General features: G+C 35.5%; 3 protein-coding genes across 3 annotated transcripts; 2 read left to right on the top strand and 1 right to left on the bottom strand.

Annotated features, from left to right (window-relative positions):
* The first annotated feature begins 24,571 nt into the window (after window positions 1-24,571).
* Window positions 24,572-24,757, top strand: LOC112661887 (keratin-associated protein 19-7). The gene has a single exon (XM_035709418.1). It carries the CDS (start codon window positions 24,572-24,574, stop codon window positions 24,755-24,757), a length of 186 nt encoding a protein of 61 aa, XP_035565311.1.
* A 34,338-nt stretch (window positions 24,758-59,095) lies between these two features.
* On the top strand, window positions 59,096-59,669 carry LOC112661795 (keratin-associated protein 14-like). Its single transcript, XM_025449919.3, has one exon. The coding sequence runs from the start codon at window positions 59,105-59,107 to the stop codon at window positions 59,609-59,611; it is 507 nt and encodes a 168-aa protein (XP_025305704.1). The 5' UTR covers window positions 59,096-59,104; the 3' UTR covers window positions 59,612-59,669.
* Window positions 59,670-66,602: 6,933 nt separating this feature from the next.
* On the bottom strand, window positions 66,603-67,145 carry LOC112661854 (keratin-associated protein 13-1-like). Its single transcript, XM_025449961.2, has one exon. It carries the CDS (start codon window positions 67,128-67,130, stop codon window positions 66,603-66,605), a length of 528 nt encoding a protein of 175 aa, XP_025305746.1. The 5' UTR covers window positions 67,131-67,145.
* Window positions 67,146-72,089: the final 4,944 nt, after the last annotated feature.

The raw sequence follows: 72,089 nt of genomic DNA, 5'->3' as shown, positions 1-72,089 counted from the left end.
GAAATTAAAGAAGAATTTTTAAAATTCATAGAAACAAATGAAAAAGAAAACACAATTGTTCAAAACCCTTGGGATACAGCAAAGGCAGTCCTAAGAGGAAAATACATAGTATTACAAGCCTTTCTCAAAAATTAGAAAAATCTCAAATACACAAGCTAAATTTATACCTGAAAGATCTGGAGAAAGAAAGCAAATAAAGCCCAAGTCAAGCAAGAGTAGAAAAATAATAAAGATTAGAGAAAAATCAATGAAATAGAAATCAGAAGAACAGTAGAACAGATCAATGAAACTAGAAGCTGGTTCTTTGAAAGAATTAATAAGATCAATTAACCCCTAGCCTGACTTATCAAAAAGAAAAGATAAAGGACTTAAATTAATAAGAATGAAGGGGAGAGTTCACAACCAACACCAAGGAAACACAAACAATTTTAAGAACATACTATGAGCAACTATAAGCCAACAAATTAGGTAACCTGGAAAAAATGGATGAATTTCTGGAAACTTAAAAACTACCAAAACTGAAACAGGAAGAAATAGAAAACCTGAACAGACCCATAACCAGCAAGGAAATTGAAGCAGTGATCAAAAATCTCCCAACAAAGAAGAGTCTAGGGCCAGATGTCTTCCCAAGAGAATGCTACCAAACATTTAAAGAAGAATTAATATCTATTCTTCTGAAGCTGTTTCAAAATATAGGAGAAAAGGAAGGAAATTTTCCAAATTTGTTCTACGAGGCCAGCATTACCTTGACCCCAAAACCAAAGATCCCACCAGAAAGCAGAATTACAGCCAATATCCCTGATGAACATGAATGGCAAAATTCTCCCCAAGATACTAGCCAATAGAATCCAACAATACATTAAAAGGATTATTCACCACAACCAAGTGGGATTTATTTCTGGGCTGCAAGGGTGGTTCAACATTCTCAAATCAATCACCGTTATGGATCACATTAATAATAGAAAGGACAAGAATAATACAATCCTCTCAATGGATGTGGGAAAAACATTTCAAAAAATACAGCATCCTTTCTTGATTAAAACTCTCCACAGTGTAGGCATAGAGGAAACATACCTAAATACCATAAAAGCCATCTATGAAAAGTCCACAGTGAATATCATTCTCAATTAGGACATACTGAGAGCTTTTCCCCTAGGGTCAGGAACACAACAGGGATGCCCACTCTCACCACTGTGGTTCAATATAGTACTAGAAATCCTAGCCTCAACAATCAGACAACAAAAAGAAGTAAAAGGCATTCAAATAGAAGTCAAAGTCTCATTCTTCACAGATGACATGATACTATATATGGAAAACCCAAAAGAATCCAGGTCTTTAGGATTTGAAATGGAAATTGAACTTCTACTCTGATAAGCCTCCCAAAATTTCTAGAACTCATACAGGAATTTAGCAACATGGAAGAATATGAAAACAATTGCACAGAAATAAATTGCATTTCTATACACTAAATGAGACAAAAGAAAGAGAGTCCTATAATATTTAGTTTAGAGAGCTCATTAGAACTAGGCATTTCTCCAAAGAGATACAACTGGCCAACAGACACATGAAAAAATGCTCAACATCACTCAGCATCAGGGAAATACAAATCAAAACCACAGTGGGATACCACTTCACACCAGTCAGAATGGCTAAAATTGACAAGTCAGGAAACAACAAATGTTGGCGAAGATGTGGAGAAAGGAGAACCCTCTTACACCGTTGGTGGGAATGCAAACTGGTGTAGCCACTTGGAAAACAGTATGGAGGTTCCTTAAGAAGTTAAAAATAGTGCTACCCTATGACCCAGCAATTGCATTACTGGTATTTACCCCAAAAATACAAATGTAGTGATCTGAAGGGGTGCCTGCACCCAAATGTTCATAGCAGCAATGTCCACAATAGCCTAACTATGGAAGGAACTATGATGTCCTTCGACAGATGAATGGATAAAGATGTGGTATATATACACAGTGGAATATTAACCATCAGAAAGAATGAACACTTAGCACTTACATTGACATGGATGAAACTGGAGTGTATTATGCTGAACAAAATAAGCCAATCGCAGAAAGACAATTATATGGTTTCATTCATATGTGGATATAAGAAACAGTGCAAAGGGTCATAGGGGAAGGGAGGGAAAACTGAATGAGAAGTCATCAGAGAGGGGAAAAAAACCATGAGAGACTCTTAATTATAGGAAACAAACTGGGAGTTGATGCAGGGGAGGTGGGTGCAGGGATGGGGTAATTAGGTGATGGGAATTAAGGGGGGCATGTGATGTGATGAGCACCGGATGTTATATGCAACTGATGAATTATTGAACACTACATCTGAGACTACTGATATCCTATATATTGGTTAATTGAATTTAAATAAATTTTTAAAAAGACAAAAGAAAAAGAAATCATATATGGATTACTAATGAAGGATAAAGAAAAGCAGAGATTGGCATGTATAAAAATATAGGGGCAGATAACAATCTGCAATTTTAGTCAGGCTTTGAAGAGTATCAGTTATGGAGGAGGTTTTTAGGATTTGAAATGGAAATTGAACTTCTACTATGATAAGCCTGTATTTGAGATGGATTTTATGCCCTCAATTTCTGAAATTAATTATTCCATGTTTTGCCACCAAAAGGTTCTGAAGCTAGTGTTTAAAGCTGAAAATATTATAAAGGTTATTATAATTAAAATGCTAAAAATCAACATGCACCTTCTTTTTAAAAACGTTTTCTGAACAGAGAAGCACTTTCTTCAGTCCTCGCCTTGATAAATAAATTTGCTTTTTGAAAAATATTGATTTAACATCTGTAAATTGAACAAATATCTGTGAATTTAGTTGGAGATGGAATTATCCACTTGGGAGATGACAGAACAGAGAAAATGTTTAATTATAAAAGGAATGTTATCAAATGTAAATGATGTAATATACTTGGTAATAAGAAATTCAATTTAGGGTTTGGAATGTACAAAATTTAAAGAGGCAGCCATTTCTTCCCATAAAAGCAAAACAACAGTCTCAAGAGACTTCTAAGTAAGAAGCTAAGTAAGCCCAGGTATTTTACTAAGAATGAGGGCCTCTCCTTTTGTCAGGAGACAGAAGAATAAGGAGTTAGAACATTACAGGTAACATGCAGCATGACACAAAGGAAGGGTATACATGTGATTTATCATATGTTCTGCTCAGGGTATATAAGCATCCCTCTACACATGCTGACATTCACACTCAGGATCTTGCCTTGAACTACAGATCAAACTCAACACCCTTGACACCACAAGCTACTACAGCAGCTACTATTGAGGCCTGGGCTGTGGCTATGGTTGGGGAGGCTATAGATATGGCTGCTGCCATCCATTGTGCCATGGAAGATATGGATTCTCTGGCTTCTAGTGAAATCCTGCCCCAGGATCCTAACATCTGAAGCTATAGGACTATCTGAATTTGACTAAAATAACCAAACCAAACAAGATCATTCAGGGCCAAGCCAAGATTAAAAACATTTGGCATCTAAGACTTTTTAGGAATATTTATCATTTTATAATGTTTTTTTTTTTCATGTCTCCTTTATTTGTACTTTTATAAGTGTGGGATTTCTCTATTCTTTTTGCAATAAACTAATTAAGTTAAAACAGCATACATGGCTTTCATTTCTTTATGAAACTCAAAATATTGAAGTGATTATTTGTAACTGCACCAACTGACAATGATGAAAATAAATTACTCCATGGAAAGCCAAAGTCATAGGAGAGATATATACACACACCCATATGGCTAGAGAGATACACGTGAAACTATACACTTAGTTGAAATGGAGATTCTTTTTTTTCCTCTGAACACTAGACCAAATCTTATTCAATGCTTTTAGTTAGACAACTTTGGTACATGAATTTAGTACTGAACTATTAACTTTACATATGTTCATACCTGAAGTGAGGCCAACATAAAGAATGAGTATTTTTCTGTTTTGTTCAAAATTTATTTTTAGTTAGACCTTTCAGTAATAAGAAAAAGTAGTGATAGAATAAAATATATCTCTAAATAAACAGTGAAATTAAACATTTTTTGTGTGTGTGTGTGAAAGTCTACCATATTTTCCTCATGGTCCTCCATGGTGGGACATGACATTGTTCTTTGATATTGTCAGCACACTGAAATATTTTGCAAGTCATCTTGGAAATTTAAAAATCACCATCGTTTAACTTGTGAAGTAATCTATATTAAGGCTATGGCTTACCTGAAGCTTTATACAATTATAACAATCGTCTTGTAATGCTGACCTTCACAGAGTGAACATTATCTTGTTAGTATTTCAAATAAGTATTTCCCTACAGAATAAAATATCATCATTTCTTCCCCCTTGCCAATTTTATGTATTTAGGTAGTAAAACAAAAGTGAATATCTTTTGTTTGAGTTAACCAAATTCAATAAAACCAATAGAATTATGAAGCTGGCAGGAGTTCTGTAAAGCTTACTGTAATGCCATCTTGGATGGGAAAGGACTCCAAAAAGTGAAGTGATTTGCTAAGGATCAAGAATGGCATAATAAATAAAGCCTAAGACTGGAACAGTTTTTTTTTTTTTTAAGATTTTATTTATTTATTCATGAGACACACACACACTTACACACACACACACACACACACACACACACACACACACAGAGATAGGCAGAGACACAGGCAGAGGGAGAAGCAGGCTCCATGCCGGGAGCCCAACGTGGGACTCGATCCCAGGTCTCCAGGATGACACCCTGGGCTGAAGGCGGCGCTAAACCGCTGAGCTACCAGGGCTGCCCCAGAACAGGTTTTACTGAATACCAGGCAGTGTTCACCATGCCTACTATCACACTGATTGCATACTTTCCTTCTTGAGCATGCTCAAATAAAGCATCTTGCTCTGGTCATGCATCTTTGAAGAGCTTAATTATCACAGCTGATTGACCACATCCATTATTTTGATTTGTAAATAGTCTGACATAGAATCTTTAACTACTGATTTTTAATTTAGCTATATCTGAGTAAAAGTTAACTAGTAATAGGCCTAAACCCAAATTCTACTTTAAAAACTTATTATTATGCATTTGAAAATCTCAGTTTACTGAATGCATGGATGAATTTGCTCAGCCAGATTGTATCCTTTCAGTCAATTAGGAGAAGTGTTACAGCTTCACTGTGAATAGATCAAGGTAAATATATTTTAGTGTCACTATTAGAGGACTCTACTCTTTAGTTTCAATGAGTAAAACATAATGTCTTATAAAACTAGTTTACTTCCTAACTGGAAAATAGCATCATAGTTTAAAGAAAGACTGTATATATTAAAAGCAAAACAATAATCAATATAACTAATTAGAGGAATTAGCACTCTTAGTATAATGCAGTTTTAGCATATTAATATATTTCTTATTGTTAGACTGTATTGATTCATGTTGGAATTAAGAGAAGAGCTCCTGAACACATTTCGTTCCAGGGAAAGCTATCACCTAATTCAGAGAAAATCCATCATAACCTCATCAGCTGCACAACTGAGAGATCTGTCAGAGTTAAATAGGCAGAGTGTGACATCATTAAACCTGTTTGATTTATTTGTGTTTTTATGGCTTCCTGTTGATTTAAAGAGAATGAAATATTCAAATTAACAACTGTCTTTGAATTTAGGGTGAACAATAAAAATGGAACAAACTCTGAAGAAAGCAGACAAGGAAATTAAAGAATACGATGTGAGGAAGCCAAGAATTTCTTAATTAAGATAAGAAAAAAGACTTAAATATAAAATTTTTTAAATTAATAAATCAGACCCATTCATTCTATTAAGAAGTTCTGTTCATACATAGACACCATTTTAAAGTGAAAAATAACGCATATACAGGAAGAAAATATTTCCAGAACATAGAAATGACAAAATACCAGTATTCAAGTATATAAAGAGCTCCTACAGGTCAATATTAAAATACTAAAAACTGAACTAAAAGTGAACAAAATACTTGAACAGACACTTCCAAAAGGAGAATACCTAAGTGATCGATAGGCATGTATAATGGAACTCGATATCATTACTTGTCAGGTAAAAAACAAATTAAAGCAATACTCTGATATCACATACCCACAAGAATGATCAAATTAAATAGTTCAGAAAGTGTCAAATACTGTCAAAGTCATAGCCAACTGAAACTATTACATTGCTGATGGGATTGAGAATCTAACAACCACTTTGGAAAATTATTATTTTTTAAAGATTTATTTATTTGACACAGAGAGAGAGAGAGAGAGATAGAATTAGAGAGAGAGAATCTTCAAACAGACTCCCTGCTGAGCATGGAGTTCTATGATCTAGGCAGGCTCCATTTCATGACCCATGAGATCATGACCCATGAGATCATGACCTGAGCCAAAACAAAGAGCCGGCCACTCAACAGACTGAACCACACAGGCGCCATCCATTTGGAAAATTATTTTTTAAGGTCTACTGAAGCTGTTGTCAAAATTTAGAAGTATAGTTATTTCTAGAGACTGATACTGACCAAAAAGGAACAATAGAGACATTTTAGGCATTAAGGTATCTTGGTAGAAGTAGTATATGCATATTTGCAAGAATTCATCAAATTGTATGCCTAAATTTATATATAATATAGAATTCATTATTATGCTTGAAAAAAAGAACCAGTGCAAATGATATGGTGGTTCTACAATCTTCTAAAGTCAGAAAGCCATTTCAGCTTATTCCTCTTTTAAATCCTTATTGTTTAGATGCAGCCAGAGTTGTTACCCATACCTTTGAGAAACATGTTGCTTATTTTACAGACCTTAGAATTCATTCATCATTTCAACACTTATTTTTTGTGTTTCTATTACGCGATAGATATTAAAGAAAAGTAATTAAATCCAGTTGGAGAATTGCATCACTTGAAAATTATTTATAAATTGAAGAAAACGTGAACACTGCATCTGAGGCCATATAAAATTCTCAAGAACTTAAAGACTCAAAATTGAGGGCACCACTGGAAAGACTTAATGGTTTGGGTCAGCTTTGACAGTAAGTGACTAACTTCTGAGAGTCAGCTGAGTGACTTTTACCCTCAAATTTTTTATCTACCCTTTATCTTTTAGCAATATATCTACATTTTGGAGATTCTGAAGGCATTTCCAATGTATAATGGAATCTTACTGAATTTGGCAGAGCCTTTGGATTTGGATTATCTTTTTAACACCGGGAATTTAACAACATATGTTTGTTATCTTAGTAGAGAGTAGTATGGTATTTATTGAGAAGCAAAGAAAAAAAGAGCACAGAACAGGCACAGGGAATACAAACAGAAAATTTAAAGTAAAGGTACAAGAGGAAGGAAGAAAAAGGATTGACTATAGACTGATGGCAATTAATGTATGGCAAAGAGAAATATTACTTACTTTACAATTTTATCTAGCTGCTGTAGCCTAATGTTAATGAGGAACAGAAGCTCGATGATAACCTAAAAGAAGTTGTTTTTTTATTTTTATTTTTTTTTTAAGAAGTTGTAACATACCTACTAGGATGGCTAAAATTTGAAACACTGACAATGACAAACACTGACATGGTTGCTGTGAAGCAACAGCAAGTCTCGTTTATTGCTGATCAAGTGCAAAATGGTACAGCTGCATTGGAAGACAGTCTGGCAGTTTTGTACAAAGCTAAACATAGTCTTACACATAGGATCCAGCAATAACTCTCCCTGGTTTACCCAAATAAGTTGAAAAGTTATGTCCACACAAAGACTTGAACACAAACATTTATAGAAGTCTTAATTTTTATTGTCCAAACTTGGAAGCAATCAGATTCCTTCAATGAGGGAATTGAAAAGCAAACTGTGACAATGGAATATTATCTAGTGATCAAAAGAAATCAAGCTGCAAAGGCTGTGGAGAAATCATGAAATGTATTGCTAAGTGAAAAAAGTCAATGTGGAAAAACTACAGACTATATAATTCCAACTTTGACATTCTGGCAAAGGAAAACTATGAAGACAAACTGATTAGTGGTTGCAAGAGTTTGGGGGAAGGGAAGAAAGAATGAGTGGAACACAAGGGAGTTTTATGGTGGTTTAATGGTAGTTACATGACATTATACATTTGTTTAAAAACCCACAGAATAGTACAACACAAAAAGTTAATCCTAATCTAAACTGTAAACTTCAATTAATAATAACATGTCAATATTAGTTCATTAATTGTAATTAATATACCACACTAATTCAAGATGTTTAATAATAGGGGAAGGTGTGTGTGTATGCATGTGTGTGTGTGCGTAAGGTATAAAAACTGTAGTGAAAATAGTCAATTGAAAAAAAGGAGACTGTATAAGATGTTAGAGGAGTGAATAACTGAGAGGAAATAGTGAATGTATATAAAAATAGAGAGGAGATATAATCTGCATTTGGGGAAGCAACTTGGATAGATCTTTTCCAGTGAAGGTTAGGATTTGGGAGGATAGCTTTTAATCAGCTTTTAAAGCTACTCTGAAATAAATTATTGATTACTGTGATTTACCTTCAGTTTCTGAACAATTTTATCCCATATTTTTCAAAGCCCAGGGAAGTATACAACATGAAGAATGAAATGTCAACTATGGATTTTAGTTAATAATTATATATATATACAGATATAGATATTGCTTTGTCAATTATAACAAGCAAAAATATTTTTTATTTTTCAAGATAGTAGGAAAAATGAAAAGAATGTCAGTTATGGGGTCAATGTTCTAAAATCAAAGAAAACATAAATTATCTATTCATTTATTTATTTACTATAATTCTTTAATAGTATTACAACAGTCAAGCTGTTTCTTCCTGACTCTCAAATGTTTCCATTTCCTTATCTCTGAATGAGGTAAATAACTCACTTTTTATATGAAGAATAAGATGCTAAAAGGATATGATAGATGGTAGAGCTTTGACTTAGACCCATTTCTTTGATTGAATTTGTAAATGAAGCACAGGAATCTAAAAAACAGAGATGAAGAAATATTTCATTGAGAAACACAACGCCATCAGATGTGATTGGCATGTGTAACTATGAAGAATTCTTTTTGAGGTCTGATATGTCCAGCCTTTGAAGATATTGCATTCCTTCTTATAAAGTGGTGCAATAACTTTAGGAGGCCATCCTAACTAGGCTCTAAAGCAATCTCAAACATTTTAATGAGTGTAAGGCCCTCCCTGTGTCAGGGGACAATGAATGAATGAGTTGTGTCAAGTAGATAATTAAAAAATGACGCAAAAGGAGGGTGTACACGTAATTTATTACATGCTCTAACCAAGGTATATAAGCATCTCTTTACACATGCTGTCATTCACACTCGGGATCTTGCTTTGAATACAACAAACCAGACTCAACACCCTCGACACCATGAGGTACTACGGCAACTACTATGGTGGCCTGGGCTACGGCTGTGGCTGGAGACGTAGCAGCTTCCGCAGGCTGGGCTATGGCAGTGGCTGGGAATGTGGCAGCTACCCTGGACTGGGCTGGGGCTGGGCCTGGGGAGACTACGGATATGGCTGCGGTCACCCACTGTGCTATGGCAGATATGGATTCTCCAGCTCCTACTGAAATCCTGCCCTGGAAGACCAATATCTGAGGCCATAAGATGATTAACTCAAATTAACCAAAACTGGAACCAAACAACATCAGCCGGGATCAAGCCAAGATCAGAAGTATTCAGCATCTCAGATTCTAGGAATATTTATCATCTTCTATTTGACTGCTTCATGTCTTCTGATATCCCCTATTTGCACTTTTATAACCGTGGGATTTCTCAGTTTCCTTTGCAATAAATTATCCTAATTTAAAATGGAACACATGGCTTATATCATTTATTTATTTATTTAACTGGATTCTGACTTTTCCTTTCACAGTGTATTTCCCTTGCATCCTTTCAAAGAAATGGTCTGGAAGTTCTGTTTACATGTCCCTGCAATGATCATGGCAATATAAATACAGTTTGTATGAGGATTAATCTGCTTCCGCATTAACCGTCTAATTTTATTTAGTGATGTTAGTTTTGATTTAGAACCTTGAATCTATAAAAAAAAAAAGATAAAATGACCAAAAGTACATGAACAGATGCACAATATCATCAGTCTTTAGGGAAGTACAAATCAAAACTACAAGGAAATGTGACTTCACACCCACCAGGATTAATACAAAAAAAAAAAAAAAAAAAAAAAAAAAACTTAAGTGGAAAATAAAAAGTAGTGGTGAAATGAGGAAAAAAAAAAAGAACCTTGAATCTATTAATTGCTAGTTTAGCTGGATCTGAATAAAACAACTAGCAAACAATGCTGAGTTCAAATGCTATTTAAAATATTTAAAATGGATTTTAAAGACTCAAACTTGTTTGCTAAACGTAAAAACCAATTTATTCAGCCAGATAGTAAGACCTACCCTTTTAGTCAATCTAGTAATAGGATATTAACTCTACACTGACTAGATCAGTTAAAGTAATCGCTTTATGGCTTCACTAGATGACTATACTACTTAGCTTGAGAGAGTACAATAATAGTGATTCTGTTTTCTCGATGGTTAATAGCATTTCTTCAGAATTTGGAGAAAGGCCTCCAAAATTTGAAGAAGAATAATCAGTACCACCACTGGGAACAGATGTTTGATATTCCTAGCATAATATTATACTATTAGAAGTTGAAATGATTGTTTTTATGGATTTCTGCTGAATTGAGAGAAATGCTCCAGCACATCTTTATTTCCAGGGAAAAGCTATCACTTTATATTAGGGAGAACACATCACAGCAGGTTTACCAACCCCAAAACCGATGCTTATCTATCAGAGTAAAATAGGCAGTGTGACATATTGAATGAAATCTGTTTGGTTTATTTGTAATTTTATGACTTCAGCTTGACTGAGAATGAAATACTTAAATTATTGACATTTTTATTTTTAGAATGAATAATGAAAATGAAACTATTTTAAAAATAAAATAGTTTTAAAAAAACTATTTTAAAAATAAAAATGAGACAAGAAAAATTAAATAACAATATGTGAGCTAGTAAAAAATTTAATTAGAGCCAAAAATTTAATATAAAAGAAAAAAGATGAATAAATTAGATGTCATTATATTACAACATTATGTTTATATATAGACAAAATTTAAAGTGGAAAAATACCAAGCCACATGCTAGCTAAAAATGATTTTAATACGTAAATCTGATAAAATGCCAATACCCCAAAATGTAGAGTTCCTGCTAATCAGTTATAAAATACTGATTAATAGTAAACAAGCCCAGTTAAAAATGGACAAAATATTTTAACAGGCATTTCAAAAGAGAGGATATTTAAATGTCTTATAACATATTTAAAATTTCCAATGTCATTATTAATCAAGTAAAACCAAATTAAAACAATATTCAGATATCACAATGTACCCTAAAGATGAGCAGATTAGTAGGACTCCAAACTTGCCAGTGTGGGTAAGGATGTGGAACAATTAGAACTCTCATAGACTGCTGGAGGTACCGTAAATTTAGCAACTGTATTGGAAAATTATTTAGTAGAATCTACTGAAGCTAAATATATATAGTATAAATTAGCAAGGTGTATCCTATGTATGCCCAACATAAAGGAATGCCTAGGTCTACAAAAAAGATCTCTAGTAAATGGTATATGGCAGTTTTATTCATATTAAGAAAAAAAAAAGAAGAAGAAAGAGAGAATAAAATAGAGAAAGAAAGAAAAGAAAGAAGGAAAGAAAGGGAGAAAGAAAAAAGAAAGAAAAAGAAAGAAAGAAAGAAAGAAAGAAAGAAAGAAGAAAGAAAGAAAGAAAGAAAGAAAGAAAGAAAGAAAGAAAGAAAGAAAGAAAGAAAAAAGAAAGAAGAAAGAAAGAAATAAAAAGAAAGAAAGAGGGAGGGAGGGAAGAAAGAAAGTGAGGAAGGAAGAAAGGAAAGAAGAAAGGAAGAAAGGAAACTACTCAAATATAGATTTACCAGAGCAAAACAGTACAACAAAAGCAAATGAAATAATGGCTTATATGTTTCTTAAAAGCAAGAAAACTATTTCAGTCAACTCCCTCAGATGCATTTACAAAGATATCCATGTCTAAGGAAGACCTGATCTTTACTTGTAAGAACCTTAGAGCGCATTTACCCATTCAACTCTTCCTTATTGATTTTCTACTGCATGCTAGTAGTTGTTTAACAGTCAACAAATTCATCTGGGAAAATACATCATTTGATAATTGCTGATAAGCTTAACAAAAACTGAACAGTATGATTGAAGCCATGAAAGTTTAAAGAGAATTTCGATGCTCCGTTCAAGTTAAGAGCATATCTGGTGGGGCTCAACCAAGATTCGGGTCAGGCTTGGGTATAGGTAATTAACTTCTTGGAGTAAGCAGGATATTTTACCTTCAATTCATATTTTTCTCCACCCTGTCTTTTTATTTTATACCAACATGTTTGGAATTCTGAAGACATTTTCAATGTTAACAGCCTTTACTTAATTTTACAGGGTATTAGGCAATTTTTTTTCAGCATCTAAGATCTTAATAAGCACTTCATATCTTAGCAGACACTAGTTAGCAATTTTCTGAACAGAAAAAAACACACACAATAGGTAAAGAGATATAATGAACAATGTGTGTTACATGCAATTGATGAATAACTGAACTCAACATCCAAAACTTTTAATTGACTGTAAGTTAATTAATTGGATTTAAATGAAAAAAGATAAAAGAACAATAGGCAAAGAGAATACAAAGGCAAAAATATTATTGTAAGAGTGAAGATATATATGGAAGAATTTAGGTATTTCACCTATTTCCCAGACCCTAATGAGGATTGAGAGGAACTGAGGCAAAGTGATATTTGAAAATTGATTAAATAAGAGGGTAGATAATGGATTAGGGGAAAGGGAGGAAAAGGTGTCTACATGGCAGGAGGCAGATGTAATCTATATTTGGATAGATGATATGACAGAAAGAGAGTCAGGATGTGGAAAAAAGAATTTTGAAAGTTTTTAATGCTGCTTATGAAATAGATTTTTGATTATTCTGATTTGCCTTTAATATTTGAACAGCACTACTTCATGTTGCTAATCCAAATGCTCATTTTCCAAACTAATATGCAAAATCATAAAAGAGAATATTTTTATGAGGGTCTGTATTACAAAATAGTAGAAAAAAGATAGGTCTATTTCAACTCTTTTTTCTTTCTGAAGTTCCATACTGATATTCACAGTAGGTGAGCTGATGCCCCCAAACTTTCAAATGTTTCTTTAGCTTTGAAAAAGGATTTTTACCATGAGGTATTAGATGCCTTTGAAAGGATATAGTAAATTTTAGAGCCTTGAACTTAACCAATTTCTTTCATTTAATCTTAAGTGAAGAATAACAATTCAAGATAAGCCAGAGATGATGTAATATTTAATTTTAAAACACAACACTGGCAAATGTGTTATGTAATATGCCTAGTTATGAGGAATTTTATTTAGTCTGGGATGTCCAGACTTTGAAAATACACCAATTCTTTCTCATTAAAAGGATGCTGTATGTTTAGGGGACACCATGACTAGGCAACAATGCAAACTTGCAAGCTCAAACATTTTAATGAATTTGAGGGCCTCTTCATATGTCAGGATTGTGTCAGACAGGAGTAACACACAGAATCACACTAAAATAGGTGATATGTATTTTAGCACATGATCTGTTCAGGATATGTAAGCATCACTCTACACACATTGATACTCAAGATCTTGCTTTGAACAAAGAAACAACTCACCACTTCTGACACTGTGAGCCATTACTACTACTTATGGAGGCCTAGGCTATGGCTGTGGAGGCTTTGGTAGCCTGGATTGTGCCTATGGATGGAGATGAGGCAGTTTCCCCACACTGGACTATGGCTGTAGCTAGAGAGGGTCACAGGTATAGCTGCTGCCACCCATTGTGTTATGAATGATATGGAATTTCTGGCTTCTACTAAACTACTAGGCCAGTAACTCAACATCTCAACATCTAAGATTATGAGACTTTCCAAAAATGAGCTCAGTAATCAGAGCATGCAATATCATGCTGGGATTATTTCCACAAAAGAATTTACCTTTTCAGAATTTTGGATTTTTCAATATATGCCTACATCTTTATCATAACTTTAGAATACTCTTCTTTTGCTTTTATGACTGATAGATTATCTGTTCACCATCTAATAAAATGTTAACAAAATATGGTTTTTGTTTTGTTCATGGAACTCAATTATGTGGAAATGATGAACTGATTTATTTATTTATGTATTTATTTATTTAAATTATTTATTTAGTCATGAGAGACACAGAGAGAAGGGCAAAGATATAGGCAGAGGAAGAAGCAGGCTCCCTGTGGGAAGCCTAATGTGGGACTCGATCCCAGGATCCTGGGATCACAATCTGAGTGGGAGGCAGATGCTCTACCACTGAGCCACTCAGGCATCCCCATTGTTTTTATTTTTAGCCCTATAGAATACATCCATAGACTCTGGAACTATTACCTGATTAAGTGAGAAGTGATGGAGCCACACAATGGTATTTTATCTGCTCTGTACATAAAGACTCTACAAAACCCCAGATAAGATTGACTTAAAGGACAGTTCTACTCAACTGTCAATGAGGGAAGCAATCTCCCTGGCTTAGAATCAAAATTTTTTTTTCATATACCTCACAAATATACATACAACTAGATGTAACAACTAAAGATTTTAGACTGAAATGAAAAAAAAATGTTTCAGCTGGTTAGTAATTTAATATTTTCCATCTCTTGTGTTTATTTAAGATTTAGATTTAAGTCAACAACAAAAAGCATTGGCAATTTAATATATCTACATATTTATTTATCAAAAATATATGTCTGATCTAAGTCAAATCACCTTTTTCAATTCACTACAATGTATAATAAATCTTTTCATTTATTCATAATTTATTTAGCTTTTTTATTTTAAGCATAATAAAATTATGACAGATCAAACTATATAATTAGGTTAATTATGAAAGTAAATCACCTTTCCAAGAATATTTGAATTTGAATAATCTCATCCTGTGTATCATACTCCTCTGCATATTATTTCATTTGATGTTTTTGCATCAAACAGCTGACCTATAAGTCAATAATGAATTAGGGTAAATTTTTTCCTCTAATCATTTAACTCAAAACTTCGTACCTAAATTTTTTTAGTTAGCTCTCTTATATTCTTATTGCATTTTCATGACTAGGCATGGCATTCTTCTTTGCTACCAATCTCATATTGAAGAATTTTTTCAGTCCAACAAGGGAAAAAAACCAACGAGACATAATTTTGACCTAATCTATTATTTTTTTTAGCTTAAACTGATGCTAAACACAGCTGAATCCACAGAGCCTTCTTATAGATTTGAATTTTCACTGATAAAAATGGGTAGGAGGGGACATTTTATTGATGAAATAAGAAAAAGATATAAGGAAATACCAATGTTTTTTTTTTTTTTCATAAAATCAAGTGATATATTCAGGTAACAGGATAAAACTAAGATATTTTGTTTAAATTTGTCAAAATTGGGCAAATATGTTTGATTCAATCCAATAGTAGTGTCATAAACTTGCCAAAACCAGACATTAAATAACAGCAGGGCTAGGCATCTTATCTTGTGGGTAAAAAAAGACACACACACACACACACACACACACACACACACACCCCTCAGAAAAGTAACTGGCTTCTGTAGAGTTATATAGGCTTTAGCAACAAAATCAGAACTAAGGCCAAAGTCTTCTGAATCTAGGTGCCAAAATGTAGCCTCCTTTGCCCTGTATTTTCTTCCTTCATATAAGCACAGTATTTTGAAAGTTCTGCTGAGCTTGCATGAACTTAGATACCTTTATGAGGATGTGAAGGATTACATTTCTTAGAATAACCATTTCTATAACATTTTGTTTTTATGATATAGAGAATTAAAACCTATACATTATCACATATTATTACATTCTATTTATGATTTAATTAATTTTTGTCTGAGTAAAGGAAAAATATTTTGAATTTATAACAGAAGTGCCCTTAACTTCCAAATAAGTGCTATGATTTGGCCAATGGAAGAATATATTTCCATCATTTTATACATCAATAGAAGATCTGAGTTTCACATGAAGTCACTCTTCTTGTAGAAAGTTCCTGGAAAGGAAATGACAAATAATTGTCTAAGTCTTTGAGTCCACTGAATTAAGAGAAAAACAACAAATGAAAACTCTCAAAAGAAATATACATTTTTCAGTGTCCAAAGATAATTGTATCCAAAGGATATTACTATTTTTCTATTTTTTAACTCAGGAAAAAAATATTTAGTTCATATATTTCACAGTATTATTTCACAACTTTTTTGATTTGTTTTTAATTATATACCACTTTTCTTCTTTGAAAATACATAAATAAAAAAAGAAAATTCATAAATAAGGGTATGTTTAATTATTGAGGTTATAAAATATTTGTGAAATATATTGGTTTTTATCTTATATGGACATAGTTATTTTATCAGAAATAAGAACAGAAACTAGTCATCACAAACAATCTAGCAGATTTACTTAATTATTCATAATATTCTTAATTTTTTTATATTTATTTGTTATTGTTTTCCTTCAAAATGATTCCTTGAGAATTAAATTTTTTTTCCAAGTTTTTTTCACAATGAAAAGTACAAGTGGAATAAATTTTGATAAGAAGGTAAAAGGATTTAACAGTCAAGGCAAATACTGGGTTAAATACTCCTTTAAAACTTGAAGCCATTATGCCCATCACTCAATAATCCATATTACATCTTATTTTTTTTAAAGATTTTATTTATTTATTCATGAGAGACACAGAGAGAGAGGCAGAGAGAGAAGCAGGCTCCATGCAGGGACCCCAATGTGGGACTCGATCCCAGGACTCAAGGATCACGCCCTGGGCCGAAGACAGGTGCTAAACCACTGAGTGACCCAGGGGTCCCCCTCCATATTCCATCTTAAAGGATTACCACAAGTTATGGGAGGTAAAATTCATTCTTTCATTGATTCAACAAATATTTTTTAGTTGTAAAAATAATGAACAAATCCAGTTGGGAGAATGCACTATTAAAATTGTTGCAAAAATACTAAGGAAATTATATGTACCCCATATTCATTATTTGTAATGGTCAACATATGTAAGCAACATGTGTCCATCAATAGATGAACAGATAAAGAAAGAATAATACACACACACATATGCACTAGGATGGAGTATTATCCAATCATAAAAAAGAAAGGAATCTTGTCGTTTATAATAAATGAATGGACCTTGAGGGCATATTCTAAGTGAAGTAAGTCAGAGAAGATGTATACTGAATGATCTCATATATATGTAGAATCTAAAAAACAAAAACTAGAAACCAAGCTCAGAGATACAGAAAAAGTTTGGTGGTTGCTAGAATTAGGTGGTGGGGGTGGGATAGGAAAAATGAGTGAAGGGGGTCAAAAGGTATAAAATAAGTAAGTCATAAAGATGTAATATACAGCATGGTGACTATAGCTAATACTACTGTGTTGCATATTTGAAAATCTCTAAGAGAGTAGATCTTACAAATTCTCATCACAAGAAAAAACTATAACTGTGTATGGTGATGGATGTTATCTAGACTTATTGTGGTGATAATTTTTCAATATATACAAATACTGAATCATTATATTTTACACCTGAAGCTAGTATAATATTATATGTCAGTTTATTTCAATAAATAAAATGTTACTTATAAATTTCAAAACAAAACAATGCAATTCAACAATAACAAAACAAAATCTTCTGTGGTATGTTTAATGTAATGTAAACACTGCTAAAGACCCAAGTCTAGGGATCCCTGGGTGGCGCAGCAGTTTAGCGCCTGCCTTTGGCCCAGGGTGCGATCCCGGCGACCCCGGATCGAATCCCACGTCGGGCTCCCGGTGCATGGAGCCTGCTTCTCCCTCTGCTTATGTCTCTGCCCCTCTCTCTTTCTCTGTGTGACTATCATAAATAAATAAAAATTAAAAAAAAAACTTTAAAAAGACCCAAGTCTAATATATGATCATGCTCCGGTGGGGCTTAAATTTTGGGTTTGGTTTATTATCTTTACAGAGTGAGCTGAGGAACCAGTGAGTGAGCACTGGCCATCTACCTTTATATCTTTGTTTCCTGCCTCAGTCATTTCATGACTGCACATTCATTCTTGGAGATTTTTAAGGCATCAGGATTTTAGGAGACTCCATCAAAAATATTATATGATCTTAAAACTATCATATTTAAAAAAAAACTATCATATTTTATTTTTTAAGAGTATCTTATTTTAAAATAAATTTAACCTTAATAAATAATAGCATATGAAAAATGTTTGCTGATTGCCTAAGAGAAAATAAGGGGTTGGAACACACAGAATTGATAAAGACAATATAAGAACAGAGATATTATGATAAAATTAGGGATATAAACAGAGGAATGAAATATTAAGTGGAAAAAGTGGATAAGAGCAAAAGACCCAGCTGGTGCAAGTATGTATTGGCAACAAATGTAGAATGAGGTTTAAAGAGAGATTTGATAAGAGATATGACACATGGATTGTGAAGAAAAGTAAAGAAGGATAAAAAATAACTATAAAGCATAGAGCCAAGGTCATCTGTATTTTTAGCTAATACTTTGGGTATAGCCTGATCTGGAAAAATGAGTAATGTGTAAAGAGAGTATTTTTGAACAGCTTAAAGATTGGTTATAAAAGTGACTTTGGTCTCTAAGATAGTCCCTCCGTTTCTGAAATAAATTTTACTATGTTGATTAACCAAACGAATGTTTTACAAGCTGATATATAAAGTCAAAATAGTTTTCTTGTGTGTGTGTGTTTGTGTGTGTGTGTGTATTCAACTTGAGAAATAAATTTGACATTTGGGGAATTTGATAGATTTAAGAATTTTAAATATGATTGGTGTATTTTAATCTAGATGGAAGTAAGATACAAGTATCCAGAGAATGATATGAAAATGGGAAATGAGAAAATACTTAATGAGAAAACACTATCAAATATGAATGATGCAATATGTTTAGTGATGAAGAATTCTATGTAGGGAATTTTTATTTTGTGACTTTGAAGACAGATCTCTTTTCTCATTAAAACAGAAAGAATGTAATGAGTTCAAGGGTGTTCTAACAAGGCAGCTAAGCAAGCTCAGAAATTTTAATGAGTGTGCACCTCTCCTTGTGTCAGCAAACAGATTAATGAGTTGCCTCAAGTGAATGAATAATTTGGAAAGATACAAAAGAATGGTCTCATGTTTTATCACATTTTCTGCTCATGGGATATAAGCATAGCTGTATGACATTCACACTCAGGATTTTGCTCTGAACAACAAACCAACTCACCATCCCTAACACCGTGATTTACTATGGTGACTAGTATGAAAGCCTGGGCTATGGCTGTGGGGATTCCAGTGGCCTGGGCTGTGGCTGTGGCTGGGGAGGCCATAGATATGGTTGCCACCACCCACCATGCTTAGGAGGACATAGATTCTCTAGTTCCTACTAAACTACTGCTCTAGTAACCCAAAATCTGTTACCATGAGCAGAGTTGCCACAACATTCTTCAGTCAATAGGCTGGGATCACCCTACACTTATTTATCAAGAGAAATCTTAAGAATTTCAGAGAATTTATTATTTTAAGATGTCTGTATTATGTCCTCTGGCTTCCCAAGTTTGGGCACTAACAGATAATTTATGCTGAATATCAATAAATGACCTAGTTTGAAATAGAAAATACAGTTTTGAGGGGTTTAACTCAGTTATGTGTAAATACTTATGTGTAAATTTAACTATTTACAATTTGAAATACAGTACACACAATTATATAGTCATGTGTACATATTAATGTATAAAAAAAACTCTGGTTTGAGAATTAGTAATTCAAAACAATAGAATGTTATTCTTTTTTTTAGTTATTTAACTTTTAGAATTGAATTCAGCAGGAAAAATCAACTATGGAGTTTTAAATCTTCTTGCATTTAAAGAATCACACTTGATTTTTACGTATTTCATATTTATCTATCTCTATTTCTTAATGGAGTTCAAATTTTTTTAAAGATTTTATTTATTTATTCATGAGAGACACAGAGAGAGCCAAAGACATAGGCAGAGAGAGAAGCAGGCTCCATGTTGGGAGCCCGATGTGGGACTCGATCCCAGGACTCCAGGATCACACCCTGAGCGGAAGGCAGATGCTTAACTGCTGAGCCACCCAGGCGTCCCTGAAATTCAAAATTTGCAACTAATCTTCCATCTCTATTGTCTCCCTTTATTTTGTTTTATAAAAACAAGTGGTGTTGTATCTACATATTTACAGTTGCTTGACATCCACATCACTACAACTGCAATCAGAAAACTTTCCACAAATATCATAATCCTTTTGCTAAATTTTCAGAGAAAATAAACTCTTGTTTTTCTGTGAATCTTTGAAATATATATTATCTTCTGTTTTTCATAGTCTGCTTTTCATCTATTATACACAGATGATTTTTAGTAAAACATCATCCCATCAAAAATGACCATTTTATTGATAGGACAGTAGTCTCCCTTTTTCTGTGGTTTCGGTTGCCCGAGGTCACCTGTAGGTGGGAAGCAAATGATTCTCCTTCGGGCATATTGTCAGAAAGTCAAAAGCAGCTTCATGCTAAATCACAATGCCTACAGCACTCACCTCACATCCCCTCATCATGTAGACATTTTATTATCTCAATAAGAGGGATGAGCATAATAAAGGTATTTTGAGAGAGAGACCACATTCACATCACTTTTATTACAGTGTATTGTTATAGTTGTTCTATTTAATTATTAGTTATTACTGTTAACATTTTCTATGCTTAATTTATAAATTAAACTTTATTACAGGAATTATGCATAGGAATAAACATAGTACATATTAGAGTTCAGTACTATCTGTGGTTTCAGGAATCCACTGAGTATCTTGGAACATATCCCCTGTGAATAAGGGGAGACTACTGTATAAGAAATAAGGAATAAAATAAGTAAAATAGCAGAATTTTCTAAATTGTTTTCCTAAGACTGAGTGGTAGCTTCAGGTAATAGTATGAACCTATTGATACTCTGAGTAAGCTGGGCCAATGTAATAAGAAAAAGAAAAGGACAAAATGATATCATGGAATTAAAGATCTGCAGGCAGGGAACCTCAGAATAAGCAATTTGAGACTAGAGTATTCAATTACACTATGCTGCTTCTCTATTTTCTCCTGGAATGTTGTCAAATAAACCATTTTGAAAGTTCTGGTGATGCTTATAAGGAAAGCTAAATTATCACAGCTAATTTTATGGTGATTAATCCCCTTACTTAGATTAAGAGCTATATTTCTTTAACATTTTTATTGTCTGATACAGAGAACTGCACCTGTTAATTTGTAGGTTATCTGCCTTGGAATATAATTAAACAATGAGCAATCTTAAAATTCAACTTTTGGTAACAAAACAAACCAGCATAAAAACCCATGATGACCTTTTCTTTCAATCAGTGCTATCTAGCAGTTGTATGTAGCATCACAGTGAGCTGAGCAGGGGAAGTAGAGCCAAGTCACTTACTCTGTTGAAGGATCACACTGTGGAGTTTACCCAGTAGAACAGAATTTCTATTACCCTTTCATTTGTTTAATGTCTCCAGGGACAGGAGCTTTGGGGCTGACAAGTAGTAATCAATACAATTATTACTGCTGTTGACATTCTTAGAATAATCAATATTATCATAATTTTGTTGTGCTTAGAATGTATGCATCTGCATCTGAGGTGAGAGGAAATGTTTGGAATATATAACAAAAGACTTCTTCACTGCTAGGGAAAATGTGAGAACATTTTTTACTCTTTCATCCATCAATATAAATAGCAACTTGGGTGAACACTTAAAAAAAATAGTGATCCACATCTGCCTTTGATCCACTGAATGGACAGAAAAATAATAACTCCTAAGGAAATTTCCAGTGTAAATTTTTCACTTATGCATGGGGGAAAAACAGATTTGTTCCGTATTTTTCAAATTCTTTCTTCTATTTTTAACAAAGAATGCACATTTATAAGTGATGCACACTAAAGTCATGTGTTTTTCTCTTTGAAAACACACTTAGCATTTATTGTTAATGAAGTTTTTCATTTGTGTCCCATATTGTTTCCATCTATAAAGTAGAGATAGTGTGACATTAAAAAAATAATTAAAAGACTTTAATCATAGTTACATGCTCTGACAGAGCTACACAAAGAGACTGTGGAATCTTTAATGGTATGCAATTTATTCATACTTCTAAATGATTCATTAAAATGAAAATATTCATTCTATCAATTGGCTGATTTCTGAAATGAGGAATAAAAATGGAATGCAGTTGTATTAGAATAACTTGGAGATTACAGGCTAATATTGGGGTTAGTTCTACTCTGAAACCAGAAAGCCTGTTGGAACCCATGTCAGCCATAAAACATTTACTAGAACATCAGATTAATTGCTTAGGTTATGATATGCATGATCTTTATGTCAATATCAGTGAAAGTCATATAACTCTTTCAAAAAATATTGAGTGCCAACCAAATGCTAGGTTTTGTTTAGATACTACATCAGGTCAGTGAACAAACTCATCCAAAAACCGTGTCATATCGCTTATAAATCTCCACAAAAGCTTAGCAAAATAGTTATTATCATAGAAAACAAGTTTGTTGAGTCCCAAGTGTCAAGGTATGGGCATATTTGCATAGGGCTTTAGGTATCACTTAACTAACTCTCTGGGCTGAGGTGAGGAACTTTGTGAATATCAGGCCAACTGTTTCCAAAGAGTACATCCTTATTTTTTGTTCTTTTTAATTTTCTTATTCTTAATTTAAAAAAAAATATTTTATTTATTTATTTATTTATTTATTTATTTATTTGAGGGGAAAAAGAGAGCAGAAGCAGAAGGGAGAGGCAGTGGGAGAGGGAAAAGCAGACTCCTTGCTGAGCGGCTCCCCCCAACAACATGGGGCTCAATCCCAAGATCCTGAGATCATGACCTAAGCCAAAAGCCAAGGCCCAACCAATTTAGTCACCCAGGTGCCCCTCTGTCCTTCTTTAAAATTGTACCACATATGTAGAAAATTTCTTACTATTCCAGGTTGTACAAGTTCTTTTAAAATTTAAGATGCTTTTAGGGACTTTAACAGCATTGTCAATATCTTAGAAATGTCTAGTTGATATCTTGGGAAAGAGAAATTATCTACAGACTAAAAAATGGGCACAGACTAAGCAAAGAGAAGACAGAGACAAATTTATAATATTGACTGTGGAGATCTAGGTAGAAGGATGCTGTGTTCTTTTGAATATGTAATTAGAGCCAAAACCATTTCCCCACCTCATACTTATACCTGGTTGGAGTAATGATTCATGGAGGAAGAAAGTTGGGTGGTGTTTTGAATGAGATTTGAAAAAGATCTAAGATAAATGGATAAATGATGAAGGCAGAGAAAGAGGGGGAAATGATGTAGGAAGCCAAATGTAATCTGCATTTGTGGTAGCAGTGAGACTAGAATGTATTATAGAGAAAGCACTCAGGATATATATTTTAAAAAAGTACTGTGGGAAGACTTCTCACAAGATGGATTTTTGATCAGAGTGATAGTCTTTCCACTAGTGATTACAATTCTGCAATGTATGTATTTATTTATTAAAGATTTTATTTATTCATGAGAGACACAGGGAGAGAGGCAGAGACATAGGCAGAGGGAGAAGCAGGCTCCCTAGGGGAACCTGATGTGGGACTTGATCCTGGGACCTTGGGATCACGAACTGAGTCAAAGGCAGATGCTTCACCACTGATCCACCCAGGTGCCCCTGCTATGTATTTGAACCAAAATAAGTATGTTGGTATTTAAAGCCAAAATTAAATCTATTAATTGTACATGCCCCAAATTTTAAAACTCTAGAAATCAGGTGAGCTTTTGTGGTTGTTGTTTCCTGGTACACGTGGCAGGTGAACTAAATCTGTCTTGACTTAAAATATTCTTTTATATTCTAAAGAGAGGTGCATCATTTGCTTCTCATGATACAAAATACATGCGTGCCTTGTGAAGAAATTGGTAAGCTTAAGGGACTTGATTTTAATTATTTTTTGCTATTTTGTAGAACTAATTACAACAACCCTCAAATGCCAGTGATGAGAAGATATTTAATTAGAAATTCAACAATATTTAATGTAACTGATGTCAAGTGACTGGCATTCGAGTACTCTATTCAGGGTTTGGTATGTCAATACTTTGAAGAAACATCAAATCATTCTAAGAAGATTATAGCAGCAAGCTCTGCTCTACAACCTAACTATGTAGCCAAGCAGGTTTAGGCATTCTTGTAAGTGTGGTCGGGGGACCACAGATTAATACGTTGGGTCAGGCAAATATAATTCATGGAATGACACCAAAGGAGGGGCACATGTTTTGTCACATTCTCTGATCAGAGTATATATGCCTCCTTGTAAAGATGTCGACATTCACACTCTGACTCTTGCATTCAACCGCCAACTCACCACCCTTGACACCATGAGCTACTACGGCAACTACTATGGAGGCCTGGGCTATGGCTGTGGAGGCTTCGGTGGCCTGGGCTGTGGCAGTGGCTGGGGATGTGGCAGCTTCCCGAGACTGGGCTGGGGCTGGGGAGGCTACAGATATGGCTGCGACCGCCCACTGTGCTATGGAGGATATGGATTCTCTACCTTCTACTAAACATACTGTTGAAATTGAATGCAAAGAGAAAGCCTCCACATTTATTTGGTCCTATTTTTGTAGTTCGATTCCCAAAACATCTATCCTATATTCTCCAGGACGAATCAATAGCTATTTATCAATGGTTAAACTGCTTCTACAAATATTTGGTGCTTTTTACCTCCAGAACCCATCATCTTAAATGAATATTCAATACGTGAAACTGTCCCAGTTTGTGTCCTCATTTTGGTTTACTTCTCTTGCCACCATTATCATAATGTTATCTTTCTAGAAGACCTTGAAGAAAATTTGTATTTTTGCTTTTGTCCAATAAAATGATTACTCGAAATCTAAATAGCCTGGTTTTGTTTGATGTTTTGATGTCTTGATTTTTATTATTTTAACATCTTCTTTTGCAACAGATATAAAAAATTAGCTTATGAAGCTGCAAGGTCTGTGGCTATTGGTTATAGAGTATGATGCAACAATTTCTAGTTCACCACATTATACAAGCTTGAGAACAAACACATAGGGAGCATAGGGAGTAATACTAACAGTTAATGAAAATGACTCTCTCTGTCAGCTCCCTTAACATATATATACATAAATCACATATATATTTATTTTTTAATTTTTTTAAAATAATCAATTTATTTTTATTGGTGTTCAATTTGCCAACATACAGAATAACACCCAGTGCTCATCCCGTCAAGTGCCCCCCTCACTGCCCATCACCCATTCACCCCCATCCCCTGCCCTCCTCCCCTTCCACCACCCCTAGTTCGTTTCCCAGAGTTAGGAGTCTTTATCACATGTGTATTTATATATATGTCCTCTCAAATGTCTCTCAAGTGTTCCTGGAACTACTAAGGATTGTGTCATTCTCATATTTACATTCAAGTACCTATTTCTGTGTGACATTGCTACTAGCTAAATATTTTCTTTCTTTTAAGGCTATTTATTAGCTTCACAGCATAAGGTACTGAGGTTTCCTACATATCCTCTGCTCCCACACATGCACAACATCCCCCAATATCAGTATGCCCTACCAGAGGGGTACATTGGTTATAACTGATGAACTAACATTGACACATTATAATCACCCAGTCCATACATTACGGTTGATTCTTGGTGTAGTACATTCTAGGGTTTGGACAAATATACAATGACATGAATCCATCATTATAATATCATACAGAATATTTTTACTGTCCTAAATATCTTTTTTTAAGTTTTTATTTAAATTTCAGTTAGTCAACATACAATGTAATATTAGGTCCAGGTGTACAATTTAGTGATTCATCACATTAAGCATACTCCTTAATCCCTGAATATGTCCTATGGTCCTCCTACCCATCCCTTCCCTTGCTGAATATCTTCCTGGTACCACTGGTCTAGCCAGACATGCCTTTGCTTTCTTATAAACTTTGTCTTCGGGCAGGGGAGGATATTGGAAAGTATCACTCATTACCTGGGCAGGAACTTTATTTCTATAGTTGGCATCTTACTGAGGGCTATTGTCCCTCATAAGGCTGGTCCACCTACCAGTGAGTGGTACAGTGTTCTATGGAAAATAAGGGTGTATGGGGGGTGTCTTTTCTGATTTCTTTTTACACTCTGTTAGAAGGCACTTAATATTCTCTAGACCTTCTCATGAAGGAACAGTGGTACAAAGTGAAACCTTAGTCACACCCCAGATGCTTTATTGACAAGAGTCTCTCATGGCTGGAAACTCTGGCTCCATTGTTTAGTCAAGGTCAAACAACCTGGCTCTTTCTTTCTTCAGAATTTATTTCCTCCCAGAAAATTCCTCAATCTCTCATGAGGAACTTCCTTTTAGGCTTATTCCATCAGTTCACCTCTCGGAACAATTGTCTTGGAACATCAACAGTGAGCACAAATTGAATTCTCCCCAGAAGGTTTCTTAGCCAACTTTTGAAGTGCCCAGAACAGCCTGTTTCACCAGTTTGTCTGACATGACCAGACATGTCTGAATCCACTCAGATTCATATTTGGACCCCTATGCTTTATGTCTTGAGAAATTCTTTTTTATCTTTCTGTAAACTGAAAGGAAAGACATTACTATAAGAACAATTTGCCAGAGCAAAAACTGTTACTTTTTTGCCTGTACTTCAGTTTAGATTTTAAATGAGAAAACCAAGCAAGGGAAGTAAGAGAAAAAAAAAAAAAAAAAAAAAAAAGATGAAAGAGAATTCATAGATCAGGGCCCAGTGACTTAAAAAGAATATGTCTTACATATTTTTGTGAGGATGACATGACAACCAGAGTGATTACTTGCCCAAGTGTATTAAACTGGAAGGTGTCAATTTAAAGGATCTTCAGAAGATCCCTTCTGCACGTATTCAATCTTGCTAGCAATGCTTAAGGCTTAGTATGTTCATACATAAAGCTCAGTGTGTTCTAAATACCTGAGATAAATAGAAGAATTCTTCAGGTAATTGGTTTATGCTCTAACCAGGAAGTACAGTGGAATAATCCCTGTAGATTAATAATAATGATAACTGTAGCTATTATTCTATATGATTTATAATTTTGGTTGATCAGTTTCCATCGTCTAAAATATAATAACATTTGAACTAGTTTGTACATTTACATGTGTTCTGTAGGAGGTAGAAGTATATATAAAGTTTTCCCTGACAAACATATATAAAAAATCATAGGGCTTTTAAAGAACCATTACTTGGAATACAATATATGTGATTGCTCAACATAATTACCTCCAGACAGACAGTACACCATACTGAGTATGTCCTTGTATACCATGCATATTAGATTTAAATGTTGCCCCTATTTGAAGGTCTTTTTGATTTTTGATCTGAACTGTCCAGATGCTATTAAAGTTGATTTGTGGCCAAACATAATTAGTGATTCTCCTGAATGTCATAGCTTTTAGAAGCATACTGCAGAGGCTAGGTTGATGCTCTTGGTTAAATTGTTAGACACTTGGAAGCTGGGAACATGAAACACGTTTCTGAATTGCAGTCACTAAATAGATCTGTTGGGAGGAATTTTGTTTATGTTTCTTCCATCAGTAAGACGTTACATTCTTCTGAATCTAAGTAGGGGGAAAACGTCCTGATTAAAGATAAAGGTCCTAATTTTGAAGAAGACATAACAGTGTTAGGTGTACTCCTTGTGTGCCACTGAATAGAGATTGCATGATTTAGGATCCAGGATTAATGTTAAAGGATAGAATTAGAGGGAGAATAACTTCTTGCAACATAGATGCAAAAATTAAATTTGTTTCCTCCACTGAAAAGAGTTTTAGAGACATAATAATCATGATCATGTCTCATTACTGACTTCAAATTGGTTATAGGCAATCTAATGATAAAAAAATCAGTATGAAAACTCTTTAATCAATAAAAAGTGCTCTAACAATATTAAAGGGAAGTTTAGAAAATATTTTATCATATATGTGAATAGAATAAAAAATCAATATAACTGATTACTTTTCTAAGTCTGAATATATATTATATTATATTAATTATGTTATATTATATATAAATACATGTATATTTATATATACAACAAATATAATGCTGGTCTCCAAAATACAGAGTACTAGGGTGAAACTATGGATCTATCTATGGCTCTAGCTCTGAACTTGGAGATACTGAGGCTTATTATTATACATTTAGTTATGTTTCTGACAAGCACCTTGCTGTGGGCTATAGGAACCATCTGGGTTTTATTGTTCAATTGGCTGATAGTGGCACCATGACCCATACAGCCACTCAGGTCTGTATTGGAGTGGCTTGCTATGTGGAGGCTTCCTATGTCTCTTCTCTCATCTCTGCAAGCATTTGGTAACTTTTATGCTACCTCCTTATTGTACATATTTCATTTTATCCATTTACCCATTTTCTAAAGTTTATAATCATCATTTGTCCCTTGAACAAATACCTGAGCACATGTAATAAAGACAGGTATAAGAATGCTACTTGCTTGCCACCATGATATTGCTGCATAACAACCACAAACTTCAACGTTATGTAATCATAAGTTTGACACTCATTTATCTGACAGCTGGGTTCACTAACAGGACTAGGGGTTGGCTAACTGTTGGTGCAAGTAGGTGGGTGACTTGGGTCTGCTCCACATGTCCCTTATTCTCCAATAGATGACCAGATGTGTTCTCATGGAGCTAGCAGGAGTATGGCAGCAAAGTAGACACCTGCAAGGATTTTGGGCACCTATACCCAGGACTGACACACCATTAATTTTGTCTCATGTTATTGGTTAAAACATGTTATACGGCTGAGCCAAGAGGCAGAATGAAAGAACACTACAAACTCATAAGGCAGAGTAGAGGAGAGGGGGCAATGCTTAGCATTCTATCACAGACCCCACAGTCTACCCTCACAGGACAACCTATGAAATTTGAATTTCAGATAAAAAAACTGTGTTTTAAAAATAAGAATCTGCAAAATATCACATGAAACATACTTGTAGTAAAAAGTTGTTTGTTTGAAATTGAAATGTAGCTTGCACTTTGTATTTTTGTTTGTACAATATGGTATCTCTCCCAATCTGGCTTCTCTTCTGATGTTTTTCTGCTTGAAGAGTGTTTCCAAATGTGTGTCTATATAGGCAACTGAATCTCAACATGTTCCGAATAGCTTATTCTCTCACATGTTACCCTTTCTGCCCTCAGACCTTCCATTCTAACATTTCTATCACCCAGTACCCCAAGCCTGAAAAATCAGTAACGAACATAATTCTCAATTTCTCTCCTCTCTTCATTCATTGACCATTAATTCTTCTTAATTCTATCATTTAAATCTTACTGAAAGAGGGAGTGCTTGGGTGGCACAATCGGTATTAATGTTTACTCTTGGTTTTGCCTCAGTCATGTGTTTAGGTCTTGGGATTGAGCCCCACCTGGTGGCTCAGCGCAGAGTCTGCTTAAGATTCTCTCTACCCTCTCCTTTTACCCCTCTCCCCTGCTCTGTCTACTTTCTCTTTTTTAAAAAATAATTAATTAAAAAAATAAAATAGATCTTACTTGAAGAGGTCCCATTTTCTTCATCACCAATTCTCCTTTCCTATTTCAAGTCTTCCATATCTTCATCCTAATATTCTCTCTTAAGGGTCATCCTAACTCCTCTTTTATCTCATTCATATCTTGGTTTTCTTCTTTGTGGCTGTCTTATTGGTCAGAAATCCAAAGTTTGAAGTCAGACTTCTTGGGTTGCAATATCAATATTGATTAACTCCAAGACCTTGGACAATTTATTTTACTTCATTAAGTCTCACTTTTGTTACCTGTATATTGAAGATGATTTCATTGTTTCCCTATAATGTGGAGAGGATTAAATGAGATAAGGTTGGTAAAGCACAAACAAATGGCCAGACACAAACAATATTAACTATAGCTATTATTATTACCTTAATACTTTATCCCCATATAATACCTTTTTTCCCCACTGTATTTCATCCCATAGAAACACATCCTCATCCTTTAAGCACTAGAATATAAAAACTACCCTTACATCATGGTTGAGAAAAAAAAAAAAAAGCCTATCTATCCTCAATGATATTCTTTTCACATATTTTCTTTTTTCCACAACAAACTTTTTTTATATAATGTGATGTTTGCTTATCTTTCTCCCCTTCTCAATAGTGAGCTTCTTTATTGAAGTCTGAATTTACTCAGCTTTAATGTATCTGCATTGAAATTCATTACAGACTCGTGTAGTGAAATGTCTTACTTTCTTATTTCACTCCTGGCTGTAATCCTAGATGACTATTAAACTTGGTATGATTCTGTTGTAAGTTGAGTTTCTTTCATGCTATATTTTTATGTTCAAATGATAACTGAAATAAGTTACTAAAAAAATTTAAACAGCCCATATAGAACACCAGATTGCTTCTGGGTAGACAGTAAATGCACAAGGCAAGTACAATAAATTATTAGAATTCCATTCCAACAGCCATTTGTATCATATGAAGACACCCAAACCCAAGTTCTCCCCACCAGTCTACTCCAAGGCTCTGTTCACAGGTCCTAGAACAGTACTATCAAATTAGCAAGGAAGTAATTGAAGGAAAGATACCAGACCTCTATATTATCTTCACTGCATACTTTTCTTCAGAAGTAAGATTATGAAGAGCAAGACAATTTATTGGATGGTTCTTCATTGAAAGAGATGGAAATTGCTTTAAAAAAAGAAACTTATTGAGAATGTGGCTAATTCCAAGAACCTGTTGGTAAGTAGAGTGATGAGGTTGACAGGCTGGACAGGACCCAGGGATGTAAAGACTGCTGGAATAGTGACCAAGCTAACACAGTGGCAAAAGTTTTGTTATGATATCACTTTTTCTATTACTGTTATGGCTGCTTTTAGCCAAGACTGGCACCACAATTTTGGATGAATTCTGAGTTACTCTTTTGTCTTTGCATCACTTCATCTAAGATACAAGACCAGGTAACATCCTAATTCTTTTTTTTTTTTTTAAGATTTTATTTATTCATTGAGACAGACAGAGAGAGAGAGGCAGAGACACAGGCAGAGGGAGAAGCAGGCTCCACTCAGGGAGCCTGACGTGGGACTTGATCCCGGGTCTCTAGGATCACACCCCAGCCAAAGGCAGTGCTAAACCGCTGCACCACTAGGGCTGCCCACATCCTAATTCCTAATTCATGCATCCAAGACATCACTACTAGGAATAATAAAAGGAATTGTCTAGTCCTCCTTAGGCTCTGTATTGGGAATTACAACACTTCCCTCTTCTGGAACAAAGCTTAGATACTGAATAGCCCCACCCTCCTCCCAAAAGAGTAATGTCAATGATACAGAGCTGAAATTAATCTACATTACACATTTTCTTCCATATCAGATTCAGCCGCAAAAAATAAGTACATGGTCCTTTTAGCTAAGTGATTTGGTAAGTTATTTACTCTGTCAATAATATCTCCTGTTATGATTTGTTTTGTTTCTGTTTGAATTCTCTATGGTATTTAGTGATTTATCAAATAGTGATCTAGCTGTTATTGTTTTTGTGTGCTGGTCTTAGCCTACCAATAACTAGTGTTGTGACTGGACCAGCCTTTGGGGTTCTTATGAAGATTGCAAGATGTCCTTCAGCAATAATCATCATGAAACTGAAAAAAAAAAGTTTATTACTTATAAGACCTAGAAATTACACAACACATCTGGGACCATACAGTGACATCATAGAGAGAGAGAGAGAGAGTGCATAGGCTTGGGATTCTGCTTTTCTTGGTCAGAGGTGGGAGCTTAGAGTTTTGCAGATCACTATTGGTGAGTTTAAAACATAGGAGAGGGTATTTAAACTGAGAAAGGAAAAAAAAAAAAAAAAAAAGAAACACACAGACACACAAATTAGATGGGCAAAATGTCCAGTTACTGAAATCAACTAAAACCAAGAAGACTCAGTTTGAGACGGTGGCCTGGCTCATTTTTTTTTTTAATTTAAACTGAATTAACCAACATATAGTAGATTATTAGTTTCAGACGTTAGTGTCCAATAATTCATCAGTTGTGTATAACATCCAGTGTTCACCATTGGCTCTTTATTCCTTGTGTGGCTGGCAATGTGTTTATTCAGGATCACCATCTTTGCAGTGGATGCCTCTTTGAAGTGGTGGCAATCAAAGCTTAAGTCAGGTACTTGCATGACAAAAAGAAAAACAACAACAAACAACTGTCAGGGTTTACACTACACTATGACAGTATTTTGAAGATGTGGTTAACATCTATAATCAGTTGACTTTAAGTAAAGATGATCACCCTGAATAATGCAGGTGGATCTAATTCAATCAATTAGAGACCTTAAAAGTAAATTAAAGTTTCCCAAAGAAGGTATTTTCCCTCAAGACAGAAGTATCAACTCCTGCCTGAATTTCCAGCCTGCAAGCCTTTCCTTCCCCTTTCTGGTTTGCCAGCCACCACAATCTTGTTAACTGGATCCTTAAAATAAATCTTTTCATCTAATTATATGAAATCACACACACACACACATACACTATATACATATGCCCATATATACATTTTACAGTATAGTATGTACTACATATAAGAATAAATGTATATATTAAAATAGTATACACACACACACAATATTGATTCAATTTATCTGGAGACTCTGCTACAACTCCTCCAGTTTTCATAGTTGATGAAAACTCCACTAAATCCAAATTAGCACTTAAGGTTATGATATGTGATCATGGTTAAAATTGGAAATCTATTTCCTGGGGTTAAGAGGAAGATCAACTGGAAGACCAACCTGTCCCCAGACACTAGACACAAATATCTGGGGAGGAAAAGCAAAGAAGAGAAGGAGAAAATGAAGAGACAAACTGCCTCAAGAGATGTAGCATCAAGAGGAGAGGGTCACGTGGAATGCCACAGTGAGAGACCCGGAACCTAGGAGATAGCCGGTGGTGAGTGAGCTCTAAGAAAAGATGTAACAAGGGTGAGGGGCAAACACCAAACGGAAATGGATAAGGAGTCACCGAAGGTCAACTATCTCTACAAAAATTATGCCCTAAGGGATACCTGGGTGGCTCAGCAGTTGAGCATCTATCTGCCTTTGGCTCAGGGCATACTCCCAGGGTCCTGGGATCAAGTCCCACATCGGGCTTCCTGCATGGAACCTGCTTCTCCCTCTGCCTATGTCTCTGCCTCTCTCTGTGTGTGTCTCTCATGAATAAATAAATAAAATCTAAAAAAAAAAAAAGATATGCCCTAAGCTTTTATTGATCTAAATGTGTTGTACAGAACACCATCAAGTGTCCATCTTACTCCCCTTCTGGAAGGTTCTCTAAATCAGCAGTGTAGCCAAGTAGAAAATACATAGGCTCTTGAGTCTAAGGTTCACCTAAGGTCATATCCAACTTGTGTGCTGAATAGCTGTGATGTTTTTTGCATGTGTTATTATTTAAATTCTCTATGCCATCTTTGAATCGGAGGCAGTAATAGTATCTACCTCATAGGATGATTTATTGGCACAAAGAAGTATGAATAAATACTTAATATTCATATTCTTACTATTATTACTACCAAGTTGACAGATGTGTTTGTCTCAGGGACTCTGTTGAAGTCATTAACTCTTCAATAGAGGCTTGTTTTGAGGAATGGTGGACAGATCACATTTGCATAAGATATGTCCTTACAGAGGGTGGCAGAAGCAGGCATATATAATTAGTGAACCCAAATAATCTTTTGAAACACAGTTGGGATTATTACCTCATGTCATGGAGCGAGTTTATGGGAATCTAAACCAAGGTAGGATAAAAGCTAAGGCTTTGAGGATAGAAAAATTACCTCTAATAGGCACAAAGTTGATTAAAGGAATACTAAATTAAAACATGCTGGAATCAAGGGAGTATTAAAGAGTTTGGGGGGGTTCAGATGCCATTTGAACTGTAGAGGCTACAGGCTTTCCTAGCTTCACTTCTGAGGATTTGTCAAGTCCCTGTATAGAGAGTGATATTTAAGCTCAAGTAACTTGGCTTTTACTACCCAACTGAATACATACCTGTAATAGAGAGTCAGCTGAGGTCATTGACACTTCAGGCTTCCGCGGAAACTTTGCAATGGGTATCGTGACCTCAGGGTTTTACTCACCACTCTTATTTGGACTTGGAGATAAAGACTTTGGAGGCCAGGGTGAAAATAATATTCTGGCCTCTGGTCATTAAGGGTATATGTTCTCAGAAATCAATTCAACACTCATTAATAAGATGTTCATATCCTGTATTTGTTGAGTTAATACCATCTTTGTCCCATCACTGGGACCTATTTTGATCACTTGTAGACTGAAATCATTAAAGCATGACATTTGTCCCCCAAATGATTTCATTGAGTGACTATCTAATTGTATTTAATTTTTAGCATTTGTCACAGACTGTATCTCAACTTTGATAGCTTACAAATCACATTGCTGTATTCCAGGCTGTTTAATTTCTACCTCAGATATATCATTCGAAATGAAGTTTTTATGGGAAGGAGGGAATAAACTCATGAGGTGTTTTCATGCCTGAGATGAGATGTAACAGCATTATTCAAAGGATGTTATTTTTCTGATAGATTCTTTCATGTGAGGGTTGTATCAGTTATGTTCTTTCTTATAAGGACATTTGGTTGCTATGGATAGTCTTTCATTTATTTTTTTTCTAAGTGGTGGAAAATATAGAAACATTATAATATTTAAAACCCCAAAAGGGAAATGTTTAACTAGTACTCCAGGGTAACATAGGATGCTAGTGAAAAACCAAGTCTATACCAATTAAAACAAATAAGTCCAAGGAAATAATCAAACAAGCTCGTTTTGCAACATGTTGAGAAATGCTGTTGTTTTTCTTTAATGTTTTTGATGCATTATATATTTAGTCTTTGAGGAATAAAACCTACATGACAAAAGACTCGTAGGATATGGCAACCTAATTGCAATGATGATTTAATAGTAAAGAACAGGGATGCCTGGGTGGCTTAGCGGTTAAATGCCTGCCTTCAGTACAGGATGTGATCCTGGGGTGCCGGGATCAAGTCCCACATTGGGCTCCCTGCATGGAACCTGCTTCTTCCTCTGCCTGTGTCTCTGCCTCTCTCTCTTTCTGTGTCTCTCACAAAATCTTAAAAAAAAAAAAAAAAACAGTAAAGAACATTATGGCATTGGATACAACTTACTTGACCCAATTTTGTACAGTTCTTTAATTTAGGAGGTCAGTTTTACTCACAGCATCTTTAACTTTGTGGTTGTATTTGTGCAGTGACTTCATAACATTTACCAACCTTGACCCCGAATATTCAGTTTATATATTTCACAAAGACTGTGTGAGGCATTGTTTTTCTCTTTGTATATTCAGTTTGAATCTACTCATTATTGTTATAAAAAAAAAAAAAGCAGTGATTTCTGAGTATCATGCTTCTCTGGTGTTGATGGGTCTTCTAAGTGAGCAATGATTTCTTATTTTTAGAGATAATGTATGTTGTTCCCATAGACACCTGATTAAAATGACTAGATAGACACAAGTGTTTTTCAAAGCCAATTGAAATGATGTAACTGATATAATAATCTTTTAACTTTTAACAAAAACACAAAAACACAGTTCTTCTTTCCTTTCAGAAACAGCAGTAAATAGTCCATGGTGACTTTAACCATGACTTTATCTGTGGAGTTAATTTTTTTTACTTTTATTCCAAAGAGTGGCACAATACCTCACACGTCATTTACATGCCATGCTCACATCTGTATATTACTTCTATAGCTCACCCAACTACAGTCTCCCCCTCTGTAAATACGGGTGTTGTACCGTTTCATGACCAAGGTATTTTGACATTCTGTGATTCTTATTTTTACTATTGCTACTGAGCAGAGTTTCTTTTTGAATACTAAAATTTTATTTAGAACATAAAGCCAAAAACCTTTAAAAATGGGTATATATTTTTGGTTTAAGACAAATGGCTAAGAGTTCTTATTACTACCACAAATTATTACATAATAATAATGTTTTTTTATAATGTTACATAATGTTACATAATGTTTTTTTACATAATGTTTTTTTCTTTTTTTATTTTAGCATAAGAGAATCTCCTGCAATGTTGATTGCCTGTCTCAATTGGCTGTCTGATTATTTATTAAGTAGCCTGTAAGATCTTAAGGAAAATGCTACAACTTTCAAGCCAAATATATGTTTCTGCTTTACCTAAAGTACAAAGCTATAAAAGAATAACTGCTCTTCAGTGTTTACTGAAGAATCTAGTGAGTATTTAAATTCATGACTTGATATAACTTAGGTTAACTGATTTTTATTTTCAAGACATTTTCTTTCGCATCATAAATTGATGTTTATTGCCAAAAATAAAACAAGCGAACATATGCATTTCGATGAGCTTGAGTTATAGTGCTCAGCCCTTTGTTAGTCTGGCTGGATTCAACTTTAATCACCTGAGATCAATTCACATGGATTTAATAAAAAAAATCTACCATTTAAAGTTGAATAATTTGCAACAATATGGATGAGGACATTATGCTAAGTGAAATAAACCAGACATAGAAAGACAAATGATCTCACTTATATGTGGAATTTGAAAACATCAAGATCATAGTAACATAGAATAAAATGGTGGTTACCAGAGACTGGAAGTGGTGGAAATGGGGAGACTCTGGTCAAAGGGTACAAACTTCTAGTTAAAAAATGAAAGTTTTGGGGACGTAATGCATAACATGATGATTATAGTTAAGAATAATGCATTGTATACTTGAAATTTGCTAAGAGAGTAAATATCAAGTGTTGTCACCACACACACACACACAAAGGTAACAATGGGAAGCAATTGATACATTGGTTAGGTTCACTATGGTAATCATTTCAAAATGTATATATACATTAAACATCATGTTGTACACCTTAAACATATACAATGTTTATTCATTATACCTCAATAAAACTGGAAAAAATCCACCATCTAAATATGCAATTTTATGCTAAAAATTTCATCTTCATTATACAGGTAAACAGGGAAGGGGAAGCCAGAAGACCCCTCTGCTTATAAACCTCATTAGAGTTTTTATTCCCCTCAAAACAAGGCAACAGTTGTCAAAATGCTCTGAGTTTTACCAACTTTTTTTTGTTTGTCTAATTCCTTTTTTCATTATACCTCCTTTATATCACTTTATCTTATCACTTTGGTCTAAATTTCCTATTTTTTCCCCTAAACATTTCCATTAGGCATTTTCTTTACTGAAGCAGACAGAAAAGAATTCCTTTCCAACATGTTTGCCTCCTTAAATTCTTCCTACAGTACGCTATATCTCTAAATCAAAGTGATACAAAAATACACAGAATCAACTAGAACATTTCTTGACACATTAGACAGAAACCACAAGTATCAAAAATAACTTCCCTTTTTGGTAAATATCAAGTACATGTTTGCATTTGAATAAATACAATATGTCTTTGTTTATATCTGATTTTGAGCTTCCTATATGTGAGGACCACCCTATGCAGACTGCTTAACTGTGAAATCTGTATTAATTTTCATCTGAATTAATATTAGGAATATATTCAATTTTGGATGCCTGAAAACTTTTTGAGAATCTAACCTAAGAGCGGGAAAAAATTTTAAAAAGAAAGTACTTTTTATAATAGTTGATAAAGTATTAAAGTTGATTGTTTCAGCTTGAGTGTTCCTTAGCTAGTGTCACTGAAATTATGAAGACATAACTTTAGATTCATCCCCTACTATGTCTTTTTTTAAAGCCTCTGAAGGAAGAGAATTGAGTTTTTGGAAATCAAAATGAGAAGTGCAGAGAAAATAGAAATGTTTTCCTAAATTGCTTTTACTCTTGTTATACAAAGGTTGGGAAACGGTATCACAGTCGGAAGGAGTCTGCTAGTTTCTCATATGTACCTGATTTCTCACTGGGAATTTGTCACAACATTTATCTTTCATCTAGTGATTAAAAACCAGCTTCTGGTAAGTTTAATAAACTCCTGTTTATACAAGCAATGTTCTTTTGAAACTGCAAGTTACCATGACTAGTGCTTGAAAATTTATATACATTTCTAGACCTAAGAAAAATTTTATATATCTCTATCCGTCCTTATTTGGTGCAATTCTTCCCTGCTTTGCTATTTCTTTCTCTTTAGTTTTTCAAAGCCTGCTTTATTGAAGTATGACTGACATACAAATAGCTGTATATATTCAATGCACACAACTTGATGAATTTGGAGATGAGAATATATTTATGAAACCATCACCACAATCTATGCCATAAATATATCCATAATTTCCAAAAGTTTCCTCTCATCCTCTTGATGATGATGATAATGATGATGATGAAAACACTTACTATAGGATCTATCCTCTTAGCAAATTTTTAAATGAACAATACGGCACTGTTATCTACACTGTATAGTAGATCCCTGGTATTGTCATATTCCAAAGGTAAAACTTTGTAATCTTTGACTAATACCTCTTTATTTCCTCCTTCCCTTAATCCCTGGAAATGACCATTCTACTCTTTGCTTCTATGATTTTTGACTGTGCTAGAGTTCTCATGTAAGAGTATTAAGTAGTATTTGTCCTTCTGTATCTGGTTTATTTCACTAGCGTAATGTTCTCCAGGTTCATTCAAGTTGTCACAAATGGTATATTTCCTTCTTCTCTAAGGCTGAATAATATTCTATTGTTTGTGTATACCACATTTGTTAATCCATTTGTCTGTTGATGAACACTTAGTTTGCCTCTGTGTCTTGGCTATTGTGAATAATGCTCAGTGAAAGTGGGAGTGTGGATATTGTTCTTTCTATTTTGAGTGAAATGTATTGAAGTTTCCATGGTGACTTTATAACATGTTGACCTTATACAAGAAGATTACTAAGGAGAAAAACGAGGTTGCAGAGAAGAGAAATGAGATTAACTAGCATTAAATAAACCAAGAACCTTAGAATTTGTGAGCATAACAAATACATAATATGCCAAAATGGTATAGCCATCACTTATTCATTACTTAATTTAAGCCAAAAACTTTCAATACCTTACATAAGCTCTGAAAACATTTTAATCCCCAACTACAAGTTTAAAGAAATTGAATCAGAAAATTTAAGTAACTTACTCAAAACTACGTAGGTAGTAAGTGATAAAGTTAGGATTTGAATTTGGATCCAAAACCCATGTTTGTTCTTTTTACTACATCCTGCTGTTGTCAGAGATCACACATCAGTAGTGATATTAAAATAAACTCTCACTGTGGACTATAAGAAATGGTAAACTGACTTTGTAGTCATCATTGTTAAACTTTGGTTGAGCATAAATTGGTAAAATTCAATAGGGTTTTAGAGACAAGAATAAAATAGAGAAAATGAGTCTTGCTTAAGATCACACGTTTTTGATTGGAGCACATCTGAGTAAAATCCAGGAGACTCTAGTATGAGCCAACTATAAAGAGTTCTCTATAGCAATCTGTTTTAGCAAACCTGATTTTAGATAAATTGGAATAGATATCAATAATACTTTGTGTAGGGCTGTTGAACAAGAGCCATAATTCTAAATAGAGAATGGACATAAAGGTCACTTTATTAGAGGAAAATTCTCTAGGCTCGGGACCACAACAATGGGACTCAGTCTAGTGGGACATGGTGAAGGAAGAGCAGACAATACTAATCTTTTTTCATTCTCCTCTTGTCCTTCTCCCTTTCATCATGGAAAATATGATGCCTCAAACCCTATCTGATACCTTTTAAGGAAGATAAGCATTTTGCAAAAATGTTCCATGGAGAAAACAAAGCATTTTACGGGAGATAAGCTAGGTGTTTGGAAGGAGAAAGTTTAAAAGGATAACCCAGAGGACAGAAAGCTATGAAAAAAGGAAGGAGTCTCCCCTTCACAGAGCATTTTCCTAATTTACAATATTGCTTAACACATAAAGTCTAGCTTCTCTTTGCTAAAGGTGATTGGATTTAACTAGAGGGCAGATGGTTTGAAGAGCACAGGTAATGTAAATGAGGTGCTCATTAGATAGGGTAATAAAGAAAACAATTTGAAGTAAAAAAAAAAAATCATAGTTGAGAAGATCTGTGAGATTCTCTCACCACTCAAGATTCTCTGGAAATCCCTGATAAGAGACATCTGTAATGTACTTTTCTGAGGGTAAAGCAAAATGGCTGCAATGGTGCCTTTGTACACCAGGGGGCATATTACAACTGTTCACTCTTTTCACCAAGTTTTGAGATTTTTAAATAATGTCCCAAACATTTTCATTCACTCCTTCTGTCCGTTGTCATCTCATTGATCATGTGAATATCTTTCAAGACTGCCCCTTGTCACTTCTAATATTTTTCTGGAGCCTAAAGATCTGAAGTAGGCTGGAAGTTTCTACCTTAAGTATCATTTACAGGCCAACTGAGAGCCATTTTAAGATTGGAATAAAACTTTTCAAACTTTCCATTCTTTATTTCCAAGCCTAAATTCTTTGGTCTATGAAGCCTGACATTTTTGTTGAGGTAGAAACTGGTGCAAATTAGGATGAGCCCAACCTGGTTTTCCATAACTTATGCTTTGGCTGGTTGTCCTCCAATGTTAGCTTGCTGAGGATCTCTTGGACTTGACTTAGAACTATTCTCATTACATATCAATGCCAGATTAGGACACAAATGTCTTAGAATGTTAATGGCTCCTAAAGAAAAATTCTTCATTAATAAAACTTGTTTCTTTTTACCTATTAAAGAGCATAGATTTTTGAAACTATGATAACCTGTGGTATACAGATAGTACTATTTAGTTAACAAAAATAAAAGGATATATAAATATATATATATGGTTTATTGCAATAGATATAGTTTACATATATAAATTTTATATATTATATATAGTTTATTACTATGTATGGTTTATATATTATAATACATATAGTTTATTATAATTTCAGGACACATGGCAAATGTAAAATTGAATATGAAAAGCTATTCTTATACTTTCATAAAGAAAGATTTCAGAGTTTTAGTGTATTGGAAACCAATATTCTAGAGAAAGAGCTTTGTCAGCCAGTTGATTTTTAACACTTGAACCTGAAGGAAACAGAGGTTGTGTCTCAATAACAGAAAACATGATTTCCTATGTGCCTTGCAGAGCACAGCCTTTGTAAGGCAAGTACCTCCTACAGATCAGAATTAGGGAACATACCAGAGAGCAGCAACTGACGTTGTTTCTGAGGCATGTCATCAATCCTACTCCATTTGCACTCTGGAAAGGTCTCTGCTGGTAGTCACCTCTGTTCTCAGAGGTCAAGTGGAATACTCATCTCCTCTTAAATTCCATGCAAACTACAAAGCAAAGCTTAGTGACTGGATTGTGGCTTATTTCTCAAGAGACTCTGATAATTACAGTGAAAAACTACTGGACTGTTCTCATGATAGAAGGTTTTGGAAAGAAATATACCAATGCACAAATGTTGCTTAGCAACATAGTTTTCATAAGGAAATGCCAATTGTTGAACCTTTTAGGAAGTCATCACTGAGTGACCATATCCCTATTTCTTTGGTGAAAGGATGAGAGGATTGGAGAGAGGACTAAGTCCCTTTTGACCCCACTATCAATGATGAACTAGTGATGCTTACACATGAGTTCCAATATTTATTTACTTATGCAATAATTCACATTTTATGGGACATCCATTACAAACTAAGCATGTACTTCAGTGTGATGTCAACCCCTCACCCCACCAGAACACCATCTACTGTCTCTTGAAGAAGTAGTAAATGATGAGGAAAATGATCATTGTATCAGAGTATTTCTATATTAGTTAATGGTTATAAAGTTGGCAAGGAGAGTAATATTGCAGGGATCATTATTTAAAACACTGACTGGGAAGCCTTTTCTAATTATAAATACAATGAAATAAATATTAATGGAGTATCTACTAAATGATTACAAAAAACTGGGCTGGATGTTGTATTAGTTTTTAAAGAAGGTAATACTCAAACAGTAGGAAATAAACATGCATGAGTGGCTATGGTACTAGGAGAAAAATGTTAAGTACCATCTCATTAAGCAGAGGGACCCTAACCAAGAGGGTGAAAGTATGAACAGAGAGTCTAACAATTCAACATATAAAAACAGAGCAATGTCCCCCCCAAAAAGCAAAGGTATATTACAGCATGGTGTTAAGATGAAATTAATGAACAACTTGGAGTATGGTAAGAAATGAATCTGCAAAAGCAGCTTGGGATCAAATCAAAGACTTATGTGAAAGAACTATTCTGAATGAAAAGCAGACAGCACTAAGCCATAGCTTCAAAAACCACTAAGCATGAATCTTTGGGCATGTTATTTGTTTTCTCTGATCTTGGGTACCTTCCACTAAGAGTCATGAGAATTAAGTAAGATACTTCATGCAAAGACCAGACTCCGTAAGCACTCAGTAAGGAGAGCCCTGTTGTTTATATAAATGGGTATGAGAGCCACACGAAAGGATTCAGGACATCTTATTTCAAAAGCTATCTTGGGTTGTATTTGGTTGGTTTTGTTTTCACACAGACACACTTAATGTATTCAATATGTAGAAATAATCTTCTTTCATAAGGAAATATGCTGTTTCCTATTTTTAAAAACATAGAACCTTCTTTTGCGGCATGTGAGTGGCTCAGCTGGTTAAGCATCTGACTTGATTTTGACTTAGGTCACAATCCCAGGGTCCTGGGTTGGAGCCCTGTGTGGGGGCTTTTTGCTCAGCAGGGAGTCTGCTTGATGATTCTCTCCCTCTCCTTCTGCCCTTCCCCCACACTCATGTTCTTTTTAGTTAACATTTACCTGAGTGATAGGAAGGGTCAGGCTAAAGCCAGAGGTAAGATGGGGCCAGAGATATGGCATTACTTTGCCCAGGACAAACCAGTAATGAGCTAGTCTCTATGCTAAAATCAGCATTGGCATGAATGCTTTGATTATTGATTTAAAGACTCAACCTGGTAATGCTACTGGAATGTAAGCTCTCTGTGGTCAGGAATCTTCTCTGCTTTGTTCACCAATCAGTACCCAGAATTTGCCTGACATAATGGGTTAATAATGGGGTGTTGACTGATTGGCTCATTGATGCAGAAGTCCTTTCTGATTCACCTGCTCTAGGGTTTTACTCACATTTTATTTCCTTAACTGAATTCTAAATATCAAAATGGTGGGAGGTGAGGTATTGACTTTAATTCTTTTGGTTTCCCACAGTTCCTTTGAATACATGTGATATTTTTTAAAGATTTTCAAGAAAGGTGGGTGGCAATTAGTTTAAATTATAGCTTTTCATCTGATAAAGCTGTATTATCGGAATACTTTTAAAGGCCTACTTTTCAGGCATCCAGTTGCTCTGACTGTACTAGATGTTTAGCCATGGAAAATACTCCAATTCAAAGTTTGGGAATTAATGGCTATAATTATGTTAAACAATTTCTTTAAAAAGGTAAAAGATTTCCAAAAATAAAAGTATTTTATAAGATTTAGAACATATATAAACAGGTTTTCCTTACCACCAACTTGCAGGAAATTCAACTAAATATTAATGCATGTGACATAGTCCTGCTAGCATTTTCATTAATGTACTAGATTTTTCCAAATCATCATATTTAGATGTCATACCCACTAATAATCCTTTATGAGTTAGAATACTAGGTGATACATTCTCAGACCATGTTCTAAAAATGAATTCATCGGAACCACTATCATCTGTTATTCTGGAAATATCAGTTCAGTCCTCGGGGGGACCCATTACAGTCTTCCTATCCAGGCCACTTTACCTATTGTTTTCCTAGTACCTTTCAAGGTAGTTCCCAATCCAATTCCATAGTGACTGCCATGATTATTTCTGCAATGCCACTGCCTACCAGTGTTGTGCTCAGTCCCTGTATTTCCATCCAAGACTTTTTCCCTCTCCCATCTTTGGCAAAGAGCTTATAACAGATCTTGGGATTATAGGACTGGGTTCTACCGTCTGAGAGGAGGATCCCTGGGTTCCCATCACTAGGTTATGAACACCTGTGATATCTGACCCTATGGAGAAACTGGTCACCTGTGACTGATTTAGAAGCATCCAGGGCCTACCACTAAAATTGCATTCTCAATCAATGCCCTGGCCCTCTTTCAAGAAGTCTTCCAGGTATGAATATTAGTAATCTGTGAAGTCTCCATTCTGAGGAAATTGTAATGTAATATCTTTGTGAAAGTAATAAATGTCTTCTATAATACAATAGGTGGTGCCCATGAGATAATTTATGTGTATTACAGGCCATATAAACTGTAAAATTATACAAACATTAACCTTTGTTGAGTATTACTTGAAAGAATTCAAGCTTGAATATCTACTTCATCAAGATCTTTCTTGGGGCACTAATTTAAGCAGAGATATATATGGGTTATTTTTAAAAACATTGATTTAGGGGATCCCTGGGTGGCTCAGCAGTTTGGTGCCTGCTTTAGGCCCAGGGGTGATCCTGGAGACCCGGGATCGAGTCCTGCATCAGGCTCCTTGCATGGAGCCTGCTTCTCCCTTGGCCTGTGTCTCTGCCTCTCTCTTTCTCTGTGTGTCTCTCATGAATAAATAAATAAAATCTTTAAAAAACAAACAAACATTGATTTAAACTTGCATCAAGATACTTTCTAATTGTTACTTATCCTTTTCAGGGTAGAGGCTCTGATTTTGTCTTAACTATCTTTCAATTCAAGGTTTGCAATTTCTTGTAATAAAAGTGTCCAGAAATCTAAGATTTCTTCAGTGGATGTCTAGTGACCTGTGGTTGAACCACAGTTTCATGGGAATTTTGTTCCATTTACTGGGGGAGAGACAATGGGCAGTTACATAAAGGAACAGAAATTTTTTGAGATTATTTCAAGCAGGAAGATGTAGAATTAGCTGCTTTAGTAACTCTCATGTAGGTAATCTCAATACTAAAAGTGTCCTGTATCTGAGTCTTGTATCATTGTATATTCATTGATAGTGATCAGTACTTCTTCGAATGAAAACTAATAGAATGGAATGGATGGGATGGGATGAGAGAGGATAGAAAATAGTAGAGTCATCTTACATATTTTTTTTTTTTTCTGAAAGTTTGGTTCTTGGGAGAGAATGAAAGAGAGAAATACAGAGAGAGAGAGAGGAAAAAAAGAGAAAAAGGCAAATAGATTCTAAAGTAAAACGTGTTTCTCAGTATGGGTCAGGGTCACACAAATTTGAAAGCCTCTGCTCTACAAGAACCTTCCTTGGCACCCAACCCTATGGTGTGGACACTACAAGCAGAGCTGTTTGGATACAGTTTTAAAGACTCACACACATAGAATGAGAAGTAATAAAATTCCTATGGCAAGTGTCCATTTGAATTGAACAACATTTGAAAACAATTTTCTTCTTTAGTTAGATAAAACTTGTTTCTAATGCACTTAAATACACATGGGGATTTTCTTTCTACTACTTTTTTTTAAAACTGCCCTGTAAGGTTTTGCAGGTAAGAACTATCTTCTCATCTTTGTAAATCTAAAGGCAGTGCAGGGACTGCCATACAGTTGACATTCGGTAAATGTTTATTAACTATCCACTGAAGAAGTCTCCATGGCTTAAGACATGTAAATTAAAACTAGTAAAATAATAGCAGGAAGAATCTAGCATTTATCAGCTGCCTTCCATTAGATAACAAGTGTCTTTTTTTTTTAATGTAATATTTCCTTTAAATCCCTCGACTAATCCTGCCAAATAAATGATTTTATCCAATTGTAAAAATGAAGAAATTGAGACTAGGGCATAAGTCACCAAAGGTCACCAGCTCATATGCCAGAAAAAAAATCACCCTTGACAACTAAGTTTAAAAGAAAAAAAGTTTAAGTAGATTTCTCAAGAATTTGTGGAAACTAGAAGATGGGATCTTAAGTCATCTTTCTACTACATCCCAGCTCAGAATACTCAGGCTCTCAGCCTCTCAATAAATACCTCTCTCTGTCTCTGTCTCTTTTTGTCTCTGTCTACCAATCTCTCTCTCTCTCTCTCTCTCTCTCTTTCTCTCTCTCTCTCCCCCTTTCTCTTTGGTTACTTAGTCTTATTGATTTTATTTTATTTTTAAGGATGTATTTATTTATTTTAGAGACAGAGTGTGAGGGGGAGTAGGGGGTGAGGTAGGGAAGGCCAGGGAGAGAGGCTCTCAAGCACATTCCACACTGAACATGGAACCCCTGGCAGGGCTACATCTCATGACTCTGAGATCATGACCTGAGCCAAAATCAAGAGTTGGATGCTCAACCGACTAAGCTGCCCAGGAGCCCCAGTCTATTGGTTTTAGAAAATGCTTTTCAAGAAGGAAAACATTTTTATTCTTAATAGAGCTCATGTCAAGTTTTATTCTTAATAGAGCCCATTTTATATATCAAATACATGATTGTACACATAAAATGGTTATATATGCATCAGAATAAAAAATATAAATAAATATTGAATAGTTATGTGTACCATTGAAATACAAGACATCTTTGGGGGTTGCAGGGAACAATAGACAAACTAAATAAATCCTAATTTCTCATAATAGAATCTGTAAAAAATTGGCATGTTTCATTATTTTTAAGGAAATAGAATGAATTACGATTAATTGACCATACTTTCACAGTAGCCTGGTACTATGAGTTTGAGCAATTTAAAATTTATCATTATAGACTTTCATTACTTTGTTTCAATATGCAGCAAAAGGATTTTGAGCATGACATATAAAAGAGCAAAATTAAAATGTTCCATATTCTTAATTTTCTTGCTGGTTCTTTTTGTGTTCCCTCTACAATTATGTAAAATCCAATTACTTAAATCAATATCATGATAGTTAGGAATCTCTAATTTAGTAGTTATGAGAATATAGTAGCCAAATGGGTTTATTGAAAATGCACTGTATCTCATGCAAAAAAGACTGCTCTTAGGTCTTCTGTGTGAACACTCCTGTCTTTGTGCAGATATGTAAATCTAGATAGAACCTTTCTTCAACTGTATGTAATATCATCCAATTCTCTAGACTATCTCTTTCATATTATCATTCCTCAATCTGTGCTCCACTTGCTCAAATAAATATTCTTAAATATTTCATCATATGTCCTGCCATATCCATTTAAAATTGTTTTAGCATTCATTTACCTTTTGCAGAGATTCATAAAATAAATTTGTAGAAATGTAATTTGTTAATGGCACAGATTCCTAATAACTAAATGCTACATTATGCAAGATTTTTGAAAAAGTAATGCTCAGTATTTCCTTGATGACAAATGATTGGAAATGTTATTAAGGGATCCCTGGGTGGCACAGCGGTTTGGCGCCTGCCTTTGGCCCAGGGCGCGATCCTGGAGACCCGGGATCAAATCCCACATCAGGCTCCCGGTGCATGGAGCCTGCTTCTCCCTCTGTCTGTGTCCCTGCCTCTCTCTCTCTCTCTCTCTCTGTGGGTGACTATCATAAATAAATAAATTAATTTTAAAAAAAAAGAAAGAAATGTTATTAAGTAAAATAGACATTTTATTACCTGGAAGATTGTGACAACTTGCTGTCATCAAGATGAGTGCTCTCTTATTTATTTATTTATTTATTTATTTATTTATTTATTTATTTATTGATATGTACTCATTATGTAGGGTTATATGGTTTTCAAAAAATAGTTTTAAAAGTAGAACTGAGCTTATAATATACTACTGATAAGCTGTGTGACTTTGGAGAAATAAACTTCTCTGTATCTGAGATGTCTTATTGAAAAAAAAATAGACAACAATAAAACCAAAAACACAACCCAGGTCTTTGTACTGTTTTATGGATTATAAAAATATATTGCTATAACATGCATAGTTAAAACAGAAGCCCACAGAATTTTGACAGCTGCTTTTATTTTTTTATTTTTATTTTTTTAAAGATTTTATTTATTTATTCATGAGAGACACACAGAGAGAGAGAGAGAGAGAGGCAGAGACACAGGCAGAGGGAGAAGCAGGCTCCATGCAGGGAGCCCTATGTGGGACTTGAATCCGGGACTTCACGATCACGCCCTGGGCTGAAGGCAGCTCTAAACCACTGAGCCCCCCTGGGCTGCCCGACAACTGCTTTTAAAAATAACATAAAATTTAGACTACTGATCTCAATTTTCATAACTAATTTTTTATTTTTAGGTACAATGATTAATCAATTGCTAACATTTCATTAAATGACACTCTGAAAGTAACAAATTTTGTAGAAGATCACATCCCTGTCTTGAGGGGTCCTTTCAGACAAGCTGGCAAGAATTGGAAAGTAGGGTATAGCACACAACCACAAACTATTTCCAGTACCTTCTGGCCAGAAGGATTCCAAAGAAAAAGCAAAAAAGCATGGGGATAAAAAGTGAATTAGAAATATGATTGCAGGGCAACCCAGGTGGCTCAGTGGTTTAGCACTCCTTCAGCCCAGGAACTGATTCTGGAGACCCAGGATCTAGTCCCAAGTCAGGTTCCTTGCATGGAGCCTGCTTCTCCCTCTGCCTGTGTCTCTGCCTCAATCTCTCTTTTTCTCTGCGTGTTTCTCATAATAAATAAATACAATTTTTTAAAAAAAGAAATATTATTGCAAATGAAATATTGACTGAAACAATGAAATAAAAGTTCTCATTTAAAAATGTGCCCCCCAAAAGCATGTTAAATTTAGGTAACAGAAGGGAATTCTAGAATTACGACTTAGAAATCTCCACTGTTCTCTAGTTCCTTCTGTAATAGAATTTAAATTTGTTAGCATGCTATCCATGGCTAAATAGCCTTTCTAGTGCAAGCTCTTTTCCACATACAAAGGGAAAGAGAGAGTCCTTGTCGTTCCTCAAACAAGTGCTTTGCGCATCGTTCTTGTCCTATTTCCTTTCCTGTGACTTAACTCTGCCTGTCCAAATGCATTATCCTCTAGGTCCTAACTTGAACTTTACTACTTCTGGAAAAAGTCCTCCAATCTTACATCTTTTTTCTTCAGATTATGCCATTGTAACTAAAGTTATAGTTAGCTTATAATGTTGATAGCCATGAATCAATTCCATTACATTGTTGCTTAAACCGGCATCTACCAGGACTCAGCACATATCCTCTAATGTAGCAGGGACAAATAAATATTTGTTTAATGAACTTGTTTTCTTGTATTTGAAATATGAATCCCTTTGAGTAGATGCTTGCTAGCATGAAATATTTGGTAGACACAGCTGAAAAAGTTCATAGTCAGTAAAGTGCTCATGGGATGAATTGAAAAGAGGTGTTGAGATACTTAGAGAAGAAAAAACCTGTGATATCAGCTTCAAAGCTTCAAAATAAAGAAATGTAGTTTATGATCAGCTCTGTCACTGCTGGTAGATACTAAAAGAGTTGAAGTCTTTTTTTTGTGGAGCTACACAGAATAAGTCAGACAAATTGAAGAAAGTCCTCAGAATACCCAAAGATATTAAAGCAGAGCCCATAAACCAGAAATTGGTCTCCGTTTGTCTTAATTATCTAAAATACAGTGAGAAGATAATCTTGCTATTTCTCCTTGGTCCAGGATGATCAAAAAGTAGATGTGATCCTAGCAGACAACTTAGATGTTTTGGAACTGAGAAGCTGGTTCCAAAACCAAAAAAATGCCACTTTTCCCCTGTAATTGCAAGTGAACAGGTCATTACAGTTATGAACATCATACAATTACCACATTCATGTGCAATAGTGGAATAATATTTACCAAGTAAGTAGATCAACATTATCTTAGATTTATGAAATATCCATGCATTTATCCAGTAGTCATCACTTATAACAACGTATTCATGCATGGAGTAATATAATATTTTATTTTCACTGCCCTATCTCTATCCCAAAAGAGAAATAGGTCCAGTGTTCACAGTTAAGAACTATCCCAAGTGGTTCATTCCCCCAGATACCCATCTAAGTCAATGGTTCCAAACAAAGAATAATTTTGTGTCTAGAGGACAATTGGTAATGTCTGGAGACATATGTGGTTGTCACAAGGGGCATACAGTGTGTGTTGGTGGCGGAGGGGGGGGAGGGAGCGGGGGGCTGGCGGTGGAGGGTGGCAGTGCTGCTGACATCTAGTGGAAAAGACTAAAGATGCTGCTAAACACCTTTACAATGCACAAGACAGCCCTATCCTGACAAAAAAGTACCCAACACAAATGCTAATAGTGCCAAGAGATATGAAAACTATGATGCAGAAATGCAGGAAACACAGTAGAAAGGTAGAGAATGGTAAAAGACAGGCATGATTAAAAATAGGGTGGAGCATGACAAAAGCCAATGAATGAAGCAAACATGAGAAATATGATGACCAGAAATAACATAAGATGGGCAAATAGATTAAAATATCTTGAGGGGGGCACCTCGTGGCTCAGTTGGTTAAGTGGGTGACTCTTGATTTTGGCTAAGGTCATGATGTCAGGGTCATGAGATGGAGCCCCTCATTGGCTCCCTGCTCAGTGTGTAGTCTGCTTGAGAGTCTCTCCCTCTCTGCCTGCCCCTCCCCCCACTCATGTGCTCTCTTGCTCTCTCTCTTTCTGTCTCAAATAAATAAGTTAATCTTTAAAAGAAAATTATCATGGAAATAAATTCTCTGAATGTTGCCTTCTGCTGTAATATGTCTCATGTGCACAGCTAGGCCAGAGTTGCATTCCTAGGAGGACTGCACTGGAGAGATCACCAGCAGAAAGGAAATTATTCTTATGAATACATATAGACATATAGTAAGAGGTTTCAATATCCCAGTGAACAATTGTGAAACTCCTAAAAATCTCTCTTACAAATTAGACTTAAGAATCTGAAAAATGATCTTAAAAAAGGTATGAAAATAATTTTATAAACTGAGAGGAAGGCTATTTACAAATAAAATTTTAATTAAGTCTTCCTTGAAGTAGTATGCATTAATTTATACTGTATATTTATGACATAAATACCTCCAGCCCAAATTTTCAAGAGAACAGAGACTGTGGTAGATAATTTTTGTCAGCTGAACTAGGCTATGGTGCCCAGTTGTTTGGTCAAATACTAGTTTTGCTGTCGTTGTGAAGACATTTTGTAGATTTAATTATTATTCACAATCAGTTGACTCTAAAGAGATTGTTCTAGATTATGTGAATGGGCCTCATCCAATCAGGTAAAGCCTTAAGAGCAAAAACAAAGGTTTCCCCTAAAGGAAGAAATTCTGCCCCAAGATTGTAAATAGAAACCCTGCCTGAGTTTTCAGCCCCCTCGCCTACCCTAGGAATTTGGACTTTTGGACTTGCCAGCGCTCACAGTCCTGTGAGCCAATTCCTTAAGTCTCTCTCTCTATGTGTCTCTCTCTGTCTCTCTTTTTCTCTAGTCACATCCTTAAGATGTGGCCACACAGTTTTATAGTTTTTGAGAAAGTTTTAACCATCAAGAGAAGCTTTAGACATTCATAAGGTAGAAAGATTTCCTTTCAAGCAGTTCATTCTGGTAGAATGGTATCAACCCCTCACCCCTCCTCTACACATACACAGTGCTTCTTTCTCGTGAGGGAAGAGGTCATAAGGGCCATGTATGGACAGTGTGGTGGATTGCAAGAAGTGACAACAGTAATCTTATCCTCTACAATAGGAAGATTTTACACAATAGGAGCTCAACAAATGTTTGTTCAAGAAATGTCTAGCTGAAAATTTTTTTTGAAGCAATTAGATGAATAAATGCACTTATGAGAGAATATAAATGTCTCAAAACATGAGCTACATCATATATTTCAACTCTTATTTAACCTTTCTCCTTTCTGTCCAGCAAAAATATTAATAAAATATATGAAACAAAGAAAACAAAAAATGTTGGCCTAGTGAAGACAGTTGAAAGTATAGGACGCATTCACTAAATGTGCTGTTACTGAAAGGAATGAGATATCTGTGAGGTTTTGCTTTTTAGCACTACTGAGGGGACAAGGCAGAAAATTCTATTTCTTGGAGGCTATGAGTTATGGTGACTAGTATTCTCTGTTTCTCTCTTAAAAAGCTACTGCGAGTCATTAGCATTAGCTGAGTGGAGAGAAACCTGCTCCAGGAGCAAACTCTGTTTCCACTGACAGGCAGCTAGTGTGTGTGTTTCCTCTGGACCAAGCAAATGGATGCTAGCAGAAGAAAGCTGGAGGGGGTATAGCCCTGGTGTTGACAAGAACTGAGGTTGAGGAGCTAAAAGACATTGTGAAAGAGTGTGCTGTCGGTGGATGATTCCGCACAGAAAGTTCCAGGGAGTTGGTTAGGGTGATAAGAAGGTGGGTTATGGAATACACACCACAGTCTCCACTAGGGAAAGAGCCGTATTCAGACACCTCTGAAAACAGGATATTCAACAGCGAAGACAGAATCACAGGTAGCACTGGTTAAGTAGACTTTTATGTCCCTTTGTATACCTTAGAGTATCACCAAATAATGTTACCTAAGCTTAGGCAAAATGAAGTTTACTCAAACTTCCTGCAGTGAGGATGGACACTTGTAGAATTTTAGCTGTGATTTCAAAGATGGGTGTTAGAAGTGAGATTATGGGTTCAAATGGTGTCAAGGCAGGAAATTGATTGGGACTGCGAAAACCTATTACATGATTCTTTAGGACTGGTGAGCATAGCAAAGAGAATGTACTGACACAAGTCTCTCAATAAGTAAGTGGTTACTTTGGGCTCTGTTTTTCCAGGTGTACAGACCATTTTGTCCAATAAGCTAGTCCATAGGAGTTTCCTGAAGCGTACAGTGAAATGATTCTTTGGTTTAATCTCATCTTTTCCCAAGAAAAGTTTCCTGCAACAAAGAAGTCATGTTGACATAGGTGGTCTAAAGCATGCTGAGACAAACGACCTGAGTTGTCATTTTCTTTCCTCCTGTCCTTTCTCTCTAGTTTAAACAGAAGAAGTCAGAAGCAGCACATTGATGGAAGAAAAGATAGAGTAAGGAAGTTAAATGAAATGATTATGCCACCATCAGTGCCCTGTAGAATCACCTGACAGACCTAAATTAAGGAAAAGGAAGAAGCCTTGATATAGCTGTAAGGCTGGTTTTTAATTTATACTGGATTGGAATTAACTACTAGTGTGAAATAAAGATATTTCTTAATATCTTAATGTGATCATAGATCTGCCATGGAATTGTTCAGAGATCCAGGCAAGTCAGAGCCCTCAGGTCAAGTGTGAAATTCAGTAGCAGGAGAAAGAGGAAGCAATTTCCTAATTATGCCCTACTGAGTCCAGAGTATTTAATACATTAGTTATACTTAAAATCAAAGATGACCAATAATTCTCAATTCCTCCTCATATGCATTTGTAGAATTAGAGTTTCACACACTGAGTTCTACATAGGGTTTGCTACAGTAATTAATTTTTTGATCAAAGTAAGTTAAAAAAAAAAGATATTGAACTTCTTTCATGAAAAATTCCATCTTTTCACTTATCATTTCACCCTTTCATCACTATTTGGACTTAATTAAAAATCAGAATAAACATCATGGAAGTGATGAAGACATAGCTCTCATACCTCCCTCTGTGGGGAACATAATTGATTGACATCTCCAGCTGCCAGTCTCTGAATCTACCACCACATTCATGGCCATCTCTGTGAGACACAGAATTCCCTTAATAGGTAACTTACTAACGCTTTCTTGGAATTGTCCTGAAGAACATTATTCCAACTCAACCTTTCTTCTTTGCTGCTTTCTTTCCTTCACTGAATTCAGATCTACATGGTGGTCTGATGACTCTCCCAGAATCCTCCAACTACCTCTCCATTTTCCCTGATAGGCACTTCTTCCAACAAATTTCTATTAGATCAAACCCTGTTTGGCAGCTATTTCTCAAAGGACTACAACTAACACATTTCATCAGCAAGATTTATTTTTTTAATATGAAATGGTGACCTTCACATTGTTGATAATGAGTATTATGTGATTTCCTCACACTTTTTTGAAGTCCCTGTTCTTTGTATTCCTATTGAAACTCAATTTTTTTTGTCCCCATTATTACACTTGCTACATGAAGGTGAGTTAGAATTGTATATGTGTAAACTTCATGAAGGCAGGGAATTTATCCTTTTCTTCAGCACAATGCCTGGTCTAGAATCAAAACTCAAAAAATTTTCTTTTGCAGTGAATGCCTAACTAAAAACAAAACTTTCTAAAGCAATTAGATGAACAAATTCATCTATCAGGGTACATAAATCCTTAACATGTAGGACATGTCACATATTTAAACTATCCTTTCAATTTCTTGTTTTCTATTCAGTAACATATTAATAAAACCTATAAAACAAACAAAACAAAAAAGTGCTTACCTAATGAAGACAGTTGAAGGTACTGGATACATTCAACAAATGTACAATATGAACAAGAGAAATGGAATGCTATTATTCATGGTATAGAAAAGTTTATTTTAAGTGCCAATTCTATTTGAAATACACTTAAGTGAAAGAATCCTAGGAGAAAAATAAGAGGAAAATCTTTCAGAATACCAAAAAGTATTCTGAACATTGGCATAAGAATGAAAATTCAAGATTTATCTCATATATCTGATTTAGAAAAGGCCACAGGCCAAGGTTACTTTGTGACAGTGAATCACATACTTTTGGGAGAGATGGTGATGGCAAGTCCTGGTGATGCAGATGCTCAATAATCCCAGATGTCAGACAGGCTACATGTTAAAGTTTCATAAGGTACAGACATAATGGTGAGATAATGAGGCATATTCAGCAAGTTGATCCAAAAAAGCAAGAGCTAAAGGCTGGTTGGTAACAAGCTGACTGGCAACTCCTGGAAGAGAAGTAAGTTGGACGACAGGAGCTGGACCCACAGCCCATAGACTGGAAACCAAAAGACCCAAGGCCAATATTTCCACATCCCAGAGATCCAGTGTAATTTGTTTGGCAAGGACTGAAGAAAATGGAACTCTTTGGATGGAAGCATGATGTCTGGCAAGGTCTGGACACAGGGTAAAATGTCTGGCAACTGATAGGTTCACAGGAGATCTCCTGATAGCCACCGAAGACAGGAGCCCAGCTGGCAGGTGCTGGGAGAGTAGGCTACATTGCTGGGGTAGAAAGAATCATAGGTGGACACTGGGTACCCCAGGTAACCTGCAGGGCTGCGGGAGTGGGAGGAGAAGTTTCCAGGGCTGCAGTTGTAATGCATGTTGGGAGTTCTGAGTCTAGCTGAGTTGCAGAAAGGTTTGGTAAGGGCAACTGTTACCTTCTACTGGATGCTTATATACCCTAGCAATAGGTTAGTAGCATATGCCCATTTTAATGAATGCTTAATTAGGCTCTAGTCAAAATGAAATACATTAACCTTCAAAGGCCTTGTTTTAATGAACACAGACTTTTAAATGAAAGAATTTCATTAGTTTTTCAAAGCAATTGTTCATGAAGATGTCATCTCTCATTCATCTGGCTTGGGTAGATGAATTTAATTGTATGGCAATTGTCCCTGTAAGATTGGTGTTTCATTCACCCTCTCCCTCAAGATATTGTATCGAATGGGCAACACAGTGAGAATTTTGTTCTGTCTAAAGTTCTAAAAAAATACTTTGTCATCTGGATGGCATATTTATTTTGTTCCATGTTTAGGAACCCAGTTGAGAACAGGAAAAAAAAAAAAAAAAAAAAAGACCCAAATCCTCAATATCTGTTTCGTCTCCCAAATTTTATAGAGATGAAGAAGAGATAACCCACTAAGAAACCTCAATGGGAAAAGCTAAATGAGTATCCTACACATTTGGATTTTGTTTTCCTTACAGTACAAGTCTCCAATGTGCTTTGTGTGTATAAGTTTTTGATTTAAGAATGAAAGGTCCAGGGGTGTCTGGGTGGCTCAGTCAGTTAAAGCGTCTGCCTTCAGCGCAGGTTGTGATCTGGAGGTCCTGGGATCCAGCCCCATGTCAGGCTCCTTGCTTAGTGAAGAGTCTGCTTCTCCCTCTCCCCTTTGCCCCTCACCACCCCCTCCCCCACTCATGCTCTCGCTCTTTCAAATAAATAAAATATTTTTTAAAAAGAAAAGGAATGAAGGGTTCAATATTTGCAGGGGTACTTTGAAGATTATATTGTAAAAATACTGAAGTCAAAGAATCCTTGCCCTGAAGTTGACTTGCTTTCTGATATAAGTCAGTGATCCCTAAAGTTTAAGTAAATTTTGTTAGGGTTGATGCTATTGAGAACAAAAGAATAAGCACTGCACATAAAATATGGGCCTTTGTTCTCTTCTTCTCTTTTTATAGGGCAGAGATTTTATAACAGAAGGTAAAGAAAAGCAAGAAATTAGAGAAGTGTCTGCCCCATGTAGACTTCAAAGAAAGATCAGGTGTTGGGAGCATTCATAGTTATAAATGATCATTGTAAGTTGAAATGGGGTGAGGGGGGAATCAGAACAGATGATAATGTGAAATAAAGAATGAATGCCTTTGGGACCTCTGATGCGACACATGTATCAAGTGACATATATTCTGCCTAGAGGACTAGCATCATAAGTATTTTTCTAGATCTCCCATCACATGCATCATTGACAACCACAAGTAGAGTAGTGCAGGGGTGCAGGATATGGTTTAAAATAACCTGTGGGAATGGGCAAACCTCTTAAGACACCCATCTCCGAAAACTGACATGTTGTTCAATGGAAATGAGCTAAAACTTATTGTAGAAAGAATTGAGATTACTAGGTGGAAGTTTTAAGGGAAGATTGAGGTAAAAATCTAAAATAAGCCACTGGGGATCCCTGAGTGGCTCAGCGGTTTAACGTCTGCCTTTGGCTCAGGGTGCGATCCTAGAGTCCCCAGATTGAGTCCCACATTGGGCTCTCTGCATGGAGCCTGCTTCTCCCTCTGCTTGTGTCTCTGCCTCTCTCTCACTCTCTCTGTCTATCATGAATAAGTAAATAAAGATCTATAAAATAAAATAAAATAAAATAAAATAAAATAAAATAAAATAAAATAAAATAAAATAAATAAAATGAGCCACTATTGTAGGTAATGAGATTTCCATCTTGAGGGCACTGGGAATTACAATATCCCTTGTCCGAATATTGTAAATGAGATTCCAGTCTGGTGGAGGACTGAAGATAATTGCTAAACTCCCAAATTGTAAATGTTATGGGTCTGAACATTTTGAGTAGGCAAATTGGTTTTCAAGCATGTTTCATTTGTCACTTAACGTAGTTTGTCCTCTATTTCTAAAAAATAAACAATTCCTATTTATCAGGCTTTTTAATTATGAATCATGAAAAAAAGCATTCTATCAGATTCCAAACCTTTCCGTTTTATTTGTGAGTAAAGTATCGAACATCAAAACACCCATATAAGTATTCGACTCCCCTAAACTGAATTTACTTGCTTGCTTGCTTCAATGTCATCCACTCTTAGATCAGCTCTTTCTGTGGGAAAATATTCTATGAGTCAGATATTCAGTAATTTTGGAAACCTCTTTTCTCAACAAAATGGAGGTTTTTGCACTCCAACATTTTTGTTCAGAAGTTGAAGGGAGGGGAGCCTGGGTGGCTCAGCGGTTTAGCACTGCCTTCAGCCCAGGACTTGATCCTGGAGACCCAGGATCAAGTCCCACTTCGGGCTCCTTGCATGGAGCCTGCTTCTCCCTCTGCCTGTGTCTCTGCCTCTCTGTGTGTCTGTGTCTCTCATGAATAAACAAATAAAAATCTTTTAAAAAAGAAAAAAGAAGTGGAAGGGAAATGCTTTAGTGTGAAATGACAAACAGCACAGGAGTCACCGCAAGATAAACCTTCTCAATCTCTCCTCTTCCTCAAGGTATCAATCTTCATTACCCTACTACATAGAGGTGGAACACAAGTCATAGCCCAAGAAAAAATATGACCATTATTTTAGAAATTTTGTAATACTTGTCAGGAACACCTGAAAACAATTTAAGTCAAAGTGATGTATGTTGTTTTCTGAGGCTGGGAAGAATCTCCTTAAGATGGCTCCTTTGGTCCAATACTTCAAGGCAATTACCTTCTAAACTTTCTTTAGAACAAGAACATTTCCCAGTTTCTGGAGAAGTTTAATAGGGTGAAATACTGCCTCTGATTAGAGATGGAAATACATGGGGCATTTTTTTTTTTTGGTCATTTTTAATGCTTTTTCAGCTTCTTAGATGAATCACCTCTAACATTCCAAAATGATATAAAGCAATTTTAATATTTTACTTATGCCAAGTAAACGCGTGCACACGCACACACACACACACACACACACGCGCGGAGTAAGAACGAAGATTGACTCTTACCAGTTGCATACAATTTAAGCAGCAACATGGGAAATAAGGGAATTTTCACTGAAGCCATTCAAACTGATATCTGATTTTTTTTTTAAAATCCTCATACATCTTGCATATTACCACTGCTGCTTCCTGATGACCCTATTCATTAAGTAAACTTGCTTGGCAACAATCAATGTGTGTTTTTGTTTAAAAGAAATGACTATGAATAAATCAGTTTGTTAGCAACTTTGCTATCCAGATGGCAACAATTTTGAGACAGATTGTGAAAGGGGTATCAATTATTTTTAATTAAGCAAGCTTTCCTCATCCCAGTCACTGTCTACCTCTGAAGCAGTTCTCTGAGTGATCTGCTGGGTGACCTTTGGTAGAGAGAGATGACTAATAGCTTTGAAGATTCGACACCATTACCTGAATTCCAAGGCACAAACATTACTGCACTTTCCAGTTGTAAAACCACAGAAACCACCTATGTTTGAATATGATGATCTTTTCAGTTCAATTAAAAGCAGAAGGTAACCTGTTTTTACGTGTCATGTGGGTGGCACACCCAAAGATAGGGGTATATAAATGCGACAGTCCAAGAGGTGGCATTCAAACTCAGAACCTTCTCATTGTACAGCACATCTCCTGTCACAATGTCCTACGGCTGCTGCTCAGGAAACTTCTCCTCCCAGTCCCTTGGGGGGTTCCTGAACTACCCAGGATCTTTCTGTGGCTCTTCCTACCCCAGCAACCTGTTCTGCGGCACTAACTTCCGCTCTCCCAGAACCTTCCAGTTGGGATCCTCTCTCAACAGTGACTGTCAGGAGATCGGCTGTGAACCTACCGGCTGCCGGACGTCCTACCTGGTGTCCAGCCCCTGCCAGACATCCTGCTACCCCTCGAGGACCTCCATGCTCTATGGTCCCTGCCAGACGACTTACACTGGGTCTCTGGGCTTTGGCTCCAGTGGCTTTCAATCTTTTGGTTGTGGCTCTCCCTCTCTGGGCTTTGGATGGAGTGGTTTCCCATCAGTGGGCTGTGGTCCCAGTGCTTTTTCATCCCTGGGTTGTAGATCCAGCTTTTACCGTCCAACTTACCTCTCTTCTAGAAGCTGCCAGTCTACTGCTTACCAGCCAACCTGTGGATCTGGCTTCTTCTAATCTTATGTTCAAACATAATACCTACTATGTCTAGAAATTTATTGCAATATTTACTATGTCAGGATCCATGCTATCCATTGATCTCTGTCTTTATCATTAGCTTATAAATTTGACTTGTATTGCTACCTACTGTGGTTTTGAAAGAATTTGAATTCCAGTAATTGGAAAATACATTCATTGAGGAAAGATGTTCAAACAACTTTCTTGTAGTTATATATTAAGAAACATATTTCTTTCTTAATATCTCCAAGTCATTTCTATTGATGCATTTGTTTCAAAATTTACAAAATGGAAAAAATGTAAGTTTAAATAAAAATATGTTACATGACATTCACATATATGTTTTCATATTATTTGTTTACTCTGTGTCTTCAAAACTACTTCTAAATATCTGACTGGATATTTCTGTGTTTGAATTTACCATTCAAGAAATTTTCACTTTAGGGGTGTCTGGGTGGCTCAGTCGGTTGAATGTCCAGCTCTTGATTTCAGTTCAGGTCATGATCTCAGGGTTATGAGATTGAGCCCCATGTCCAGCTCTGTGCTTAGTACAGAGTCTGTTTCTCCTCTGCTCCTTCTTGTGCTTTCTCTCTCTGTTTCAAAATAAATAAATATATATGTATATCCCTACATATATATTTACATATAAGAATATATATATATATATATATATATATATATATATATATATACTTTTACTTTTAAAAAATAAAATCATCAATTGTCTTTTTGGTTTGAAAGAAATTATTTCATCTTTAATGTCCATTCCATACCTTCATATGATGAAACCTAGAAACATATTTTTAAGACTACAAACAATATGGCTTTTGTTCTGTAGGGAGTTAGAAATTTCAATATTTTTATATAAAGTAATTATAAATAATAAAGAGTATTAAATACGCTTCATAATTTTATTTATTTTTTTATTCATGAGAGACACAGAGAGAGAGAGGCAGAGACATATAGACAGAGGTAGAAGCACACTCCACACAGGGACCCTCATTTGGGACTTGATCCTGAGACTCCAATATCACTTCCTGGGCTGAAGGCAGATGCTCAACTGTTGAGCCACCCAGGTGTCCCAGTACACTGCATAATTTTATAAAGAAGTTTATTCTAACAAAATATATCCTAAAATACATGTGAAAGAGGAGTGAAGCTTTCCAGTAGGAAGTTACATGTTATTGACTTAGATCAGGTAAGAGTTCTAGTCACTCCACTCAAATGACATAAGAAATCAAGTCTCAAGTGTGGAATCACTGTATGGTACACCTAAAACTAATATGACACTGTATGTTAACTACACTGGAATTAAAATAAAAACTAAATAATAATAATGATAATGAAAAAAGAAAGAAATCAAGTATCTAAATGAAATATCTAACACATTGCAACATTTATTAGTAAGTAGGCCCAATATAGTCAGTCCTGTAGGGTTGATGAAGTCCCAACTTGTTCCTGCTTTTGGGTTGTTCAGTTAATAACACTTTTTTGAAAACAAAAACAAAACAAAACTCAAAACCAATGCAAATAGTCTATTGTTACAGCACTCAGTTAAACATCCAGGCAGCTGATAACCCTTGAATCAGCAATTCTGCCCCAAACTTTTATCCACAAAGTCAAGGACAACATTGCTAGAGACACAGATAACTAGATTCTTACTTATAGGGTAACCATATGTCTTGGTTTATTCTGGGTGTCTCAGCATCCAGCCTCATTTGGTAAGTCTTAGTTTCCTTACTTTTTATATATGATGAGTGATAATTGAATTAACATGAGATTGGTTTGGGAGACCTCCACTTTGTTTTGGTCATGCTTTTAGCTCATGAAGTATAAGAAGCGTGCATAGTGAGCAGAGTTTTTACTTTAACCAATGTTAAATATAAAAGAAGACAAGTCATCTATTCTTCCTTTGCTCATCCTTTTTGAATAAAATGTAACTATTGCTTTTCTTTCAAAGACGGTGTGCAGAGGGATCACTGAAAGACATTTACCCTCAGATGCAAGCTGTAGGACCACTCACACATTCAAATCTTGGTGGCTGGTCATTTGTTTTTTTTATCCTAGCCAGTACTGCTATCGCTCTTTCCATAGGCTACAACAGGCAATAACATACGTCAAGCTACCAGTAGGTGGAGATACTGAGAAATTTGAGAATTACCAATGGGTTGTATGTGAAATATGAGCATGAAATTGAGGCTGCCACACAGCATATAAAGAATAATTTACATGCTTTTGCTGGGGTGACCTGACCACATATTATATTGTTTAAATATGCAATTATTTGTTTTGTTTGGGAACATCTTTCTTCTCTAAACTTCACAAAATTATTTTTAGGAGCAATGAGCTAAAATTGGAAGTTCATCTTCAATGAAAAAAGTGAATACCGAATTTCTATTCCTAATGAAAGTTGATGATGAATACTTAATTTGTACAACAATTTGATGCCATTTACTACTCACCATGGGAGTCCGCAGTGTCACTGACTGCATGAAAAGTTAGAGAAAACTTTGCTGAAGAAATACCAGTAACTACTTCAAAAGAAAGTAGAAGTGTTTTTGTGTTTGTGTTTTGTGTTTGTTATCTGTGTGTTTGTATTTATTCATTTATGTAAGTAAGTAAGTTATCTTTACACCCAACATGGGGCTCAAACTCAGGACCTGGAAATCAAGAGTCTCATGTTCTTCCAACTGAGCCAGGCACGTGCCCTGAAAGCAGCAGTTTTTAAAGATGATTGTGAAGAGAGAAAAACTTTCTAAAGGCCCGATACACAAAAGAAGCCATTTTAGACTTCTTTCTAAGTCAGCATGACTGCACATAAACTTTGTTCAAACCAGCAGCCTGATTTATGGCCCGCCATGCATGCATTGTACAGCTGCTTTGTCTATGAGTAGCCTGAGGAAAACCATCTTGACCTTGAGGTATCAATCAATGCTTCTACTTATCTCATTCCATAATGTTAAAACTTGGGATTTCTGCCTATAGGCTCATCTATAATTTTTTTGAGCTTTTCCAAATTGTAGAAAAGTACATTATCCTGTAAAGACTGTTCAGTCTCCAGAGCACTTTCTTTCTCCTTAAGATCCTATTTCCTGGGCAGCTGTCCTAATTTGGACTTGGGTAAGACTTTATTTTCCTTTTGTATTAAAGTTCTCTTTCTGGTAAATTTGTATCACCAGTTGCTTCCAAAGATGATGATTTATCATTAGCAGTTGCAAAAGATGCAATAGATCACTTGGATGCGTACATTTTCATTTAGGTCAAATAACTATTCTAAATGATTTTCACTCATGCTAAACCCTAAGTTTTCCTGTGCATGCAAAACCAGCACACACCTAAAAACAATAGTTGTTGATGTGCAGTCCATTAGCAGCAGGATAACTTCAATAAGGATTAGATGAAGGCAGTTTTATGTGAATATTGTCAAATGCTTCACATGAAAATGAACTAATTCTAGTAATGGTTAGATTTCTTCATCCATTTGAAGGGGAGAAAAATATGCCACCTCAAAATTTGCTTCCTGTCCCATCAATTATTTTAAGTTGGTTATTTTTAAGAAATACAGACACAAAAGATCTGAAAATTGAGTAGAAATTACCCTTTTATAAGAGACATTATATTCACAAGGGAAACCTAATGTAAGAGTGTCTCCCACCCTGTGTCAGGAAAAGGGCAAGGACTCAGCAATCTAGAAACTCTTTTGTCAGTGGAGAATGTGAGGCCCTCAATCTGCATAACAACCTTAGCCTTGTTTATTGAGCTTTTCCTGGTCATCTCCATAACTGACTCCCTACTACCAACATGTACCTTTGTCTTTAGCTGAAGATGGTATTTAAGTTGATGGCTTTGGCCATTTCAAGGGGTTACTCTCTCTTATATACATAAATTATGTAAGTTATTCAACTTTTGTCTTATTCCTTTCCATCTATGTTATATCCATTTGATTGTTAGACCAGCCACAGAAACTCAAGAGTAGAAGTGAATTGTTCTTCTCCCCAACACAGTACGGAGAAACCAAGTAAGGCTAGTGAAAGTTCATAATGTTCTATTTGACAATGTTGATGTAAAGTGATTTCAAGAAGTTAACATTGAAGATAAAATTCTTAGTTGCCTCAGAAATAGCAAAACATAGAAATCTGATGAAGGACAATATCATGGCAAAGACAAGTAAGATTTCTATGGAGAAGAAATACCGTTGTAAGTATTATAAACAAATAACTCATAATCGTATCCACACAAGCTGCAATATTCTGCTAATTAAAGTGGAGGCAGTAGTTTTAAAACTTTAAAAGCAGTCATGTTTATACCCATAGTAGGTTAGTTTGGCAAGCAATGTTTTTCTTACCTCATCAATCAACTCTGTTGTGTTATTATCCTTGTGCCTTTGTGTTGCTGGTTTTTAGACTGTTATATGTTATTTTACATAACAAAGCACACCCTAGGGATTTTCTTCTGTTCTTGGTTGGGCCACTATTCATTCTGCAATGCTGGATTCTAAATCTTCCCCCCACCCCCGCCCCACCCCCCAACACACACACTTATGCTACTTCTGTGCAAATAGTACTCCTTTTCTCTACTTACAGACTTTCCCATGATTTTTTTCAGGTTGCCTCCACTCTTTCAACCTGAATCACCAAGATGTGAGTGCAGTTACAGTTTCTGGAAGATGTCACAAGTTTGGCAATTTTACTTTTTTCTTTAAAGCTTTTTTTATTTTTTTATTTTTTTATTTTATTTTATTTTTTTTATCAGGGAAAAGCTTCTAGAGTGACAGTGTTGCTGTGGGGGAGTTTGAAGGGAAATTAAAAATCTGTCAAGTTACATAAGAATCGTCCTTATACTCTACTTTATTTTAAAAAAAATTTAATAAGAAGCTGAGCATCTCTAATTTGTGGTTCTGATATTGAACTTGAATATACCAAGTGAGATGTGAGAGGGTTTTTTTAAAGAATTATTTTTGTTCATAGTGTTAGGTATTGTGGAAGGGAATATCATGATGTGACACTAATAATAATAATTAAAGTGAAAATATAGGATTTGTCACAGCACTCAGGATTTCCAGTGATCTCATCCTGAAAGGTAATCAAATATTTCTCTCTCAGTCTTGTATTAGGTATTATAGTTAATATAAATATTTTCAAATGAAATTAATTCACCCTTCCTTCACACTCTTCTAAATTTGTTTCATTCCTACTCTTTATTCTGGATACTACTCATCAGGCTAATGAAATGAGATCCTGTTGGGGTTGAAGCCTATTCATATAAAGAAATTTCTGTAGTACCAGAGGTACTTGAGTACTCTTTGGTTAAGCAAAGAGTTGCATATTAAAAAAGAAAATCCAGAAATAATAATAAAAGATAGATTCAAGAGGTCAGATTCTATAAGATCTTTGATTTATAAACTTTGGCAAGCTTCTAATCCTTTTGAGCTTTTATTCCCTTATGTCTGGAAAGGTCTATAAGACATAATGTTTATCTTTCTCACAGGGATGTTTGAGCATTAAATGAAAGTGGTATATCTGATACCTCTTGTGGCCTCCCTTATATCCTCATTCTCTCATGGCAGATCCCAGGCACAGCTATGGTGAACAATTTCACACAGACCTCAACTCTCTTTGCATAGACAGTTTGTCCTCCCAAACACAGCATTTCTTTCATTCTCTATCTGAGCTTCTCTGAGGTCACAGCCGGGAAAACAAATGGAGCCTATGTGAATCCTCCTTTGCACAGTGAAGTTAGTGAAGTTAACATATATCTGGGACAACACTGAACCAATGAGAGAGACCACAGATGATAGATACATGCTTCTGCAGTATCTATTGGTCAGATCCTGGGTTAAATTATTCTGAGAGTTATTCTATATGTTCCTAAAAGGGCCCAGAAGGATTGAGTCCCCATTGCCCACTATAATATTAATTACAGAAATATGGTCATTTATGAGATTTTCCTCTCTGATTCTCTAACCTTCCATGATTTCCCAAACCCACTCCCTGGGATCTTGTACCAAGTAAACCACCTGCACCCAAGTTCTTGACCTCAGTTCTATTTTGGGGAGACAAAGATCAAGGCTGAGACTAATCAACATAAATGTTTGTTTAATGCTGCTCAGATATGCTGCTCTTAGCTTGAAAGGTTGAAACTTGGAGAAGCATCAGGAGGTTATACATACTTCCTTAACCCAGCTATCACCACCTAAGATCATTTCAAACCTTGCATGTGTTTTTTGGTAAGGCTTAGGAACATTTCACCTATGGCAGGTCGGGATCAGGGCATTTAGACTAATCAACAAAGAGCATACATAGCCTCTGTTCTGGGAGTTAAGGCTCATCTTTTTTCTGCTGAAAATCCACACTCAGATGCTAGACTTTGAGGTATGTGTTTATTGATGTGTAACCTCACCTTATAAATTATATCATATTCTTGTTGTCTCATTTCTAGTTTATGTACCAATTTACTTGTTTCCCTTTATCAGCAAAAATACATGACCTTTATTCTCAGGCAAGTGTCACTGACATTGAGACATGCAAAATATGGACCTCCAGGAAATGAATACTCCCCACAGGAAACATATCCAAAATCAACAGAAATTTGCTCAAATCTATCATACTGTATGTGCCCAAACCCAGTCTCAGAGTCATATTGATCTTTATCATAATCTCCCAAATCCATAAAATACAAAAACTATAGGCAAATGATAATAATAAAAATGAGATGAACAATATATTTGAATGCCAGATTACAACAATTTATTAGATTAAAATTTTCACTTTCAATTGCTTTTCAGTAAAAATCCAATAGTATACATTCTATTAATAGTACAGAATTTAGGTCTTAATTTGATATTACTAATTGAGTTCAGAGTCAGCCAAAAGTCAGTGCAGCAAGAAACTGAAGGTTTAGAAATAAAAGAACTTTAGTAATTGTTGGAAATGAAAACAATGGCTATACTGAGTAGAGACTTTGAGGTCAATACTCAAAAGCACCCAGACCCTCAACAAATTAATCTATAGAAGCCAGAGCCACAGGCTGGCCTGTAATACGATGACTGGCAGCTCCTAGAGGTGAAGTAGGTTGGGCAGCAGAATCTGGATCCATAACTCAGGGAAGGGAAGCCACAGACTCTAAAACCCAGGGGTCTGAAACCCTGGGATCTACAACCCAGTGAATAGCAGCTTCTGGATCCATAGTCCAGGGAGTAGCAGCTTCTGGACCCAAGGCCCACAGACCCAGGGTAAGCAGTCCACCAGGGACTGCAGAGCATGGAGGTCCTCGGGAGGTAGCAGGATGTCTGGCAGGGGCTGGACACCACACACGATGTCTGGCAGCTGGTAGGTTCACAGCACGTCTCCTGACAGCCAGTGTGGAGGGAGGAACCCACCTGGCAGGTGCTGGGAGAACAGACGTCAGTGCGGTAGACCAGGTTGCTGGGGTACAATGAGCCACAGAAGGAGCTGGGGTAGCGCAGGTATCCCCCAAAGGAGCGGGAGGAGAAGTTTCCAGAGCAGCAGCTGTGGGACATGTTGGCAGGAGATGTGAGTTCAGCTGACTGACAGAAGATTCTGTGTTTGAATTTCATCTCTGGACTGGGGTGTTTATATACTCTCAGCCACGGGTGTGGCACACTACAGAATCATGGTTCCTATGTTGAATCTACTTTTTTGCATATGTGTAACTCAATAGTCTTCTCCGTAATTGCAGTTGAATAGTTTCCTGCATTTGGATTTACGGGTGCTATAATTTTGGTGTTACAGCCAAAGCCAATGAACTGCTCCTATGTCAGAAATGCCGTGATTATGTGGCATTAATGTTCATCCCATCATGTTGAGGAAAGCACCACAGCCAGGACAGCTTTTCCTTGGCCTTATGCGACCTGCATGTACTTCCTGTGTAACAACATCTGGTTTTTCTGATGGATACTTTCCTCCCAAGAGTGGGGAATGAGATTTTATTTATTTATTTATTTATTTTCTGGTACAATGGATCAGAGACATAGTTTCCACCTGGATGGGGCCTTCCTGGAATGATCCACCCTGTCACCATACATTCCCATGCTCCAAAATTATTGGCGGTAATTTGTTACGCCAGCAACTAAGAAAGAATGCACCAAGTAATGGTTACCCAGTGTATCTCTTGTCCAATAAAGAGACACAAAAAATGGATAAAACAAAGAGGGAGAGAGATGGCTAGACACTGACAGACACCTTGCCACACATCTAAGTATAAAGTGACAACACTAGGGCTCAGTTGAAACAGTCCCAGGGAAGATCAATCTAGGTCTATCTCTAGGTGGTCAAGAAGAAAACACTAGTCTGATGAGGGTAGGAAACAGCTGGAAGAGGAACAGAGAAAGCTGAGATTTCATCCTTTTTTTCTAAAGCACTCTTAAATGATGATCTGTGCCATGCTAATGTCTTTATAATTAGAACTCTTCAAAATTAGTATATCTTATGAAGCTTGATGTATTATCCACTTTATCGTCTACATTTATAAATATCCAGGCTTCTACTGTCTTAGAATGTCTTAGCTTTTCACTGCACAGTGCCATGATTTTCTGGCACTTGCATAGCCTAGTACCACCCCACATTTTCCTGCCTAAATGTTTCTTTGTCAGGTCCCTTTTCCTCGTGGGGTACATGGAACTCTCTCTCTCCACTTCCTTGTCTTTCTCCTCCCCAACTCTATCTCCCTACCATTTTTAATTTTATTTTTTCTGTGTCTAAGTTTGTTTTTTTCTATTTTTTTTTCTTTTTTTTTTTTTTTTGCCACTGCTTAATTATAGATTCAATGTTTTTCAAAGAGTTTGATAATTTATCTTATTCTTGGAGTACAACTGGCTGTTTCTAAGTTCAATGTTAAAGTAAAATCAGTTATAAAAATAAGTAAACTAGGGGTGCCTAGGTTGCTCAGTTGGTTAAGCATCCAACTCTTGATTTCAGCTCATATCATGATCTCAGCGTTGTGGGATTGAGTCCCATGTCAGGTTCCACCTTAGATGTGGAAGTCTCTCTTCCTTTTTCTCTGCCCCCCAACCTCTAAAAATAAATAAATGAATAAACAAATTAATTAAATAAATAAAACCAGTTGAATAATATTATAGGGCCAGGAGAATGTACTATCATGGTTGACAGCAAAATATTCTTATTTTACAAATAAAACTGTAGTAAAGTCACAACAGTAATGTTAAAAGTATTGGATTTTCTAAACAAAATTCATAGCAGTTTTAAAAGTAACATAATGTAGACCTTCCGGAAGGAAGAGGACTGAGGAAAGATGTAAAAGAACCCAAATAGCTACTTGCTGAGTCCTTGATTTTCTGTTCTTCAACAGAACAGAAATTGCTCCTTGCTTTGTGTCTCAGCAAGTAAGTAAAGTGTCCTGTTGATACAATACTGTGGACACTTACTTCCCCAGTTTTTCTCCCTTCAAACACAATTCTTTAAAATAATGTTGGTCAGACAATATAAGATTTCACTTATGTGGGATGAATGAATTCTGGGGTTCTAATGCACAACATGATGACTGTAGTTAGTAAAACTGTTAGTATCATTTTTGTATACTTAAAATTTGCTAAGAAAGGTGATCTTAAGTGTTTTAACCACATGCATAAAAAATGTAAGCATGTGAAATGGTGAATATTTTATTAGTTTGATTTTGATAATCATTTCACAATTAGACTTATATCTAAACATCACACTGTATCCTTTAAATACATATAACTTATCTGTCATTTATACTTCAATAAAGCTAGAAAAAGTAAAATAATCTTGAAGGTAAGACTTATGAGTTAGAAAGGGAGCATAGATTTATTAGGTAACCACAAAATTTAGTGAATTTGTTTTCAATTATTCCAGATTCCTTGTTCAAGGATCATTCTTCTGCTTTTCCCTTGCCTCTAAATTTCTAAACCTTCATCGACATTAAGTTAGTATAAATTTCAAAAGGATTTATCAACTCCCCAACTATGGACTAACTCCCTAACCTTAGCTCCAATGATTATATTGTTTGTTCTATATAACACAGACCTCCACCAATTGTTTATCAACAATTAAAAAAATTACATTTCACATAAAATTCATCACTCTGGGCTGTGCATCCAGTGGCTTCTGGTCTTTTGATTTCAGAGTCCCATCACTAGGCTATGAACAAAATGGCTCTGATATTTGAGGCATGTTTCCAAAAGAATCTCATCCATAGCTGAAAGTTGCTTTAGGCACCCACCTGTTACTCTTTTTCAAATTAACAGTCCCTAACAGGCTGGAGATCTTTCTTTTACTACTTAAATGGGTTCAGTAAGCAAAAGCCAATACTTCTTATTTAAATATTCTCTTGACTCACTATGTATTATTATCTATAGCCACAAAATGTTTTATTAATCCAACATAGATTAGAAGACTCTTGAATTCTGTATTCTTGAAAATGTATTCATCGGACAAAGATATCATGGCTGCATTTCTTAAATGTGCTACAAGCAATATTAAAGCACATTTCTCTCTGTAATATATTCTTGGTATTTCTCCCTAGGGATCATTTCATTTAAGTTTTATAAGGTAGAGAAAAATTGACGATTTCTCAATAAACATATTAGTAAGGTATCCAAGTATGTATTTTGTCTATAAATTATACAAAAATAGTGGTCAGGAACATGGATTCAAATGCAGGTTGTTTATTTGGGAGGGGATACTGGCAAATTACTTGCAGGGGAGTGGGAAATTGGCAGACAATGGAAGGAAGGCAATGCGGGGTGTGTTAGTGAGCCAGGCACATTTGCAGACATCTGAGGCTCAATCTTAGTGGAGAATTCCCCACATCAGGCTCATAAAGCCCCTGTGGAGTGGAAAAGTCCTTGGGTAGAGTTTTATAGATATCCCTGGTAATCAGTACGCTTCAGTGTTTACAGATGACTACTCAAGGCAGATAGACAGGCTGTGACAGCTTCTGTTGGGAATGGGATGTTACTAGAAAAGCAGAGATACAATAAATATGGGAAGGATTAAAGATAAGATCTGGAAGGATAAAATGGGATGAGAAAAGCAGAAAGGTATAAAGGCATGTGGTGAATTTAGGTTGTATTGTGACACAATGTAAAGCATATGTGGTATGGAAATGGAAGACAGGATTGGAAAGAAAGGCTGGATATCCACAATTATAGCATTTGAATTTCCTGAAATTTGGTAGCTGTCATCTACCAGTGAAACTACTGTAACAAGACTTTTCAATGGCCTCTGTAGGTCCTCACTTATTTGAAACATTCCTGTGTATTTTAAAAATAAGTAAATCTTTCAAAATTATGTAAAATTAGCAAACTAACATGGCTTAAAACATTGAACCCTTCTTCTCAATGAGAATAGAAAATATAGTGAAAATACATCATCATCATCATCATCATCATCATCACCATCATCATCATCTCTGAAAACTTCAGAGAAATACTAAGTATTCCAGAATCCCAAGGGTACTACAGGGGCCACAGCTAAAGTCAAAAGAAATGAACCAACATCTGGAGTTGCTATTCCCTTAAAATTATATGTTGATTTTTAAAATAGTGACCAAGAGGCTAAGAGAATTCCAGAAATTCACTGGGCTTAAGAATTAAAATTGGAGGGACGCCTGGGTGGCTCAGCAGTTGGGCGTCTGCCTTTGGCCCAGGGCATGATCCTGGAATCCCGGGATGGAGTCCCACATCAGGCTTCCAGCATGGAATCTGCTTCTCCCTCTGCCTGTGTCTCTGCCTCTCTCTCTCTCTCTCGTGAATAAATAAATACAATCTTAAAAAAAAAAAAGAATTAAAATTGGAACTCAGCATCTAGCAGAGTTGAGATCCTGGCAAATATCCCAGACCTTAGAGAGCCAATTCCTAGAGGTAAAACTGAAGTGCTGATAAACAGCTCTTCATAAGGACTGAAGCCCAGATTTGAATGATCTCAACCCCTGATTGGATTAAAATGATCTAGGATGCTGGTGACCTTATCCTAGCAGCCTGCCTGAAACATAAGTAAATTCTTTCTGGAGGAAGGGAAATCATTCTGGGATGTGTGTGTATGTATTTTAATATATTCCTATTATATAGGACTATATATATATATATATATATATATATATATATATATATATAATAGGAATATGAGAAGAAAAGACTGAAACAAAAGAGTACATCAGAAGAGAATCCATGTTCCAAAATCAGACATTAAAATACCTATGTAAAGAATTTAACAATAGGAAATAGAGAGAGATTATCAAGGAATAATGATGTTTAAGGAAGTAAAGATATGATTGGGAATTTTGTCAGAAAACCAAAAGTCATGCAACAGAAATTTTGGAAATTTACAATATAATAACTGATCTGTAAAACTTAATTGATATGTTTTATCAGGAGATGAAACAAAACTGAACAATTGATGAATTGGGAGATGGGATAAAAAGAAACTCTCAAAGTAAAGCATAAAAAGAATGACAACAAAGAGGATAAGAAGCATATGTA

Source organism: Canis lupus, chromosome 31 (assembly GCF_003254725.2).
Source record: "Canis lupus dingo isolate Sandy chromosome 31, ASM325472v2, whole genome shotgun sequence".
In the NCBI taxonomy this organism is placed as follows: Eukaryota; Metazoa; Chordata; class Mammalia; order Carnivora; family Canidae; genus Canis; species Canis lupus.
The sequence above is the reverse complement of the archived record's forward strand: the minus strand, read 5'-3'. Positions and strand labels throughout refer to the sequence as shown.

What these genes read in the sequence shown, in the direction of transcription:
- LOC112661887 (XM_035709418.1), top strand. Translation starts at nt 24,572, where the DNA reads ATGAGCTACTACGGCAACTACTATGGAGGCCTGGGCTATGGCTGTGGA.
- LOC112661795 (XM_025449919.3), top strand. Translation starts at nt 59,105, where the DNA reads ATGTCCTACGGCTGCTGCTCAGGAAACTTCTCCTCCCAGTCCCTTGGG.
- LOC112661854 (XM_025449961.2), bottom strand. Translation starts at nt 67,130, where the DNA reads ATGTCCCACAGCTGCTGCTCTGGAAACTTCTCCTCCCGCTCCTTTGGG.